Here is a 72,089-nt window from a genome sequence, read left to right as displayed (position 1 = left end):
TCACCTGCATCTGCGCTCAGCTTCACATTATGTTCCAAAGGAACTGAAATAGGCTTACAGCCTGTCATCCCATATTTGGACAGCATGTCCAATCCATACTGCCTCTACAAGAGCCGTATCCCACTTGGTGATCTAATCACCTCAATGCCCAAGAAATAATGCAGCTCTCCAAATCCTTCATCTCAAACTTCTGCTTCAATAGCATTTTCACATGAAGGATATCTTCATCACTGTCACCTGTCATAATCAAATCATCAACATAAATGACAAGTAGCATAATACCTTTCTCTGTTTTTCTCACATAAAGTGAGAAATCTGCCTTGGAAATTTGAAAGCTAATAGTGACAAGATACTGTCCTATCTTGTCAGACCATGCTCTAGGTGCTTGCTTCAAGCTATACAAGGCTTTCTTCAACCTGCAAACAAACTCAGGATGAACAACATGCACATAACTTGGTGGGTGCTCCATATAGACCTCTTCTTGCAAATCACCATGCAAGAAGGCATTCTTTACATCCATCTAATGTAAAGACCATCCCTTTGATGCAGCCATAGCAATGACTGCTCTTACGGTTGCTATCCTTGCAACCGGACTGAATGTTTCTTCATAATCAATGCCATATGTTTGTGCATACCCCTTGACTACTAATCTTGCCTTGTATCTATTCACAGAACCATCTGCATTGTGATTCACCTTATAAACCCACTTACAAGCAATTGCATGCTTATCTTTAGGCAAAGGTACCAATTCCCATGTAGCATTTGCTTCCACGGCATCCATTTCTTCATCCATGGCTTTCTCCCATTTTTCTTTTCCCATGGCTTGCTCAAAAGAAGTGGGTTCTGGTTCCTGTATCACTTTGACCATATATGCATAGTGAATGGCTGTAAATCCATCATATTTCAGCCTATCCACAGGATACCTAGCTCTGGTAGACCTGCACAAAGTAGGTTCACTCCCAGGTGCTCTCAAAACATACCTGGTCTTCCTTACTCCAGGTGTAACAATAGAAGGAATACCCAACTCATCATCAATGCTCTGTTCTGAGCCACTGGATTCACCATCCACATAAGAGTGACCTGCATTCACATCGAGAACATGGGCTGATCTACTTTCTCTTTTCCTTTTTGTGATTCTTGCATACCACTATCTGCATTGCTTTGAGAAGATTCTCGTGATCTCAATCTGCCTGTCCATGGCGAAGAATGTGAACCACTGCTAGAGGACGCTCTAGGTCCACTAATATCTTGTGACTACTGCTGTGAATTCTGTGCAATATTACCATTTTGTGCATCTACATTATCAATCACTTTTGCTGGTTTATACTAGCTACTCATCTCATAAAAAACAACATCTCTGCTCACTGTAAACTTACGAGTAGAAGGGTTATAGCATCTATACCCTTTCTATGCAAAGAGTAACCAATAAAGATGTACTTCTCAGCTTTTGGATCCAACTTGGATCTCAACTCATCTGGCACATGAACATAGGCAATGCAACCAAAAATTTTCAAATGAGAAATATCTGGTTTCCTACCAGTATACCTCTCCTCTGGAGTCATCCCATGTATTGCTGCAGTGGGAGTCCTGTTCATTATGTAGACTGCTGTAGCAACTGCCTTAGCCCAATAAAAATCTGGTAGGTCTTTTTCATTGAGCATGGCACGAGATACCTCTCCAATATGCCTGTTTTTCCTTTCTGCAATTCCATTTTGTTGTGGGATATGATTGCATGAATGCCATGCTCCTGCAGGAACCTTGCAAACTCATTTGAGAGGTACTCTTCCCCTCCATCTGACCTTAGGCATTTTATTTGTAGGCCTGTTTCTTTTTCAACCATAGCTTTAAGAGTTTTGAAATGCCTAAAAACTTCACTTTTCTTTTTCATAAAATACACCAAAACTTTTCTGCTATAGTCATCAATAAAAGTGACAAAATAATGACAGCCTCCAAGAGATGCAGCTTTAGTAGTCCATACATCAGAGTGGATTAATTCCAATGGCTTCTTACTCTCTTGAACATGTCTAAGAAATGGTTTCCTTGCTTATTTTCCAAACTGACAGGCTTCATATACCTTATGCATTTCTGCAACCTTGAATTTAGGCAATCCTGCAATAATATTTTGGGCTTGCATTGATTTAAGTCGCTGTACATTAACATGACTAATGCGTTTATGCCAGATATCAATATCTGCAACTACATGGGTCCCATGTGCAAACATTGCTGCACTCAATTCAGGCATGTCTGCATCCAATGTAAACATTCTGCCCTTCTTCTTTCCTTTTGCTATCAAGCGACCTTTATTTTTCATATCCTCAACAAAGCATCCATAAGGATTAAATCTGACCTGCAATCCCTGCTCAACCATTTGACCAACAGAAACCAGATTCTTGGTGATATTCGGGACATGAAATACATCTGACAGGTATTTCTTTTTCCCATCCTGCATAGACAAAGGAATTTTTCCAATCTGCACAATAGGATGTGCAGTATCATCACCAGTCTCCACAAATCCTGGTTTTTCCATTTTTCTTGCATCCTTCATCCATTCTGCATGACCTCTCATGTGGTTTGATGCACCTGAGTCAACATACCACACTTCGTTGCTTTCTTCTGCACTTGTCACAGAATTGTTCATGTGCTGCACCATAAACAAATGCTCATTTCTGTCATCACCCTGTCTACTAGAAGATGCATAATTTCCTTGTTGCATTTTCCCATTCATGATGTCATTCTGCTTTTTATAGCATTCTTTAGCCATGTGACCCATTTTACCATAGTAGTAGCATTCAACATTACTGTTTGCATTTTGGCCTCTTTGCCATCCACCACGACCTCTTTGGCTCCCCTGCCTCTAGAGTTACCACGTCCTCCTCCATAGGACTGGTTTTCTTGAGTCTACTGTATATTCTGATTTCTACCACGGCCTCTAGATCGGCCTCCTCTATCTCTGCCTCTATCTCTTCCAGTATTTGAGTAGAAGACAGTTTCTTTTGAAGTTCCTCCTGAAGAAGACGCACCACCATTTCTCTGCTCCTCAGAAATTGGAAGAGCAATCAACTCCTCAAAATCAGGAAATCTTTCACGAACTGAAATGGATGTCCGAAACTGTGCATAATCCTTTCCTAGACCATTCAAGGTCACAGAAACTAAATCATCATCTTCCACTGTGGCGACCCAATGGAAGCAAGTGCATCTGCAATCTTCTTCACCTTCATGTGGTAGTCATTGATGCTCATACTTTCTCTTTGCACATTATGCAACTCTTGCTTGAGCTGCATTTTCCTGGCTTGCGTATTTGTGCTATACATTTTTGACAAAGTATCCCATGCCTCCTTTGGCGTACTTGCATCCTGAATATGCACAATCATAGAGTCTGAAATACTAATAGACAGGCAGTACATAACTTTCCTGGCTCTCTCATGCCATGCTTTAAATGCCTGCATTTGCTGTTGATTGGGAACATCAGGAAGAACTGGTTCTTCTTCATTTCCTGCAACAAATTCCCAATATCCTTTTCCCATAAGGAAATTCGTCATTCTAAACTTCCATGCTTGGAAGTTGTTCTTGTCAAGCTTTTCAGTTACAATTTGTGAAAGAGAATTAGACGCCATTACAGAACACTGCAAAAAATTCTGTCACTGCAAAAAACACAGCTTCACTCTCACAAGGGCAAATTTGCAAAATTGGGGAAAGTGGTATTTGACCACATAGTCACTTCCTAGTGACGATTTTGCATAAACAGGAAACAAGGATGATTCTGTAACTCCCAATGTCTCTGCACACAAGCATACGATGCAATTTCTGTGGTAACTTTTCACTGACCTGTAGAACAGTGGCCGCATAGCATAAAACAGGGCCTTTTCATGAGTCCGTGCAGAAAACTTTCGCCTCCAAAACAGGCCCCGAAATGGCCTCAAATCAAAAAAACAAAGCAACCGAGGGCTAAAGCCCTCGCCCACAGCATATACTGCCCTCTTGCTACACTGCGAAGGGCGTCTCAATCTGAGACAATGCACTCTTGCACTTTCTAGCTATGCTACATGCAGAGACTTGCTCCCAAAATAGAAAAATGAAAGCAATACTGGTCCTCTTACTAGAACACCGCGAACTTGGTTTGCTTTCTTGAGCTCCTTACCACGAATAAGGTTGTGATACCATGTCAAGATTGTGGGAGAGAAGGAAGGAGTCTCACTTGTAGCTTTCTTGCTTGCACAATGGGGGAATACACACAAAGGTGGAGGCTGAAAACAGTTTTCCTCTTCTTAGTTGTGTAAGCCAGAAAGAACTCTAGTACATAGAAATAGAAGAACCCTATATATGGGTCTCAAACCAAACTCAACTAACTAAGGTGGCATACTAACTGAGCCACGAACTAGAGTAGATAAGGATAGCTGTCATCTAGCTATTATTCATGGGTGGTGTACCAACCGCATCTGCACAATTGACAAGTCGGTGACATAAATGCACAACGGTTACCCTGGCATATCACGAGTGGAGCTCGATATCCAACATCTCTTCCTCCTATTGCTAGGGCCTTAGACGAAGCCTCTATGGTTCTCCTTATGAACCCATTAAGGTTCACCTTGTCCATCGATTGTGCCGCAATGCTGTCGAGCAGAGGTACGTTGATTCGGCTCATTATGCTATTGTACCTTTGGCTTGAGAACAAGGCGTGCACCATTTTTGCATGCAGCTGGATTTCTGGGTTTGGGATGTTTGCCAGGCTAATCCCATCATTGGTATGGACCTTCACCTTGTCCATTCCCAACATGGCGTAGATGTCTCTCTTCGGCTTTCTTTCCACCTTATTCGACAGCCCTAGTGCCCTTTCCACCAACTCCGGGGTCAGCTCGATCTGCACTTGCCTGGTGGCTTCATTCTCATGCACCGTGATGATGCCTCTGTTCCTATTAAAAGTGTGCAAGAAGTCAGTGCACTGGGTGTAGTCCACGCTCTGGCCCACTGCGTCTAGGTACTTCTGCAGGTGGCACTGATCTATGATTCGATGCACTGCGGGCTCTTCAATGGCTACGTCTTCAAGGTTGAAGATGTGGCGGAACTTCAACTGGTTGAAGGCTCTCGTCTCCACCTTGAGGCCGTACTTCGCTTGCTCCTCCTCCGAGAAGGGGAGCTTGCCCACTTTGTCCTGGCTTGCCATGATCGCTACTTGCAAGTTTAACCATTTCCACTTTTAGTGCTTTTTGACAAATAACTTGTTGAAGGAATAAAAGCGTAGCATATTTTATTGACTATAACCTTAGCTTTTCTTTTCAGACTTTTACCCTTACATCTTACCCTTGCATTTCAAATTTAACTGACATTTCATACTTGGTTTACTTTTTAGATTCCACCTATTACCCCTTCCCCCTTTGGAACGAGAAGAATCCGTCCCACGATTGGAGGTTGAGAGGCCAAGGGCGTTCAACATAGACGGCGTCGGTCTATTTGTGTAGGAGCCAAGCATAGAAGTTGGGGTTATACTCTAGCTGAGCCTCCCTGTCTAATTCGAATGGGTGGATACCGACATGCGTGATGTATGTCAGAACATCGGTTAGGAGATCGCCAGAATCGCCCCGACTTGCAATGTGGAGCTCTCCCTCTGTTAAGAGATGGTCAAGATAGGGGTGCCCCTTGATGTGCTCGTCCATGGGTTGGCCACAGAGAGTGGTTAACACTCGATACGAGGTTGGCACGACATAGGTGGGGTCGTACTCTGCTGTTTTGATTACGTGGCGCTGCTCAGTGTTGGTCATTATGCGGCATCCCTCAACTTCCCATTGCAGCCTAAGAGTGTACCAGCGCTTCAAAAACGTGGAGTCCATATCAACGAGCTTGGATAACTCCGTGATTTCCTGATCAGTGATAGCAGAAGTGGTTCGCTGATCGTAGGATGTGATGAGACGTTGCTTAATGGCTTGCTCTTTGGAGATCTCGCTGCTGAGCAACTCAGTAGCAGAGCGAGAGGCTTTTGCAAATGCGAATTCAAAAGTCTCCCAAGAGCAAGGCATATTGCGTACTTCCATTGCAAAGGGTTCTTCTAATAGACCCAAGTCCAAGCGGTCATAGCTGAGGGCGAGCGACACGAAGGTGGCATCGAGTCGTTTAATGCAGTCCACCACATCATTGCCGGTGTCCTTGGCAAGGTTAGCGGCTAGTGCTAGAAATGATTTTCATTCATAGGAGGGTGTAAGGCCGACGGGCAGTCGAGGTTTGCTAGAACTAGAGGCCTTGACAATACATAGTTGCGGTTGGGAGCTTCCTTGAGCCTGCAATTGGGCTGTTTGGACTATGGGTAGATTAGTGTCAGTTACAATGTATGGGCTGCTGCAGTCCGCTTTGCCGTGGGGAGTCGGCTTGACTTGGTCGGGTGATGCCACCTGTGACGGTGGCTGTTGCTTGTGCAACTCTCTTGGGCCAAAGCGTAGATGAGCCGGATGGCTGGGGCTCTAGAGAGCACTGCGGCCTATGGTTTTGAGGCATTGGGGGACGTGGGCTGATCAATCTTGAGGGTGGCGTATGAATAGTGTTCTTGGTCGTGGGGACCTTCGGGATCCACAGCCAGGTATTTCCCTCGTAGTAGCCTTGTGCATGCAAGATGGCTTTAGGGACCCATCTTTGCTTGATTACGCGGTGCTTTTTATGACTGCGTCTTGGCCTCCTGGGTTTAGAGTTCTAGGTCTTATGAGGATAGGCGCATCGACTCCTAGGCAGTTGTTGCGGCTGTCTAGGCACCCATTGGAAGCGAGGCTGTTGGGTCTTTGCTTTGATCTCTGCGGGTTGCGGTTTATGGAAGTCGGGGAGTGGCAACCGCGTACTACCCCCTCCTTAGTCTTGCCTACGGATGTTTCGATCGGTGGCTTTGCGGACGATGATAGTATCGCGCAGCCCTTGTGAAAGCTGTGACAATGCGCACGTTGCCTATTGCTAGGTGGATGCGCTGCGACTCATAATCAATATTGTAGTGAGTTTGCTTTTTGAAGGTTTGCCCCAGTAGTGACTCCGTACCTGTGTCTGCAGCGCTTGGCAACACGTAAAAAAGCATTGGAATAGTCTTAGACTCGATAGAAATGGCGACTTTGCACTTGCCGAGAAGTGCGTATGATTGAGCCCCATATGGGTTTAGCTTGGCAGTTGTGGGTTGAAGTAGTGGTTTGCCAAGTTGGATCCAATGATTGTGGGTTAAGACATTGAAGTCTGCTCCCTCGTCGATCAAGGCGTTGAAAGCGCATGTTTGTTTGGCAGTGACCGTGACACGGAGGTAAGCGGGTTCTACGGCTTCCTCATCATCTTCGTTGATTTCAGTGATTGTAGCTGCTCGTATTTTGATTGGTGGTTCTAACATTGGTGGCTCATGCAAAGGGTGAGTGGGAGGGAAGTACTTCTTGACACGACTGCCATTGAAGAAGCCTATTCCTTCACCGTCTAGGGTCTCAAGCTCGACATTGCCGGTTCGGCTGATTGCCTGAACCTTGAAGGGTCTGAGACCTCTGAATTTCATTTTTTGCTTATGCCCTTTAACTGAGTAAAGGAGCACTAAGTCACCCTGTTCGAATTCGCGTTGCTTGACATGCTTATTGAACCAGCTCTTGTGTCAGGCTTTCTCATAGATAAGCGCGTGGGTGGCTAGAAGACAAGTTTGTGATAGGCATTCCAGCTCGACCAGGCGTTGCATCCATGCCTCCTTCCCTTCCCATCGTTCTTGGAGTGCTATTCTCAGGCTAGGAACGAAGAATTCTAACGGTAGAATTGCCTCAGTTCCATAGGTCAGCCTAAAGGTGATTTGGCCGACAGCCGTTTTATAAGCTGTGCGGTAGGCCCACAAGGCTGCCATCAACTTGTTGTCCCAGTTGCTTTGTGAGGCTGAGACTACTTTAGTCAGGACATTGATAATAATTTTGTTAGTTGATTCTTCCTGGCCATTAGCTTGAGGGTAGTATGGTGAGGATTTGCGATGGATGATGAGAAAGGTGGATAGGAGATGTGGTATCACTTTGTTGATGAAGTGAGTGTCTTGGTCGCTAACCAGTTCGATGGGGCAACCGAAGCGCGAGATCACTTGCTCCCATAAGAACTTGGCAGTCATCCTAGCGTCATTTTTTTGTGTGGCTCTTGCCTTTGCCCATTTCGTGAGGTAATCTGTGGCCACTACGATGTACTTGGCTTGTGACTATTGTGCCAGAGGACTGATGGGTCCTATGAAGTCAATTTTCCATTTTTCGAAGGGTTGGCGAGCAATAATTGGGGTCAACTCCATTTTGCTTGGTGTTGCGGAAAAGTGTGGGCCACCATAGTTGAGATTGCAGCACCTTCCGTGCTGTCATGTCTCCGCTAAAGTGTCCTCCCGCAATGCCGCTGTGCGCCTCCAAGAGCACATCGTGCATCTCATGCTCACACATGCACCTACGCAGCAATCCATCTTGCCCAAGCCTATAGAGTTGGCCTGCAATCAGTTGGTAGGGCTGGATCTTCAGGATCAAGCACCTAAGTTGGGCCTTTTTTATTGGTCGCTTAGGTAGCCCGTGCTCGAGCACTTGGACTATGTCATCTGCCCAGTATGGCATTAGATCAGCCTTAAATAGATCTCTCTCTTCGCTGGACAGGTGGAATAAGTGGGCATCAGGTAACTCGTCAACGATGCCTTGTCCAGCGGCTTCTCCTGTGGGTATGCGGGACATGTGATCAGCCCATGTAATGCTGTTTTCCCTTTCGTACCACCACGGAGAAATCGAACTCTAGGAGCAGGAGGAGCCATCGAGCTATGTGCCCTGTAGCACAAGGTTTGTTCACTAAATAGAGCAGGGCTTGATGGTCCACGAAAAAGATGAAGGGTGTGGCCAATAGATAATGCCGGAATTTCTTCACAGCAAACACCATGGCCAATCCCTCCCTTTCCGTTGTCGAGTAATTCATCTCCGTCTCAGTGAGTTGTCTGCTAGCAAAGCTCACTGGGTAATCTAAGTTATACTCACCAGGTTGGCACAACACTGCCCCCACCGCAAACTTAGAAGCATCGATGTGCACGTGGAAGGTAATGGTCTAATCTGGGGCTCGTAGAATTGGTGCTGTTGTTAGAGCATTTTTCAATTCTTCGTATGTCCGTTGGCATGCCTCGGTCCACTCGAAGACAATCAACAGCTTGTACAATGGTTTGGCGATCAGCTCATAGTTTAGTACAAACCGCCGATAGTATCCCGTATGGCCTAAGAAGCATTGAACTCCCTTGTAATTAATTGGGGGTGGGAGGTCAACAATAACCCTGACCTTCGAGAAGTCAGTGGCAATGCTGTTCTTGGACACCACATGTCCTAAGATGCATCCGTGCTTTACCCAAAATTGACACTTCAAGGGGTTCAAGGAGAGACGATATAAGCGGCACCGTTCAAAGACTGCGCGGAGTTTGTCTAAGTGTGAGATCCAGGTCGAATGGACACACAGGTCGTTGACAAAGACCTCTAACTCCTTGCAAAGCTTGTCCTTAAAGATGGTACACATGAGGCATTGGAAAGTGGCAGGGGCATTGGTCAACCCGAAGGGCATGACTATGTATGCAAAGACGCCCCACTCAGTGGCAAAGGCGCTCTTGTGCCTGTCGGCAGGATGCACTTGCACCTGGTTGTACCCTCAGAAGCCATCCAAAAAACTGTAGGCTTCCTTTCCTACCACCCTCTCAAGCATGTGCTCGGTGTACGACAATGGATAGTTGTCTCTCTTCGTAGCAGCGTTCACCTTCTTATAATTGATGCACACTCAGATTTTTCCGTTCTTCTTCATCACGATGACTATGGGTGATACCTAGTCTGTGTGCTCAATTTCGTAAATGAATCCCGCTCTCATCAGCTTGTCAATTTCCTCTTTGATGGCATGAGCATGTTTTGGATTCATAGGGTACGGTTGCTGCTTGACCGACGTTACGTCCGTCGTCATGGGTATGTTGTGAGTCACAACACTTAGATCTACCCCTCGTAGCTCTTCTAAGGACCAGACAAACACGTCTATATACTCTCGCAAGAGAGCGACAAGACTTGTTTCTTCTTCACTAGTCAAGTCGTCGGCAATGAACACTGGTCGGGGTGTTTCCCCTTCCTGGGCTAGGTCTACCTCCTTGACCTTGGCTGGTCCTTCGATTGGTTCGCTCATCTGCCCTTGACGTTTGGCACCTAACAGAACTACTACCCTATCCCCTTTTTTGAATTTCGTAAAGTGTTTAGGGAGGTCCTGCGGCTTTCGCTGCTCTTCTGATTGTGTATCCGTGGGTTGCCTTGCCTTTTCCTATTTTAACCGCCTACGCCTCAGGTGGACGGGTAGGTCCCTCTTGGTGCGTCTGGTCATGGGTGGCCTAGGGATCTCTGGATCACTATTTGAAGTAACTTCCGATTTAGAGTCAAACCCTCCATCTTCACTAGAAGAGGTGGTCTCCCCTGGTGGCCGCAGTTCAGATGGCGATTCGGTCCTAAGTATTGATGTTGTTCCTGGTTGGGCTAGGCCTGCTTGCTCAAGGTCTACGGCTCCTATGCATTCCAACCAAGCGCGATCACATTCCATGCACATGACTCCTCGCCTACTCTAAGGGCCTGCCTTTTCTGCGGCTTGGCGTCTGCTCGTATCTGCTCAATTTCTCATCCTTCAGTGTCGTATTTTATGGTATCTACTTCACCCTCGCTCTCATCACTGAAGGATTGGAAATCTTCGTATTCATCACTGGAATCCTTGTCACCCGACTGCTCGTTGTCTCCTAGGGCTTGATATGCATCGTGTTGTTGGTCAGAAACTAGGGCCCAGTGATACATGAGGTTCAAATCGTGCACACTGGTCCATTGCCACTTGGATTCCTCTAAGAGATCCTGGAGTGGATTGAAATTTGCAGTTGGGTTGCCAGCTAGCTAGTTCGTTAGGTATTCCAGTATCCCCTGGAGTTCCCTTTTGCTGGAAGGTACGTGGAAGGTGACAGGCTTAGGCCTTCCATGGGGGCTTGCTGCCATCATGTAGACTGGCGCAGGGAGTGCTTCATTAGACTTGCCGATCGTTTTGATGGCCTGCTCATATGCCTCATGATCTAAGAATGGCAGGTCAATTGTAGCGAGAACGTGCATCCAATGCCGCTCATCCTCTGGGCATGGGATATACTTGGTCAAGGGCCCATAGGGCTTCTTGACCTGAGTGTTCCCTTTGAGCATAGCAGAGATGGCGTCTAGGTCAACTGGTGAGGTCTTCCAAGTGTCCATCTCTATTCTTACTGCGTCCGTTCTATTGCCAAGGAAGATCAAGCTGTTACCCCAATCTTCGATGACTCTAGCATTGTGCATCCAGGGTCGGCCTAATAGGACATCGTAGTCCACTCCCTTCATGACTATAAAGTCGACAGAGAACTGGACACCTGCGATCTTCACTGGCCAATTCTTCAGTACCCCGAATGGCTTCACTCTCATACCGTTTGCTAGTGTGACATTAAACCTAGCAGCTTCGACAGGTGGGTTTCCCCAAGTTTGAAGCACTGCGTGGCTAAGCACACTAACCCCAGCTCTTGTGTCTATGATTCCCTTTCTTGTTGTGTCACCCAGGGCTAGGACCGGCAGGACCGCGTGCATCTCAAAGCCTTCCCAAAAGGCATTGACGTGCAAGGATTTAGGCACGGAGTGCAGCGTCAAACTTGGCAATTGCGTTTCTGCATCCTGGTCTTGAGGGTCTGCCGCGACCTGCTCTTGTGACCCTTCGACCCACTGCTTAAGGTCTTGCCATAGGGTAGGATGCTGCTTAAGCAGATCTCCTAGGCTAAGTGTTACAGGGGTGGTCACTAGCGTGGTCAGGAGATCGTTAGATACTCATCCTTCCCTTAGCCTAGAGTGTTCATGCCAATGGCCACGACTGATCTGCGGCTCTGTCGCATCTAGGCTTGGTCTTAGCGGCACTGCTTGCGGCACAGTTGCTTCTGCCGATTTAGGTTGAAGTGGTGATATTGGCATGCTTACGTTGGAGAGATCATCGATCTCGTTGTCTATGATGGGCTCAATGTCTTTGAGATGCTGTTGAGCCTCCCTCACCCATTCCTTCACCTTTTCCATGGCCTCTAATTGTTGCTTCGGATGCGGGTATTCCCCTACCTTAGCGCTTCCTTTTTCGGCTGTCTTAGGGGCTAAAGTCTCTGCCTCCATGTCTGAAACCTTCTTTCCCGCAGGTAGAGTCGTAGCACTCTCAGTCTTTAGTGCGACCTTAGCTTTCGATCTCTTCTTTTTCTGCCTGCGGCTTTTCTTTCCTATCGAGGTTGCATCAAGATTGCTAGGTCCTGGCAGAGAGATGCCGGCCTGCTTTGTTTGGGCTTGGGTCATAACCTGCAATGGAATAGGTGTGGCCTCCCCATCGGGGTTGACACCAAACAACCCCAATGGGATGGATGGCAAGTTGGCTGAGCTGGAGGATGGCTTTCGCTTTGGGCAATCTATGAAAAGATGGGTGATTCCGCACTCTGCACACCTTTGGTCAATCTTGTCTCTATTTTGCTGCTCTCTTTCAGGGCAGCGTGATGAGACATGACCGGGGTGACCACAAGTTCAACAAGTGACAGGATCTTGCGGCGGCTGCCCTCCTAGGCCTCTACCTCGTCCTCGTCCTAACGCCATTACCGGCATGGGTCGATAGTCCATGAGGACCGCGTTGCTCTCGTCGTCGTGCGAGATGTAACGGTATATGTAGGTCTCTTCATCATTCGGCTCCTTCGTGTAGTGTACTGGAGCGTCGCTCGGTGGGTGGATCACATAAGGGCCAGGCGGTCTAGGAATGCTTGTAGGATTTATGTCCATTCTAGGGGCGGTTGGTTTCATATCGTTAGGCACAGGAAGAGCCAATCGGGCTCCCCTTCCGAAGAATGGCTGCAGCCTGTTCGCTAGGTAAGGCTGGCCGTAGGGTTGCGAGTATGGAAGTCTTCTTGGTAATCTACAATGTGCGACATCATGGCTGAACCTACCGCAGTTAGCACAAGGCCTTGACCTAGGGTCTTGGCACTCGACTGGCAAGTGGTTTCCACCACATACAAGCATTGGATGTGCGGGCGCGTTGGTCATCTCAACATGTCTTGTAACTTGGCTAATTCCATCTTGACCTCAGCCAAGCCTTGGTCTGTCTCGGTGGCCTTCCCCTTATCTTGGGATGATGGGATTGACCGCTCACTAGAGGCTGACGTTCTCTCTGAGCTTCGCGAGTTGGGTTCTCGTAGATTTGAGCTCCTAGAGCTCCGCTCTTTCAGCTGGTCATCAACTCTGATGGCTTCCTCAAACACTCTAGCCACCACGTCCCGCTGGAAGCTTGAATTGCCCGCCAAAGCCTTATATAACTCCTCGTCCCGAATTTTGCTGATGAATATAGTCAAAACTACTCTGTTATTCGGTCGCTTGCCTAGAGGGATTCTCTTAAAGAGACTCCTCACATGGGTCACGTAGTCACAGATGTCCTCCTTCTCTTTCTAAATGATGTTCATCAAGCATACTAGCAGGTTATCGGAGTATCTGAGCTCGGCAAATCTCTTGACGAAGAGATCCTTGAGATTATTGAAGTTGGCTTGCTCTACAACATCCAGGCTTGTATACCACGTCCTATCCTTGTCGCCTAGGCAAAGCCCGAATGCTTGCGAGCATTGAGTTTGGTCATTGAGGCCGTTGGCTTCACAGACTTGCTCAAACAGCTCAACAAAGCTGTATGGATCATCATGCGGTTGGTACTTATCAAGTTGCTTGGCAACAATCGGTATTTTAGCCTGGCTTTTTGGGCCTTGGTTCACCCCTAATCCTGCGAGCACTGATGTCGCTAGTGTGGTGGCACTCTGCTCTACTGCTGTATTATCGAGCAGCCGTTTCATAAGAAGCTCGCCCAATGTCAAGTCTTCCTCCAGAGCTCTCTCATGGTCCGTTCGGTTTCGGCCAGCCAAGTTTAGCACTGGTTGCACCTCATGCAGCTCCATGCTTTGCCTTTGGCTCCTAGCCTACTGGTCCCTATTATACTCAGCTATTCCCTGCAATGCCCTGCGGGCTAGCCTTCTCTCCTCCTCTAGATCTACAATGATTGTGTCTGCTATCCTGCCGCGTGCTCGTACCGGGCGTGCGCATCGTAACTGTTCACCAGCTGCTGGATAGCACCTGGGAATACACTCAAGTCGAGCTCCTCATTAGACCGATGGTCTGAGCTTTCTTCTGTCATGGTCAAATTCTTGCGCTCCACTATGCTGTCGATCAGGTTGAATGGTCTTGACAGATCCTTGCTTGGTCCTACTCTGTGCTTGATGGTTTGTCTATATCTTGGGTCCTCTCCTATTGGTGGGTTCCTTGAGTGGTTTATTTGAGTGAGTTCCTTTGGTTATTGAATACAAACCTCAATTTATTGTCACTCGATGAGTGTGTCATTTCTCGTGCACTTGTGCCCAATCAGGCTTTCAACTTTCTTAAGTGTACTTCAAGTGCGGAAATTCAATGTGAGTGCCGCAAGCAATTCCTCGGCGTCTTACACACTCTCGCTTGTTTCGGGCCTGATAAGCTTTGTTGCTCAAGTCTTGGCCGTTCTAGCAGGTTCTAGGGTCTGCGCTGCTTCTTGCTGCTCACTAGGGGGGTCGATCACAGGTCCTCCGATTGGATTTCCATTCTCAACACGTTAGGTCGCTGGGGAGTGCTCCAACACTGTCCCCCTATCCCTTGGTCTTGACTCCTATGTCAAGAACTGCCTACAAGGTGTTTGCCATGTTGTCCTGGAGAGGATTGCGCTTCTAATCACTCGTGGGGGTCAATTTTTGATGTTTTTCCCTTTTTTTTTTGCCTAAGGTGTGTCCGACTCTAGGAATCGGACGTCCGATTTACCAATGGTTCGATTCTAGTGGTCCGATTCTAGGAATCAGACTAAGTGGGTTCCGTCCGAGTCTCAGAATCAGACGGGAGTTAAGTGTCCGATTTTTGAAAATCGGACGAGTGGTCCGATCGGTCCAGGTGTGTGGTCCGATTGTTGATGTGTCCTTATTCGCGAGTCCGATTTCCTCGATCGAACAATCGGACAAGTAGTCCGATCGGACGGGGTTGGTCCGAGTGTCCGAGTTCGAGTGTCTTAGTGCCCAAGTCGGACGGGTTGGTCCGATCGGACGGTTGTCCAAGCGTCCGATTCTCAAAATTAGACGTCTGATTCTGAGAATCAAACCATGAATTGGGTGTCCAATTCTGCCGGCCCGAACGCACTTTCGAGCACAAATTCCTCCAAAATCTCAAGACATCGATGATTATAGACTACAAGATTCACCAAGAATGATGTTGGAGTGATGGGGGAGAGATCTATATACCTGGGGATCGCTGATAGCAACGTCACTCCTTGCCCTGATCGATCGAATGGGTCGCCCAAGGTCTCTCTCTCTCTCTCTCTCTCTCACTCTCAATTGGTTGCAAATGAGGATTCCCTTGCCCTTCAAGAACTTATAACCCTGTTGGACATTCCCCGGATGTTACCGATCACTTGCGATTCCTACACATTCGAATGCGCATTTCCTCCATTTTCCCTCTATTTTCCCCGATTTTCTCCCTGTTTTACAGCAGCAAACCCTATGCCTCTCGGGTGTGATTTCCTACTGTTAACCTACTCTAAACACAACACAAATCAAAAGCAAAAAACTGAACTAATTTCTCCATGTTTTCCAATCATCAAACAATTAGAATATCCCAAAATACTTACCTTTTTTGAAGATCAAGGACACCAAAACTTCCTACCTATCTCAAGCTCCGTTTTGGGGATGAATACCCTACTTCGATGCTTGATATGAGGCGCGCAAGTGCTCAAGCTTGAATCCATTGGTCTCGACAACGGAACCAAAATGTGGGAGCTTTCGCTCAACCGCCAAGACCCATGGACCGCTTATTGCTTCAAGCGTTTCAAGCGAGCTCTAATGGCTATCTCTCACCTAGCCGATGTGCCGTCGATCCTACGAGTGTAGTGAGCTTACCTTGATGCTTGATCGAGTACCCTTCTCTCTCTTGCACTCTGGTAGCTCCACGACTCGTGATGCTAGCTCAAGCATCCTCAAGCCTCCTCCATCTCCAAGCTCCATCCTCCATAGCCGCATGCGCAAGAGAAGAGAAGAGAAGAGAAGAGACGAAGAGAAGAGGAGATGGTGAAGAGCTTCACCCTCTTGATCCCTCACTCCCACACACACTCACTCCCTCACACTCTCACACTCTCACACTCCCTCTCTCACGAGAACACACAAGCAAGAAGGAGAGAAGAAGAGAGGAAGAAGAAGACTCTTTTCGCCACACACCAAAGAATGAGCTTCTCATTCACTTTTCAACTTTATATACAAAGCCCTAAATCCTTTTTGGGCGGTCATCCCCTTTTCCCTTTTTTACATGGCCGGCCGTAGCCTAGGCTCTTTTTCCCATTTTCCACCATTCTAATTTATCCTATTTCCACCTAATGCGTACACTTTGCACAGGAGCGAGCCTGGTGCTCTTTTACAAAGATTCGGGGGCGCTCCCACATTTTAATGGTGCGCCCTTTTACTCTTTTGTTGTCTCGGGCAACACTGAGGCTTTTTGAGGGTCATGCCCGAACATTTAAAATTTTCAGGGTCTGGTTATCGGTCAAGGTGCCTTTTTTGCTATTTCCTTTTTCTTCCATTTTCTGCTCCTCTGTGCTGCGGGAAACACGTAATACTTCTTCACTCTTTTGACCTTCTACATATGACCTTTAAATTCTCTCTATTGTCTCAATACTTTTATTATCTTAGCTTTGGCAAGTGCTTCATCTTGCTCATCATACATAGAGTTTGGGTTTTGGGTTTTTGAACTCTTCTGATTGTGGTCTTCCTTATCCTTCTCTGGGGATTTAGTTGGTGGACTTTGTGGTTGCACATACTATTTATTAATTTGTAAAACATTAGTTAGGCACCATGGTTGTAAATATGCATTGGCCTTTAGAAACTCCTCTTTCTCATTGTGACTCAATTTGTCCACCATGCTAGAGACCTCTGCCATAGCCAACAATTTGCATTACCATGAGATCAATGAAAATTTACAACCATGGTGTCATTCTATGAATTCACAGTGTCCGGGCCTAAGACCATCCTTTGTATTTGCTAGTTATATCTTGAACTTGGGTGTAGATTTATCTTCACACTTGGTTATATTCTTTGACCTGGTGGAGTTTTTGCATCCTGTTGCCAACTATACTATTGAGAGTGCATCGCAACATGGCTTCCATGCATGTCTTTCCGGCTTTATCATCTCGACCATCATTTTGCTATGGAGGATTCATCCTTGTGCCTAAACTTCTTGAACATAGTTTAGGTTGAACTTATAGACTAGAACTCGATGGTGTTATACCTCATCACGGCCAGTTTGCCAACTATCCTTTTGGCCACTTGGTGGTAGAATTTCTCATTTTTTGTAAACAAAGGACTTGTGGGTTCTAGTGTTGAGTGCAAGGTTCGCATGACAAGGCTCCTTTTCTTTTCCAGTGGTAATGGCCTAGAGGCCCTTCATCAGCAGGATGAGTTTAATGCAGGTCTGCCAGGTGTGAAACCCAACTCCTTTAAAGCGAGCAGTTGGAGAGTCTTTGCCCATGTTAGATGGCTGGAGCAACAGCAAATCAACACCAAAATTCTCAGATTTTCAGTAGCATAAGAGATAAATTGGGTTACTACATGGACATTTGGCTCTAGTAGCTCCTTGATTTCCTCTCTTTTGCTTCGAGCATGGCTATCGGGCCTTGCCCTTATTGTTTCTGAGCATCATATGGTTGAGCTTTAGGACACTCCGATCTCTGGTTTCCTTCTTGTATATAGAAGAAACAATGTCTAGAAAATGGTTGGAAATTTTCTCAACCTCTGCCATCCCTACCATGCATGCCATGATCACCACCTGTGGGTTATTGATACTCTTGATTTGTATAAACTATTGTGGGTGTTTGAGCTTGATTGACCTGAATGGTATTCCATTGGTTGGATGGGGTTGCTCTGATAGCTTGTCATCCTCATAGATGGGCCATATGATATCTGCCATCGTACTAACAATAGTCTGTGTTATTAGTATCCATATTATGAATACTACAACAATGTTGATCCAAGATGCATTTAGCTTAGATGTGGCCTGTATGATTGTATTGTGTATACCATAGATTCTTGACCTCATTTTTTCAAGTTCTCTTTGAAGGTTTCTTGCCCTTTGCCTTCTTCATAAACTTATTGGGATTTTTCTCCTCCTCATCCTCGGATTCAACTTCCTCATTACTAGTTACCTTTAGATTCGAATTAAAATCCAAATCACTAGTGGCATCATCCTAGTTCTTTTGGGTCAACTTTTCAGATTTATTTCATTTTTTAGACTTTTTTTTTGACAAAAATTGTTCTAATATAAGGGATTTCTTGTAAAAGAGGTCTATGCTATTGCTGGACAACTCACTAGAGGTGAAATCTTTCTCGATTGGCATATTGAAGCCTTGTACATATAGGGTGTTTAGCATTTCATCCCATGGTTGGGAGTTTGGGTCAATTCTACTTGTTAGGATTGTGAAGTTGACCGTGTAAGCCTAGATTGATTTATCCCCTTGCTTCATGCTACAAAGACATTTAAGCTTCTGTGCATACGTTTGGTTTGGTTGAAATCTATTTTGGAATGTAGTTAGTGTGGTATTCCAAATGTTCCATCCATGTTCTATTGCTAGCTAGGTTGCAATATTTTTCTACATTGAAGATTCAAATATGGTGACTTTGTGAGGCTCATTGACTTGACCACGGAAGTTGACAGTGTAAGTGACATCAAACTAGTGTATGAAAGCATCTACATCCTCATGAGATAATCTGGGGAACTTTGGAAATGGAATGTGAGTACTAAGACTAATATCATGAGAACAAATGAAGATAGAGATGAAGTATGCAAACAAGATTCCCAAGTATATATTAATATATGAAACTAATACAACAATCTCGATAGAGATGGATATGATAGTAACTAGATACATAGGAACAATAATCAAAGGAACAAAATCATCTCATAGACTCAAAGGCAAATAAATAATAATATCAAAGGAGATGGAAATACTATTACCAATATTCACATCACATGATATAAAAAAGGGAAAATAACATTGCTACTAGTGTAGCACTTAGGATGGCACTCAAAGAATTGGTCAAGAGACCCAATAGGCACACGGTAAATATATAGACAAACCTAAAAAGACAAATGAATAGTCAAACCCCTTGCTTGGACACATATCCCCCTTATATAGCTACTTGTCAGCTACAATATTCTCTCCTCTTATATGTAGTGCCGATAGTCATAACTGCTACTACACTCGTTTGCTCATTAATGCACTGTTGGCCACCTTGTTTTAAATGCCGCTAACTATTGCCACTCTTAACAAGAATATGTAAACACCAAGAAATATTGGGAGCAAACACATAGTACATAGGCATGCTATCTATTAGTATCACAAATAGCATGATGGGCTATTTGCAAGAATTTGATACTCCTGCTATTACATGGAAGAATTTGGCAAGGCTATTTAAAGTAAAGACAAAGGCTAGAGTGTGACAACTCAAATCAGAGTTGAAACCAAGTGAAAAGAGGGAACTTGTCCATTAATGATTATGCCTCAAAGATCAAGAGTATTATGGAATCTCTTGGATCTATCAATGTGGTTGATGTTGATGATGATGTTGTGCATGCATGCTTAGATGGACTTGGAGATGAATATAAGAGCTTCAGGTCATCTATAAATATAAGGGATGATATCCCCGATTTTGTAGTCTTGATTTCTAGGTTGAAACTTGAGGAGAAGAAGCTTGGCTTGGTTTCCTCTTTTTCTCAAAGCAAGAATGAGATTGAGCATGTGTTTTACTCTACTAGTAGAGGTAGAGGTCATGGAAGAGGCCAACATGGTGGTCATAGTCAAAGTTATGATGTAGAACAAAATAGAGTAGGACAATCTTGAGGAAGGGGGAGTGAAAGAGGCTAAGTTGGAATTCTAATAGGAAAAAAAATTTCAATGATAGCAAGGAGTGATGGTATTATGGTTAGAAATGCCACATTTCTAAAAATTGCTTTAAAAAGAAGGCCAAAGTTAGAAATGGGAAAAAGTAGCAAGGTGATTGTACATCCAGTAGTAGTGGAAATAATGATGACAAAAGTGAACATTTATTTGTTATACAACACTTTATGAACACTATGACTACTAATGGTTTATCAAAGAATGATGTATGATATGTAGACTTAGGTACCTCTAACCACACGACTTCTCATGGAAAGTGGTTTAGAAACATGTCCAATCAAAAGTCTCTAGGCTATGTGAAGATAGGGGATAATATAGCTCACCCAATTACTCATGTTGGAAATGTTTCTCTGAGTATGTAGGATGGTAAAACTAAATACTTGATTGATGTGGCAATGCATGTACCAAATATTACAAAAATTTTAGTTTTTGTTAGTTAGATGGTAGAACGAGGATTGTAGGTTCATTGATGGTGTTAACCCCAAGTCAAGAAGGCCGAAGAATGAATGAAAAAGCGGAAGAATGGAAAAAGAGCAAAGGCGTAGAGGCGGCCTCTAAAACTAAACTGAGGCAAAAAGAGAAATTTTAAGGAAAGGCACCTCAAAAACTCTAAAAACTCTTGTAAAAGAGCTCCAGGCTCCCTCCTATGCCACTTGTAAAAGAATAGACGGGTATAGGCTTAGGGCATGAAGCAAGAAGAGGGAATTAGAAAAAGAGACCTTGCCACAATGGCCGGTCATGTAAAAAGGGATGGGCGCCCATGGGGGTTTTAGGATTTGTATATATAAAGTTCAAAAAGTGAATGGAAGCTCATTCTTTGGTGTGCGGCTAACAAGAGCTCTCTTCTTCTTCTTCTCTTCTTCTCTTCTCCTTGCTTGTGTGTGCTCTTGAGAGAGGAAGTATGAGAGTGTGAGAGAGTGAGTGTGTGGGAGTGAGGGATCAAGAGGGTGAAGCTCTTAACACTCTCCTCTTCTCTTCTTCTCTTCTCTTCTCTTGCGCGCGCGGCTATGGTGGATGGAGCTTGGAGATGGAGGAGGCTTGAGGATGCTTGAGCTAGCATCTAGGATCATGGAGCTACCGGTGTGTGCGAGAGAGAAGGCAACTCATATCGGCATCAAGGTAAGCTCACTACACTCGTAGGATCAGCGGTGCCTTGGCTATGTGAGAGGTAGCCATTAGAGCTCGCTTGGAACGCTTGAAACAATAGGCGGTCCGTGGGTCTTGGCAGTTGAGCGAAATCTCCCACATTTTGGTTCCGTTGCCGGGACCAACGGATTCAAGATTGAGCGCTTGCACGCCTCATATCGAGCATCAAAGTAAGGGATTCATCCCCAAAATGAAGCTTGAGATAGGTAGGAAGTTTGGCTATTTTGATCTTCGAAACAAGTAAATATTTTGGGTTAGTTAGTTTGTTTGATGATTGGAAAATAGGGAGAAATCATTTTAGTTTGTTGCTTTCGATTCTTGTTGCATTTAGTGTAGGATAGGATTAGGAAATTGAACCGGGAAAGGGTAGGGTTTACTATTACAAAACATGGGATAAATCATGCAAAAAATGGCAAAAAGCTTGCTTGGGATGCTTAATGTCGGCAAGTGAGTGATTGGGAGCATCAAAACCTTACCCGGGAGGGGGTTTAAGAGCCAAGAGGCCAAGGGAGAGCTCATTTGCAACCATTGCACAAAGAGAGAGAGAGAGAGAGAGAGAGAGAGAGAGAGAGAGAGAGAGAGAGAGAGAGAGAGAGAGAGAGAGAGAGAGAGAGAGAGAGAGAGAGAGAGAGAGAGAGAGAGAGAGAGAGAGAGAGAGAGAGAGAGAGAGAGAGAGAGAGAGACAGAGCCCACAAAGATTCGATTCAATCTCGTCTCATCGGAGAGCCTACAGCTCACCTCAGGTATACCAATCACTTCCCTTGGTACCTTAGTTAGGATATGAAAGTTTGTGCTTGGAGTGATTGCCTAAATCATGAGATTTGATCAAAATCATCGTCATCACACGGCATTCATCGCGCCGCGTGGCCCGTCTGAGTGGTTGTTTTTGGGCCAAGTCCCAGACTCCGCCCTCGGCCCCTACCATTCGGCCGGCTCAACCCAGAAACCCTAATTGGCCCTTGGCCCATAGTCTACTTGGCCGTTCGAGTGACGGCACTCGGCCCGCGAAAAGTTGTGTCCTTGGAACTGTGTGATTTGGCCTGTCCGAATCACCCACTCAGCCCCTACAATTCGGACCAGTTGGGCTGAGTGTGAATTCGCCTTAACTTCTCAGAAATTTGACCTGACCCGGCTGGAGCTCAATAGTAGCACAAATTGTCCCACTGAAAAGCTTGACAAGAACAACTTCCAAGCATGGAAGTTTAGAATGATGAATTTCCTTATGGGAAAAGAATATTGGGAATTCATTGCAGGAAATGAAGGAGAACCAGTTCTTCCTGATGTTCCCAATCAACAACAAATGCAAGCATTTAAAGCATGGCATGAGAGAGCCAGAAAAGTTATGTACTGGCTGTCTATCAGCATTTCAGACTCTATGATTGTGCATATTCAAGATGCAAGTACGCCAAAGGAGGCATGGGATACTTTGTCAAAAATGTGTATCACAAATATGCAAGCCAGGAAAATGCATGTCAAGCAAGAGTTGCACAATGTGCAAAGAGAAAATATGAGCATCAATGACTACCACATAAAGGTGAAGAAGATTGCAGATGCACTTGCTTCCATTGGGTCGCCAGTGGAAGATGATGATTTAGTTTCTGTGACCTTGAATGGTCTAGGAAAGTATTATTCACAGTTCCGAACATCCATTTCTGTCCGTGAAAGATTTCCTGATTTTGAGGAGTTTATTGCTCTTCTAATTTCTGAGGAGCAGAGAAATGGTGGTGCATCTTCTTCAGGAGGAACTTCAAAAGAAACTGTCTTCTACTCAAATGCTAGAAGAGGTAAAGGCAGAGGTAGAGGAGGCCGATCTGGAGGCCATGGTAGAAATTAGAATATGCAGTAAACTCAAAAAAACCAGTCCCATGGAGGAGGACGTGGTAACTCTAGAGGCAGGGGGAGCCAAAGAGGTCGTGGTGGATGGCAAAGAAGCCAAAATGCAAACAATAATGTTGAATGCTACTACTGTGGTAAAATGGGTCATATGGCTAAAGACTGCTATAAAAAGCAGAATGACATCATGAATGGAAAATTGCAACAAGGGAATTATGCATCTTCTAGTAGACAGGGTGATGATAGAAATGAGCATTTGTTTATGGTACAGCACATGAACAATTCTGTGACAAGTGCAGAAGAAAGCAACGATGTATGGTATGTTGACTCAGGTGCATCAAACCACATGACAGGTCATGCAGAATGGATGGAGGATGCAAGGAAAATGGAAAAACCAGGATTTGTGGAGATTGGTGATGATACTGCACATCCTATTGTGCAGATTGGAAAAATTCCTTTGTCTATGCAGGATGGGGAAAAAAAAAACCTGTCAGATGTATTTATGTCCTGAATAGCACAAAGAATCTGGTTTCTGTTGGTCAAATGGTTGAGCAGGGCTTGCAGGTCAGATTTAATCCTCATGGATGCTTTGTTGAGGATATGAAAAATAAAGGTCACTTGATAGCAAAAGGAAAGAAGAAGGGCAGAATGTTTACGTTGTTGCAGACATGCCTGAATTGAGTGCAGCAATGTTTGCACATGGGACCGGTGTAGTTGTAGATATTGATATCTGGCATAAATGCATTGGTCATGTTAATGTACAGTGACTTAAATCAATGCAGGCCCAAAATATTGTTGCAGGATTGCCTAAATTCAAGGTTGCAGAAATGCATAAGGTATGTGAAGCCTGTCAGTTTGGAGAACAGGCAAGGAAACCATTTCCTAGACATGTTCAAGAGAGTAAGAAGCCATTGGAATTAATCCACTCTGATGTGTGGACTACTAAAGCTGCATCTCTTGGAGACTCTCATTATTTTGTCACTTTTATTGATGAATATAGCAGAAAAGTTTGGGTGTATTTTATGAAAAAGAAGTTTTTGGGCATTTCAAAACTCTTAAAGCTATGGTTGCAAAAGAAACAGGCCTACAAATAAAATGCCTAAGGTCAGATGGAGGGGGAGAGTACCTCTCAAATGAGTTTGCAAGGTTCCTGCAGGAGCATGGCATAAAGCAACAATATTCATGCAGTCATACCCCACAACAAAATGGAATTGCAGAAAGGAAAAACAGGCATATTGGAGAGGTATCTCGTGCCATGCTCAATGAAGCAGTTGCTATAGTAGTCTACATAATGAACAGGACTCCCACTGCAGCAATACATGGGATGACTCCAGAGGAGAGGTATACTGGTAGGAAACCATATATTTCTCATTTGAAGATTTTTGGTTGCATTGCCTATGTTCATGTGCCAGATGAGTTGAGATCCAAATTGGATCCAAAAGCTGAGAAGTACATTTTTATTGGTTACTCTCTGCAGCAAAAAGGGTATAGATGTTATAACCCTTCTACTCGTAAGTTTACAGTGAGCAGAGATGTTGTTTTTGATGAGATGAGTAGCTGGTATAAACCAGTAAATGTGATTGATGATGTAGATGCACAAAATGGTAATGCTGCACAAAATTCACAGCAGTAGTCACAAAATATTAGTGGACCTAGAGCGTCCTCTAGCAATGGTTCACATTCTTCGCCATGGACAGGCAGATTTAGATCAGGAGAATCTTCTCAAATCAATGCAGATAGTGGTATTCAGGTATCATGAAAAGAAAAAGAGAAGGTAGATCAGCCCATGTTTGATGTGAATGCAGGTCACTCTTATGTGGATGGTGAATCCAGTGGCTCAGAACAGAGCATTGATGATGAGTTGGGTATTCCTTCTATTGTTACACCTGGAGTAAGGAAGACCAGTGATGTTTTGAGAGCACTTGGGAGTGAACCTACTTTGCGCAGGTCCACCAGAGCTAGGTATCCTATGGATAGGCTGAAATATGATGGATTTACAGCCATTCACTATGCCTATATGGTCAAAGTGATACAGGAACAAGAACCCACTTCTTTTGAGCAAGCCATGGGAAAAGAAAAATGGGAGAAAGCCATGGATGAAGAAATGGATGCTGTGAAGCAAATGCTACATGGGAATTGGTACCTTTGCCTAAAGATAAGCATGCAATTGGTTGTAAGTGGGTTTATAAGGTGAATCACAATGCAGATGGTTCTGTGAATAGATACAAGGCAAGATTAGTAGTCAAGGGGTATGCACAAACATATGGCATTGATTATGAAGAAACATTCAGTCCGGTTGCAAGGATGGCAACCGTAAGAGCAGTCATTGCTATGGCTGCATCAAAGGGATGGTCTTTACATCAGATGGATGTAAAGAATGCCTTCTTGCATGGTGATTTGCAAGAAGAGGTCTATATGGAGCAGCCACCAGGTTATGTGCATGTTGTTCATCCTGAGTTTGTTTGTAGGTTGAAGAAAGCCTTGTATAGCTTGAAGCAAGCACCTAGAGCATGGTCTGACAAGATAGGACAGTATCTTGTCACTATTAGCTTTCAAATTTCCAAGGCAGATTTCTCACTTTATGTGAGAAAAACAGAGAAAGGTATTATGCTACTTGTCATTTATGTTGATGATTTGATTATGACAGGTGACAATGATGAAGATATCCTTCATGTGAAAATGCTATTGAAGCAGAAGTTTGAGATGAAGGATTTGGGAGAGCTGCATTATTTCTTGGGCATTGAGGTGATTAGATCACCCAGTGGGATACGGCTCTTGTAGAGGCAGTATAGATTGGACATGCTGTCCAAATATGGGATGACAGGCTGTAAGCCTATTTCAGTTCCTTTGGAGCATAATGTGAAGCTGAGCGCAGATGCAGGTGAGCTTCTGGAAGACCCTACTATGTACAGACGCATAGTAGAAAGTTTGATTTATATGAGTATTACCAGGCCGGATTTGAGCTATGTTGTTGGATTGGTAAGTCAGTTTATGCAAGCTCCAAGGAAACTGCATTTGGATGTGGCTAGACGCATACTCAGGTATGTGAAGTCCACATTGCAGTATGGACTACTTTATGAGACTGGGGTTCAGATACAGTTGTATGGATACACTGATGCTGATTGGGCTGGTAGTATTTCTGATAGACGATCTACCAGTGGATATGTGTTCTCTTTTGGGAGTGCTGCAGTCACTTGGAGCAGCAAGAAACAGCCTACAGTTGCCTTGTCAAGCACAGAGGCTGAGTACAGGGGCACAACAATGGCTGCATGTGAGGTAGCTTGCTTGCATAAGCTACTTTATGATATGCATCAGCCTACAGATGGTCCAGTTGTCATTTATTGTGACAACATGAGTAGTATACACTTGGCAAATAACCCAGTCTATCATGCTAGAACAAAGCATATTGACGTGCATTATCACTATGTGTGGGAGAGGGTTTTACTAGGTCTTATTGATCTAGTTTATGTCAGTATAGAGGATCAGATAGTTGACATATTCAGGATGGCATTGGGCGCAGAGAAGCTGCGCAAGTTCAGAGACCTGCTTGGTGTGCAGGAATTGGGATTGAGCTCAAGGGGGAGTGTTGAGATATCGAGCTCCACTTGTGATATGCCAGGGTGACCATTGTGCATTTATGTCACCGACTTGTCAGTTGTAGATGCGGTTGGTACACCGCCCATGAATAATAGCTAGATGATAGCTATCCTTATCTACTCTAGTTCCTGGCTCAATTAGTATGCCACCTTAGTTAGTTGAGTTTGGTTTGAGACCCATATATAGGGTTCTTCTATTTTTATGTACTTGAGTTCTTTTGGCTTACACAACTAAGAAGAGGAAAACTGTTTTCAGCCTCCATCTTTGTGTGTATTCCCCCATTGTGCAAGCAAGAAGCTACAAGTGAGACTCCTTCCTTCTCTCCCACTATCTTGACACACATTGCAGTATGGACTACTTTATGAGACTGGGGTTCAGATACAGTTGCATGGATACATTGATGCTGATTGGGCTGGTAGTATTTCTGATAGACGATCTACCAATGGATATGTGTTTTGTTTTGGGAGTGCTGCAGTCACTTGGAGCAGCAAGAAATAGCCTACAGTTGCCTTGTCAAGCATAGAGGCTGAGTACAGGGGTGCAGCAATGGCTGCATTTGAGGTAGCTTGGTTGCATAAGCTACTTTATGATATGCATCAGCTTACAAATGGGCCAGTTGTCATTTATTGTGACAACATGAGTAGTATACACTTGGCAAATAACCCAGTCTATCATGCTAGAACAAATCACATTGAGGTGCATTATTACTATGTGCGGGAGAGGGTTTTACTAGGTCTTATTAATCTAGTTTATGTCAGCACAGAGGATCAGGTAGCTGACATATTCACAAAGGCATTGGGCGCAGAGAAGCTGCACAAGTTCAGAGACATGCTGGGTGTGCAGGAATTGGGATTGAGCTCGAGGGGGAGTGTTGAGATATCGAGCTCCACTCTTGATATGCCAGGGTGACCGTTGTGCATTTATGTTACCGACTTGTTAGTTTTGCAGATGCGGTTGGTACACCGCCCATGAATAATAGCTAGATGACAGCTATCCTTATCTACTCTACTTTGTGGCTCAGTTAGTATGCCACCTTAGTTAGTTGAGTTTGGTTTGAGACCCATATATAGGGTTCTTCTATTTCTATGTACTAGAGTTCTTTTGGCTTACACAACTAAGAAGAGGAAAACTTTTTTCAGCCTCCACTTGTGTGTGTATTCCCCCATTGTGCAAGCAAGAAAACTACGAGTGAGACTCCTTCCTTCTCTCCCACAATCTTGACAGGAAGAGGGTGAGAGAGATGAGAAGAAGAAGGAGGAGAAGAGGGAGAGAGAGGAGAAGAAGAAGGAGAAGAAGAGGGAGAGAAGAGAGAGAAGGAGAAGAAAAGAAGGAGAAGAGAAGAAGGAAGAGGAGAGGGAGAGAAGAAGAGAAGGAGAGAGAGAAGAGGAAGAGGAGAGGGAGAGAAGAAGAGAAGGAGAGAGAGAAGAGAGAAGGAGAAGGAGTAGAAGAAGAATAAGAAGAGGAAGGGAGAGAAAGAAGGAGAGAAGAGAGGGAAGGAGAGGAAGAGGAGAGAGAGAGAGAAGAGAAGGAGAGGGAGAGAGAGTAGGAGAAGAAGAAGACAAGAAGAAGAAGGAGAGGAGAAAGAGAAGGAGAGGAAGAAGAGAAGAAGAAGAAGAGAGAGAAGAGGGAGAGAAGAAAAGAAGAAGAAGAAGAAGAAGAAGAAGGAGGAGGAGAAGAGAGAAGAGAGAGAAGAAGAGTAGAAGGGAGAGAGGGAAGGAGAAGAGGAGAGAGAGAAGAAGAGGAAGAAGAAGAAAGAGAGAAGGAGAAGAGAAGCTCTCAAAGAAGGGTTTCACTCTCATGGATACAGTCGGTGCCACCATCACATGCTCCCAAGGCAGAGAGAGAAAGAGAGAGAAAGGGAAGGTTCTAGAACCTTCTAAGGGCTATGGAGTTCCTTGCAAGGTTCGCACCTTGACGAAGGAGGACAAGAGCTCGTCCGATGTGATTGAAGTATGCATGTGGGAGCTGCGAAAGGGAAAAAGAAGCTGACCGAATCAAGTGGAACTGTTAATGTCTCAAACACCTGCGGATCAAAATCAGGTTTTCCTAAGACTCGGGTTATACAATAAATTATAAGTTCGTAAATATAGTTTAAATGCATTAGAACATGGGAGGAAAATAGTGAATCTGCATGATGGGGAATATAATAAGAGGATATGATCGCACCTAAGAAAATAAGTTTCATTGCTTAAGACATTAGAATTCTTAATCATAAATTTGTCCCTTTTACAATCTTAGAAATTGCGCATGTTAGGTAGGATTTTCCTAGAAAGTGTTCATGATAGACGAGACTTCCTAGAGAATGTCATGAATATAAAGCATTGAGTGCGTGCGTTAAGCTAAGCTAGAAGAACTCATGAAGCTCATTTCATGAATGGAAGTAATCACCGAAGTATTACGAATATCCTGCATTCAAAGGAGATATGCTGGAATCATAACATTTGGATAAAACTAAAATGAAGGGAAGGTTTCATTACCTCACATTGCATTAAGTTTAATCTTAAATTGTGTTAAGTTAAACACCAATAATCTTGTAGATAAAGGTATTGGGATCTAATGTCCTCGTTGATTCTCAAAAGTAGAGTGATGCCTCTTCTTGCAACAAAGGAATAAACGTTGATGGGATCTGTTGCAATTTGTAAAAAGAAGCCTAGAGAAATCTAACCCAAATACCTGCCAAGGGAGGGATGTTCCCAAGGGGGGAGAGTAAACATGAGTGTTCACTCATCATAGACCCTTATGGTGCGTCTCAAGGAGGAGTAAGCTGTATTCTCAAAAGGAATACAATAACTGTTGGTTCCAATACTTGGATGATAGCCTTTGGATGCTTGAAGTAATGTTCTGGATGAAAGTAAAGAGAATAAACTGTATCTTGGGAAGAGTACAGTGGTTGTTACCTCAATTGCTTGGTTTTTGCCTTTGGGATGCCTGGTTTATTTTGGAAGCCATGTTATAAGTTTATGTGAGGGAGTAAGTTGTGGGAAAAGGATGGATTGAGCAAGTTATTGCTGATATGGAAAATGATATTTTTTCTAAGTAAATGAAGTTAGGCTGGTTGTTTCAGCTTTGGTTGATTCCCTAAAGAATAAGGAATGGTTGTGGTTTTGGATGCTAAACCAAGTTGTTTGTGATTGATGATTGCATGGCCGGGTCTGAGATGATTGATTGCCATGGAAACAAAAGGGATGTTTTCCCTAGTAAATGTTATTTGGGCTGGTTGCTTCAGCTGTGGATGATTTCCTAAAGGGATAATTAAGGAAGGATAGCGCTAGCTACCCCCCGCAAATCGCCAAACCCTAACCAAGGGGGTTATGAATCCGCACCGAGAATGTAGACCGAACCCACTGCAAGAGGTCTCTCCGTGGAAATTACTTGCTGTAGGAGGATGCTTGGGTGCCAGTGGGGGCTCTGGCCGTAAATCCTAATGCCTCCGGGCCCTACATGTGTGTTCTACGTGACTTGAGATGGGATCTTGAGGCCTTGATACTAGTTACAAGGCGGAATATTGGTAGGATAAACCTTCGAGGTTTGTTGCTAGAAGATAGAAGGACTTTTCTGCGGAGGTAGAAAGGAACACTTAATTCTCCTGTATGGGCGGGAGACAAACATTAATCTAAAGATAAGTTAAGGAAGTGTTTGATCTTGTTTTATCTTGTCTTCATGTATGTGCCCTAAATTATGTAAAGGAACCTGTGATTAACTGGTTAATTAAGGAAGCTGCCTTTATATGTCAAACATAATGTGGTAGGTAATTAGATAACTAAAAAAACCCTCGAGGGAAGCGTGGTGGATGTGACCAATGGGTCTATCCTACGGAAGGGTGGTCTCGGTTAGCCGAGAGCTTTCTTCAAAGAAAATGTTAGGAAACAGTCTATGACCTTGGACAATGTTGGCTAGGAACTCGGACTTCAGGTCGATCCTAGTGGGAACTGCCGGATAAGTTCCATTGCGGGGTAGACTCGAGAGACTCTAGTTGGCAAACCCCGTGTCATTCCTTGGGAGTGCCAGGCGGCATCTTCTAGATATATCTCTCGATGGACTACTAAGACGTGTCCTGCAATTTGAGGAGCGGGCATGTTACATACAAGCTACTGATTGTCTTTGAATGGACTGAAGCATGCCAACGAACATATGAAGAATTGAAGAAGGCTCTAACAACATCACAAATTCTACGAGCCTCAGATTGGACCATTACCTTCCACGTGCATATCGATGCTTCTAAATTTGCTGTGGGGATAGTGTTGTGCCAACCTGGCGAGCACAACCTAGACTATCCAGTGAGCTTTGCTAGCAGACAAGTCACTGAGACGGAAATGAACTACTCGACGATAGAAAGAGAGGGCTTGGCCATGGTGTTTGCTGTGAAGAAGTTCCTGCATTATTCGCCTTTACCTTTTTTGTGGACCATCAAGCCTTGCTATATCTAGTGAATAAACCTTGCGCCACAAGACGCATAGCTCGGTGGCTCCTTCTGCTTTTGGAGTCTGACTTCTCCATTATTGTACAGAAGGAAAAACAACAATACATGGCTGATCATATGTCACACATCCCCACAAGAGAAGCCACTGGAGAAGGCATTGCCGATGAATTGCCAGACGCCCACCTCTTTAACCTCTCCAGCGAGAGAGATCTATTCAAGGCCGATCTAATGCCATATTGGGTAGATGAAATAGTCCAAGTGCTTGAGCACGGACTCCCTGAGTGATCGATAGAGAAGGCAAGATTGAGGTGTCTCATTCTCAAGATTCAACCCTACCAGTTGATAGCAAGCCAGCTATATCACCTAGGGAAAGATGGATTGCTGCACAGATGTGTGTGCGAGCATGAGATGCACGATGTGCTCTCAGAGGCACACAACGGAATTGCTGGTGGACACTTTAGTGCCCGAAAGGTGCTGCAATATCAACTATGGTGGCCAATGCTATTCCGTGATGCAGCATGATTTGTTAAGCATTGTGACAAGTGTCAGTGGATGAAGGTGTCGATTTGCAAGGATCAAATGGAGTTGACCCCAATCATTGCACGACAACCCTTTGAAAAATGGAGGATCGACTTCATGGGACCCATCAGCCTCCCTGCACAGTATTCGTAGGCCAAATACATTATTGTGGCCACAGACTACCTAACAAAGTGGGCAGAGGCGAGAGCAACACGAAAGAACGATGCTCAAATGATTGCCAAGTTCTTGTGGGAGCAGATGATCTCACGATTCAACTGCCCCATCGAACTAGTCAGTGACCAGGGCACACACTTCATCAATGAAGTGCTAACGCATCTCCTATCCACCTTCCTAATTATCCATCAGAAATCCTCTCCATACTACCCTCAAGCAAACGGCCAGGCAGAATCCACAAATAAGATTCTTGTCAACGTCCTAACCAAGGTAGTCTCTGCCTCGCACAGCGACTGAGATAACAAGCTGATGGTAGCGCTGTGGGCGTACCGTACGACTTATAAAATGGCTGTCGGACAGACCCCCTTTAGGTTGACCTACGGAACCGAAGCAATTCTTCTTGTAGAATTCTTCGTGCCTAGCCTGCGAATCGCACTTCAAGAGTGGTGGGAAGGAAAGGAGACATGGACGCAATGCCTAGTTGAACTCGAACGCCTCTCAGAGACTCGCCTTCTAGCCACTCATGCACTCATATGTGAGAAGGCATGACGCAAGAGCTGGTTTGACAAGCATATCGTCAAGCAGCACGACTTCGAACAGGGCGACTTCGAATAGGGCGACTTAGTGCTCCTATACTCAGTTAAGGGGCATACGCAAAAAATGAAGTTTAGGGGTCTTGGACCTTTCAAAGTCTGTGCAATCAGTCGAACGGGCAACGTCGAGCTCGAGACTCTAGACGGTGAGGGAATAGGCTTCTTCAATGGCAGTTGTGTCAAGAAGTACTATCCTCCCACGCATCCTTTGCATGATCCACCAATGTTGGAACCGCTTGTCAAAGTATGAGTACCCACCATCACCGAAATCGATGATGAAAATGAGGAAACCGTGGAGCCCACATACCTGCACATCACGGTCACCGCCAAGTGAATGTGCATCTTCAATGCCTTGATTGATGAGGGAGCGGACTTCAATGTCTTGACTCACAATCATTGGACCCAACTTGGCAAAACACCACTACAACCCACTAATGCCAAATTAAGCCCATATGGGGGCCGCTCATATGCACTTCTCGGCAAGTGCAGGGCCGCTGTTTCTATCGAGTTTGAGATTGTACCAATGATCTTCTACGTGTTGCCAGACGCAAAAGACGCAGGCACAGAGTTGTTGCTAGGGCTTCAAAAAGCAAACTCATTGCAATGTTGATTATGAGTTGCAGTGCATCCACCTCATCATAGGCAATGTTCGCATTGTTACGGCTTTCAGCTAGGGCTGCGCGACCTCACCCTAGTTCACATGGCCATCTGTAGAAATATCAGTAGCCAAATCTAAGGAGAAGGGTAGTGCTCGACCACCACCCACCACCCACCACCTCCCAAGAATCACTGCTCATGGCAGCAAAAGCTAAGGCCTAACAGCCTAGGTTTCAATGGAGGCCTAAACAGTCGCAACCACCGCCTAGGAGTCACCGCATACAACCTCATAATATCCGAAGCTCTAAACCTAGGAAACCAAGGCGCAGTTACATAAATTGATGCATGATCAGGAAAAGGTGGGTCCCTAAGGCCCTCTTGCATGCACAAGGCTACTATGAGGGGAATGCCTAGATATGGATCCCTAAATCCCACACGGCCAAGGGCACCACTCGTACGCCACCCCCAAGCTTGATCACCCCAAGCCCGATAGAACCTCAAAACCATAAACCGTAGTGCTCCCCAGGCCCACATCCATCAAGCTCATCCACGCACATGCCCAAGAGAGTCGAACAAGCCTATCGGCCCAAATGACAAACATTGTCACATGAGCCATCACCCGCTAGAGCCCATCTAACTACAATGATCCATTCTGAAGGCATCAGTCCATCAGCAGCATTAGCTGCTACTTCCCCAGCCCTAAGCCAGGAAGTCCAACCGCAACCTCAAGAACACCTGCAACCACAACTATTCATTGTCAAAGGCTCTAGTGCTATCAAACCCCAACCACCAGCACGTCTTAAACCCTCCTATGAGCGGAAATCATTTTTGACACTGGCGTCAAATCTAGCCGAAGATACAGGGGATGACGTGGTTGATTGCATTAGGCGGCTAGATGCCACTTTCAGAGAGCTAGCTCTGAGCTACGACCGCTTGGACTTAGGCTTGTTGCCCGAGCCTTTTGCATTCAAAGTTCGTACGATGCCTTATTCTTGGGAGACGTTTGAACTTGCCTTCAAAAAAGCAGCTAACTCCGCTGCTGAATTGCTCAATAGCGAGATCTCTAAAGAGCAAGCCCTCAAACAGTGCCTCGTCACGTCACATGATCAGCAAACCACTTCTGCCACCATCATCGACCAAGAAATTGCAGAATTATCCAAACTTGTTGAAATTGAATCCCCGTTCTTGAGGCATTGGTACACTCTTAGGTTACAATTGGAAGTAGAAGGGTGCCAAGTCATGACAAACGCTGATCAGTGCTACACAATCAAAACAGCGGAGTACGATCCCACTTATGTCACGCCAACCTAGTATAGAGCGTTAACCACTCTTTGTGGCCGACCCCTTGAAGAGCACATCAAAGGACACCCTTACCTCGATCGCCTAATAATTGAGAAAGAGCTACATATTGCTAGCTGCGTCGCTTCCGGTGACGACTTTCTAATAGTTGTTCTCACTTACATCACACATGTGGGCACTTGACCTTTTGATCTAGACCGCGAAGCTCAGTTAGAATACAACCCCAATTTCTACACTTGGTTCCTACGCCGGTAACTCCTAGATCCATTGCAGAATGTCCTTGACCTCCAAAACCTTTGATCCTAGGAAGGATTCTTCTCGAGCTGGGAGGGGAGGGGGGGTGAGGTGAATCGAGGGTGAGGAGAATTAAATTAAAACCAAGGAAAATCAAGCAAAATGCATAAACACGTAAACAACGAGCGGGGAAGAGAGCTTTGAAATAAAGGGCAAAAAGTTAAAGTCGGAAGGGAAGATTCTACATTGGATGAGATTTTAATACTTTCAACATATAGAGTCTTTCTTTTTAATTATGACTTTTCCAGGAAATTGTTAATTTGGAAGCACTAATGGAAGCTCAGAATTATGATAGGAACAAAAGATGTCGCAGCAAGACCGTGCCCACCGACTTCCATTCACGAAGGAGGAAAGAGCACAATACCACATCACTCTTGAAAGCCACGCCTACAACCAGCTCAAGTTCCGAACCATTCACAACATAGAGGGTGTGGTGGCCAAGGAGGAAGCGGCCAAGAGAGTCATCAAGCAATGCAACCTCACCAAGTACCTCGAGAAATTTGCGCAAGAACCTGACCACACGAAGTGTGTGGAGTTTCTTAGGACATACAACCCTGAGAATGAGTGTGGCAGTGTCACGGTAGGAAGGGGAGAAAATACTAAATAGGTACAGGTGCACTTAAACCCAGCCTTGGTGGAGAAGGCGTTGGGACTAGAGCCAAAGATAGAGAAGAAGCAGAAGAGGGATGTGTATGCCATGTTGAAAATAAAAAAGGAGGGTGTGCTAACTAATGATGGCATTAGCATCTAGGACATTCTTGACGCAGAAACCAGACTGTAAGCAAAGCTAGTACACGTGCTCTTCTCTAGCCAGTGCTACAATGCCTTAATGCATTGAATCAGCGTGCATGTGCTAGAGAACGTAGCAGCTCACACCTTGCATGAAATTGACTAGAACGGATATGTACGCAAAACCATCGACCAGGTGGCTAAAGCACTAGCTTTAGGAAGCAGACTAGCAGGAGGGGAGTCCCCAGCTTCCAAGGCCACGGAAAGAAAGAAGGCCTCGTCCAAGGCCTCATTTATTGCCTATGGAAGCATTTTGAATACGCTCATCTAGGAGGCAGTGAAGGAGACACACAAGATGCAGAAGAAGGGGAAGGAGAAATGCATGACAGGTCACCCCCTCACCAGGACCAAGAGAGGTCTAGCGACAGGACTGAGAGTGATAAGGAAGGGCAGGAACAAGATGAACAATCGGGCAAAAAGCAGGCCAAGAAACCCGCAAAGAAGACAGCACAAAAGAAAAAGAAGCTAGATGAAGGCCGCAAGAAGGAGAAAGAGGATTTGGAAAAGGCAAAAAGAGAATCCCTCAAGGAGGCTGAGGAGAGGAAGAAGAAGAAGAAGAAACAAGAAGAAGAAAAAGCAAAGGAAGAAGTCAACAGGGCTAAAAAGGTGTCAAAACAGGAGGCCGAGAAGAGGAAAAGGAAAGAACATGAAGAAAAGGAGAAACTGGAGGAAGAGTATAGGAAAATTGAAGAAGAAAGGCAAAGAAGAGGTATTGAGGAAGAAGAGGAACTACGAAGGAAGGAGGAGGAGAACTTGGCCAAAGCCACACGACGGTCCATTGAGCAGCAGAGCAGGGCCGATGATCTGGGAGCCTGAAGCCAGCTAAGGGAAGAAGGGCCTAAATCTAGCACGCAGGTATCAGAAGTCACGTCGCATGCTATCCTTGAAGGCAAAGGCAAGGCCCTTCTCCATCCTATCCCCACCCTCATGGTGCCCCCCACCAAACCAACCACCCTCACCCCTAGCATCCCCACTAGCGTAGAGGTCTCTAACTTCATGGCATGGATGCAATATTTTATCAATAAAGAAATGGCCCAGGGAAAGAGCACGAAGACCAAGCCACAGGGCAAAAGAGACCAGCCACAGATGCTGAGTTGAGACATGACCAGAAACGTCAGAGAGTGGAAGCCTCGACCACTCCAATCCACACAATAGTGATGCCACCAGCCAATTACGATGTGTACGTCCTGAGTTGCTCTCCCAATTGGAGAAGGCTAAGGAGGAAAAGAAGATGGACGTGGCTGAGTTGGTGGTGGAAAAGGAGTCGGTAGCCGCTTTCCAGCTTGAAAAAACCCACACAATAGCCATGCAAAAACAACAGATCTTTGACCTCAAATAGGAATTAAAGGCCAAGGAGGACATGGAGGAGAGCTACAAGCAGTGGCTTGAGGATGAGAATTAGGAATTGGTGCAGATGCAGAGAGAGTATAAGCTCCTCCTGATGCAACATGGAGAATTGGAGGCGAAAACTGCCAACATCGAGCAAATGATGGAGGAATTGAATGCCAAAGAAGAGGAGAGAAAGCAGGAGAGGGAGCAGCAACAAAAGGAGATCGAGTCTATGACCGATTAGCTACACGGGAAGGAAAGAGCAAGAAAACATGAGCAGGGAACTCAAAGCCCAAGGGCAAAAGCTCGTAACCCTGGTACAGAAGCAGGGAGAAAGCATAGAAGAAATGAACAAGAGAGCAGAGGAATGGGCAGCGCAGAACGAAAAAAGGGTGAAGACACTGGCACAACGCCTTGCTTTGGTGGAGAAAGAAAAAATCCTTGCAGAGAGTAAAGCGAAAGCCGCCTAGGCAGCCTTCAGTGCCCAGCAAAAGACCTTCATTAATACATTAATGGACACGACCCACCTAGAGGAAAACGAGTCATTGGAGGTGGTACAGAAAAAACTGAGCATCACACACAGAGTTTTGCATGCAGGGTTGCAAATGGCACCTCAACCTACGGAGGTTAGGTTGAGCCTAGAAGAGCAACGAAAATACCTGCTACTGGCTAGCCTAACCCCCAAGGAAATTGATGCAATGGGCTTTGAAGAAGGAACACAACAAGAAGACCAGTAGGGGGAGGAGGTTGAGCTTGAATTCATTATGGGGAGATTCAGAGAAGAGGTGATCCCACAACCCCCCTCCGTCGCATGTCCAAGAACAACAACAGGTTGATCCATCCACGGAGAGACAGGTCGTGCAGCCGTCCGCACCCCTCCCATCGTGCCCTGATGACCTCCCTGCTAGATTGCACGTGGAGCTGGTGATTTGGGAGCGGCAGGAAAGAGAAAAAGACCCAATCACCTTCAGCTTTCTCATGCCCAACAGCCTACGGAGGGTCCTGCCGTGATGGAGGAGGTGATCACACCTGGCAGCAGCTGACTGGGATAGAAGTGGCTGGAAGAAAGGGAGACAACTCCCACTCTATGGGGAAATGAAGAAGCAGAGTTTTGGCAAAACAAGGTGTTTGAAGTGCCACATACTGTACAAGGAAACAACTTCCAACCCCTATGGAGGAGGCGAGTGTGCAACATCAGCATGCTTGCCTGGATGACTTTTTGCAACACCTTGCCCTACGAGAGGAACAACCCCACGTTCATGGCGTACCCTCGTAGGGTAGGTGTGGATTTTATTGCCACCCTCCATGGGTGTTATGATTTTCCTATCATCTACAACTCCAATGCTGCCTCCTTCGAACATGCCCTCCTCTTCGACTCGGGAAGTCTAATTGATTCCATGATGCGTTTCCTCATGGATTTCTCTTCATACCCCAATCCAGCCTTTGTAACTACCAGTAATTATCTTAGGTTACTTAAGTTACTACTCAAATAGGACCCGACCCCATAAGAACGTGGCCTGCCTCCCCTCTTTTTTGACCCTAACGCCATTGATAGCTGTGCCATGGTGCATCTAATGATGAGTGCTAGCCTTCTCCCCTCTTTTTGCCTAGCTCTCCTAGAGGATATGAATGACAGCCAGTTCACTAGATGCAACCATCCTTTCCTCTCCACCACCTCCCTCCACGTCCGCATGAATCTCAAAGGATACATGCAAAGCCATCAATGTTTGAGAAAATCCATCCGACCTCCTTCTCCACCTAAATCAGATGAGGAGAATTAGGCACAGGCTGTCGTTCTACTAGCATAATACTATTTATAAAAAAAAGTAAGAACAAACATACAAAGAAAAGCAAGAGGAACATTACGCACAAAATGGACAAAACAACTTGCTTACAGAAGCACTTAGCACCACATAAAGCACGATCACTGCACCTAGGGGTCCCCAAGTTAGGTATGCTCGGCAGCTTCAGTCGACTGGCCCTGCTCCTAACCCTCTAGCCCTTTTTTGCTTTCCCACTTCACACTTAGGGCCCATCAAGGATAGGACATACCTAAGGGGGTACCACTCGCCTATGGTTAGACTTGTCACCCTAAGCTCCTTACACCACACCTCCCTTTGCACGAATGGGGTCCTCAAGTGTGGGACATCACCCAGGCTAGCCTATGGTTAGATCCAACTCCCCATTCCATCAACACATACTCAATGTACTACACAATAAGATCGACATCCCCTTAGGTAGAGCACCGCACCTTTTCCTTCTAGGCATCACAAAGGTGACAAACCACCGACTTCGGAGGCCCCCGTCATCCACTTGCTATCCATTTGGCTTCTCCAACAAACCTTATTACCAAGCTTCCATGAGCACCTATGTTTACACGTGGCCCTTGTCAAGAATCGCGTGGTGGGGGGACTTGCTTGAGCTACTGCGCCAAACACACACTGTATACACAAGAGGAGACTCACTCAAGAACACAAGAAGAGAGATGGAGGCCAAAATGTTTTCTTGTTGGTTTCTTCTTCTTCTTCCACACACTATACAATGTACACAAAGTATAGATAAGATACAACATAAAGGAAAGTGACCTACTAAGTCAAATAGTGCATAACTGACTATACTAATCGATTGGCGCTATGTCTTTGCCAGTTGTAGATAGGTGTAACAAACTAAATATAATAAGTGATAAGTCAGTGGCCATGTGAGTATCATAATGACCACCAATGTGCTAAGTGTAGATGTGCGGGCCCATCTAGCCAGGCGGTCCATCATCAATGTCTGCACGTGTTGAGCTTGCCATCTCAACACTCCCCCTCAAGCTCAACTCTATCTCTGCAACTCCAAGTAATCTTCAGAACTTTCGAAGCTTCTCTGAACCCAATGCCTTTGTGAAAATGTCAGCTATCTGATCCTGTGTGCTGACATATACCAAGTTAATCTCTCCTGCAAGTATCTTCTCTCTCACAAAGTGGTAGTGCACCTCAATGTGTTTTGTCCTAGCATGGAACACTGGATTCCTAGCTAGCTGTATGTTGCTCACGTTGTCACAATGAGTGACAACTCGACCATCTCCCTACACATCCAAATCACCTAATAACTTTTGCAGCCATACCACCTCACATGCTGCCATAGCAGCACCTCTGTACTCATCCTTTGTACTCGATAAAGCAACTGTAGGTTGCTTTTTTTTGCTCCACGCAATTGCTGCACTACCAAGGGAAAACATGAATCCACTTGTAAACCTTTTGTCTAACATGCTACCAGCCCAATCTGCATCTGTGTATCCAAAGACTTGTACGTCCTTACCTGCCTCATAAAAAAGTCCATAATGCAAAGTGGACTTCACGTACCTCAATATACGTCTAACTGCATCCAAATGAGGCTTTCTAGGCATCTGCATAAACTGACTGACAAGCCAACAACATAGCTCAAGTTTGGCCTTGTGATAGTCATGTAAATCAAACTCTCTACTATCCTCCTGAACATAGTAGGGTCTTCTATCTCATCTCCAACATCAGCACTTAGCTTCACATTTTTCTCCAATGGTACTGAAAGAGGATTACATGCTGTCATACCATACTTGGATAAAATATCCAAGCCATACTACCTTTGGGACAGCCATATACCATCATCACATCTGATCACCTCAATACCAAGAAAGTATCTCAGCTCACCCAAATCTTTCATCTCAAACTTCTTTTTCAAGAAGTCCTTAACTTCAGCAATCCCATTGTCACTGTCACTTGTCATAATCAAGTCATCCACATAGATGACTATGATGACGAAACCTGCATCTCCCTTTCTCACATAAAGTGAGTGATCAGCATCAGAAATACAAAATCCAAAATTGACAAGATACTCTCCAATCTTGTTAGATCATGCTCTAGGTGCTTGCTTCAACCCATAGAGTGCCTTCTTTAACCTGCACACATATGTGGGATGCTCTAAATCCTCATAACCTGCTGGCTGCTCCATATACACTTCTTCTTGCAATTCACAATGCAAGAAGGCATTCTTAACATCCATTTGCTGCAAAATCCAACCTTTGGCTACTGCCAAGGCAATCACACACCTAACAATTGCCATCCTAGCAACTAGACTGAATGTCTCTTCATAATCTATGCCATATGTTTGAGCATAGCCTTTTGCAACCATCCTAGCCTTATACTTGCTAACTAAACCGTCTGCATTATGCTTGACTTTGTAAACCCACTTACAGCCAATAGCTTTCTTATCCTTAGGTAAGGGTACCAAATCCCAAGTCTTATTGGCTTCTAATGCAGCCATCTCCTCATCCATTGTTGCATCCCAATGAGCTTTACTAACAACATCCTCAAAACAAGTGGGCTCAACATCCTCAACTAGTTTCACCATATAAGCATAATGGTGAGCTACATAGCCTTCAAAACCAAATCTTTTAACAGGGTATCTGACCTTGCTAGATCTACATACCACCAGATCACTCAATGGAGCCTTTACATTACTATGAGCTCTCTGTACACCTGGCGTCCTGACTAAAGAAATGCTAAGCTCATCATCCAAACTCTCCAAACCACTAGAACCTCCATCTAATCCCAAATGACTGGTAGATGCATCATTACCATCCAGCACTTTCTTCTTTCCTTTGTCCTTCCTTGCAACACTTATAGATCCACCTGAAGGTATGGGGCTACTCCTTAGTCTCCCAGACCAAGGGCTCACTGTAGGTGTAGTACCAGATGATGTTTTTGGTCCACTAAGACTCCATGATTCTTGTTTATCTTTCTACAAATAGTTGTCCCGATCATTATCATCATCCAAAACATCACTAGCAGATGTATACCAACTTCCCATCTCATCAAAGATAACATCCCTGCTCACTCTGAACTCACTTGTGATAGGGTTATAATAGCGATACCCTTTCTGCTCTAAAGAGTATCCAATAAAAACACATTTTTCTGCCTTTGGATCAAGCTTCTTCCACAGCTCATCTGGCACATAAATATATGCAACACATCCAAATACCTTCAAGTGCGATATATCAGGCTTCTTGCCAGTAAAGCATTCTTCAAGAGTCATCCCATGAACTGTAGCTGTGGGAGTTCTATTCATAATGTAAAAGGTAGTATGGACAGCCTCAAACAAAAAATGTTTGGGCATATTCTTTTCAGCCATTAATGCCCATGCAACTTCTGAAATATGCCTGTTTTTTCTTTCTGCAACACCATTTTGCTGTGGGGTATACCTGCAAGTAAATTGCCTCTTTATCCCATGAGTCAGCAAGAAGCCACTGAACTCATTAGAGAGGTACTCTCCCCCTCCATCTGATCTCAAGCACTTTACTTTTAAGCCTGTTTCTGTTTCAATAGCTGCCTTAAAAGTTTTGAAGTACTCAAACACATCACTTTTTTCCTTCATGAAGTATACCCATAGCTTCCTTAAACAGTGATCAATAAATGTGACAAAGTATTTGCTGCCACCAAGAGATACATTCTGTGTAGGTCCCCAAACATCTGTATGCACTACATCAAGTATTTTTCTACTCACTTCTCTATCATGCAAGAAGGATTGTCTTGCCTGCTTACCAAACTGGCATGCTTCACAGACTTTATGCAATTCTGTAACTCTAAAAGAAGGCAACCCTGTAACCAATCCTTTGGACTGCATTAATTTCAGCCTTTACACATTTGCATGTCCAATACGTTTATGCCATATTTCAATATCTGCAAACTACTCCTTTTCCTTTAGCATACATAGCACCATCCATTACAAGAATTCCAGCATCTAAAGTGAACATTCGACCAACTCTACTTCCTTTTGCGACCAACTTACACTTATCATTAAAGTCTTCTACAAAACAACCTTTTACATTGAATCAGACCTGCATCCCCTGCTCTACCATTTGGCGGCCAACGGGTACTAGATTCTTTGTAATTGATGGCACATGTAATACATCTGTTAGACTCTTTGTTTGGCCATCATACAAGGACAAGGGAAACTTCCAATGTGTGAAATTGGGTGGCATGAATCATCACCCGTCTGCACATAACCTAGGTTTTGTAAGTCCTGCATCTCTCCAAACCATTTAGCATGACTAGTCATATGATTAGATGCACATGAATTGACATACCATACATCATCATGTGTCCCTTTTCCTATAACTGCATTCATAATATGCTGCATAACAAACAGATGCTCATTTTTGTCTTCATTTTGTCATGAAGACGATGCATAGTTTCCTTACTGCAATTTATCACTGCGAATATCATCCTTCTTTGCATAGCAATGGGCTGCAATATGGCCTATTTTGCCACAATAATGGCAAACAATAGCATAATTTCTAGAACCTCTATTATGCCATCCACCTCTTCCTCTAGAGCTCCCCTTGCCTCTAAAGTTTCCTCTACCTCCAGAAACCTGCATTTCACCAAACTGTTGATTGAACCTGTTTTGTTGGTTATCGCCAGCACGTCCCATACCATGACCTCTCAAAGAGGATTTACGACGTCCCCTTCCTGAACTTGAGTAAAATGCTTGGATCTGTTCACCATTTCTTTCAGACGAATCACCCTGCATATTGATCTCTTCAGTAATCGTGAGAGAGAGATCAGCTCATCAAAATCTGAAAATGGCTTCCGTATATTTACTGAAGTAAAAAATGATTTCCATGTCTTTTCATTGTTAAGGCCACTCAGAGCGGATGAAACCAAATCATCATCATCCGCCGGCATTGCATCAATCACTGCTAAAGCATCTGCAATGCTCCTCACCTTCAACACATACTCATTGACAGACATTTTCCCTTTCTTCAAGGCATTCAACTCTTGCTTGAGTTGAATCTTTCGTGCCTTTGTATTTACTGAAAACATATTCTCAAAAATTGTCCAAGCTGCATGTGAAGCTTCTGCATTTCTGATATGTCCCATCATAGTATTATCAATGACTGCAGATAACCAGCACATCACCTTTTTGTCTTTCGCATTCCATTCTTTCCATGCTTTTAACTCATCTACAGTCGGTCAACTCTGGCTACTCATAAAGGCCCTTTCCAATGAGGAAGTTCGTCACTCGAAACTTCCATGAAGGGTAGTTGTTCTTGTCGAGCTTCTCAATAATGGGATTTTCACTATTCTCTGCCATTATCACAAACAAGGATACAACACAGCAAGCTAGTCTTTTGCAATCTTGCACAACACGTGCACAACAATGCACCAAGCAACCTTTTTCAATGATTGCTCAATAATACATATAATCTGCAACCTGTTTGCAAATAAACCTTATGTTTTCTTCCTAAAAAAACCTCAAAAATTACAGATTTGCAATCTGTAACATGCGCACCCACTTTCGGTCAATACAGTCGAAATCACAATGTACCCTGAAACTGCTCTCCGCAACCTTACAGCTCTAAAACGGAGCCTGAAACGACCTCAGATGCCCAAAATCACTGCGGGAAAGCCTAAAGGGCCAATCTGCAAAATATACAGTGATTTGATCGCACATCAAATCTCATAGCAATCTGAGATTTTTGCTCGACCCTGCTTCCGGTGCCTCCACAGGCACTATCCAAGAGAGAGAGTGGAAGAATGGGAGAGCTTCTCACCCGGTGCTTGCTTGCTCGAACCTTGCTTCTTCTCCTTCACTTCAGCCTTCGAAATCAACCTCTCTCGGTGGCAGGGCTCTAATACCATGTCAAGAATTGCGTGGTGGGGGGACTTGCTTGAGTTGCTGCGCCAAACACACATTGTATACACAAGAGAAGACTCACTCAAGAATACAAGAAGAGAGATGGAGGCCAAAAAGTTTCATTGCTGGTTTCTTCTTCTTCTTCCACACACTATACAATGTACACAAAATATAGATAAGATACAACATAAAAGAAAGTGACCTACTAAGTCAAACAGTGCATAACTGACTACACTAATCGACTGGCGCTATGTCTTTGCCAATTGTAGGTAGGTGTAACAAACTAAATATAATAAGTGATAAGTCAGTGGCCATGTGAGTATCATAATGACCACAACGTGCTAAGTGTAGACATGCATACCTATCTAGCCAAGCGGTCCATCATCAATGTCCGCACGTGTTGAGCTTGCCATCTCAACAGCCCTACCCTCACATGACTACTTCGCCACCGGCCTCTTAAACCCCAACAATAGCCAAGAGTGCCATGGGACTGGCACCCATCTCGGAGGGGGGTAATGTTAACCCCAAGTCAAGAAGGCTGAAGAATGAATGAAAAAGCGAAAAAAGAATGGAAAAAGAGCAAAGGCATAGAGGTGACCTCTAAAACTAAACTGAGGCAAAAAGAGCAATTTTAAGGAAAGGCGCCTCAAAAACTCTAAAAACTCTTATAAAAGAGCGCCAAGCTCCCTCCTGTGCCACTTGTAAAAGAATAAACAGGTATAGGCTTAGGGCATGAAGCAAGAAGAGGGAATTAGAAAAGGGACCTTGCCACAATGGCTGGTCATGTAAAAAGGGATGGGCGTCCATGGGGGTTTTAGGGTTTGTATATATAAAGTTCAAAAAGTGAATGGAAGCTCATTCTTTGGTGTGTGGCTAACAAGAGCTCTCTTCTTCTTCTTCTCTTCTTCTCTTCTCCTTGCTTGTGTGTACTCTTGAGAGAGGGAGTGTGAGAGAGTGAGTGTGTGGTGGGACTGAGGGATCAAGAGGGTGAAGCTCTTCACCCTCTCCTCTCCTCTTCTTCTCTTCTCTTTTCTTGCGCGTGCGGCTATGGTGGATGGAGCTTGGAGATGGAGGAGACTTGAGGATGCTTGAGCTAGCATCTAGGATAGTGGAGCTACCGGTGTGTGCGAGAGAGAAGGAACTCATATTGGCATCAGGGTAAACTCACTACACTCGTAGGATCGGCGGCGCATCAGCTATGTGAGAGGTAGCCATTAGAGCTCGCTTGGGATGCTTGAAACAATAGGCGGTCCGTGGGTCTTGGCGGTTAAGCGAAAGCTCCCACAGATGGTTGTTATGTAGAAGATTCTAAAAATGATTGCAAGTTGATTGAAAAAGGAAAACATGCTAGCAGTTTGTTTACTCTTAATGTAAGTCTACCTAAAATGAAAGCTACCATGTTGCATAAGGTTTAGGTATTGTGGATAATATTGAAATTTGACATAAGAGAATTGGTCATGTGAATGTATAGTGGCTAAAAGACATGTAGTTAAAATAGATTGTGAATGGTTTGCCTAAGTTTACAATTCATGGGATGCATAAAGTACGTGAAGCATATCAATTTGGAAAGCAAGTAAGACATACATTTTCACATGAAAAGCATATATGCAGCCACTTAAATTTATACATTATGATATGTGGGGTCCTACAAAGACTGCAACTTTGAGTGGTGGCAAGTATTATGTTTCATTCATCAATAAACATACTCACAAAGTATGGATTTACTTAATATGTGAGAAAAGTGAGGTGTTCACTCATTTTAAAAGCTTTAAGGCCTTGGTTGAGAAGGAGATAGGGTTTCATATTAAATACCTAAGGTAAGATGGAGGGGGAGAATATATCTCCAATGAGTTTTTTTATTTCTTACAGAAAAATGGTATATAGAGGTAGTATACATATAAATATACTCTAAAATGAAATGGAGTTGCTAAGCAGAAAAACATGTATATTATAGAGATGTCTTATACATTGATGTTAGAAAGAAACTTGCTTCATTACTATTGGGTTGAAGTGGTTGCTATTATTGTATACATTATGAAATAAACACCCATTGTTGCTGCTATAAATGGCATGACACTCAAAGAGAAGTTTATAGGTAGAAAGCCAAATTTGTCCCATCTAAAAGTATTTAGATGTATTTCTTACTTGTGTACTCCTGACGATGAGTTGCACAATAAACTAGACCCCAAAGCAGAAGAAAATGTATTAGTAGGATATTATTTTGAGAAAAAGGGATAAGTATATTATAACCCTGTCACACATAAGCTGAGAGTTAGCAAGAATGTTGTTTTTCATGAAATGAGTAGTTGGTATAGTAATGTGCAAAATGTAATTGGGAGTGATGAGCATAAAGGTGTGGCTATACAAAAAATAGATTAGTATTCATTGACATTGTGTGGATCACAAGAGTCTCCTAGTCATATAGTTCTATTAATAAGACCTTAGAGTGGTAGATTGATGTTACATGTTACTCCACCAAGTACATTATAGATATTAAGAAAAGATAAAGAGAAAGTTAGGGACTCACCTATTATGATAGATGTATCATCAAGTTTCTCTCATATTGATGTTGGTTCAAATGTCTTTGAATAGAGCTTGGATGAGGAGTTTGGTGTGTGAAAGGCACAAGAGGATGCTAAAGCACATGATAATGATCTAGGTCCATGCACATCAAGTAGAGTAAAAAAGCCAATGCATCGATTTACATATGATATCTATGTAGTTCACCACTATGCATATATGGCTAAGAGTGTGCAATGTGTGAAACCCACTTGTTTTGATGATATAATGGATAATGAGTATTTGAATAATGCTATGGATGAATAAATGGTTACACTTAAGGATAATGATACATGGGAGGTCAGAAGATCAATTGTTGACATTTTCACCAAGGCCTTGGGAGCTGAGAAGCTTCAATGATTTAGGACTATGCTTCGAGTCTATAAGATCATGTTCAGCTCAAGTGGGAGTGTTGAGATGTTGAACTCTACATGAGCTAGCATCCACTATGTCCCTTGGTGATGTGACAAGATATTACTCATTGGTATGTTAGGTAATTAACATGAGAATACACTAGCGATTCTATAGTTGGACTACACCCATGTAGTCCACCCTTGGTTATGGCACATTCATTATGCCACCTCTTCTTTTATTAGCAAGTTCATACTTAGTGGAGGCATGTATATACATTGCAATATTTTCATGTTAGTTTTTTATCATGTGGTAGACTTAGTTCTTTTGAGTGAAAGATCAAGAAAGAAGAAGAAGAAGATTTCGGCCTTATCTCTCTTTGTGCTCAAGTATCCATTGTTTTTGTGTGTGTGCTCTTGGTTTCTTCACCTCTCTCTCCTCTTTTCTGTTTACAAAATGATCAAGTCATGAGAGCGGAATTTAAACACTAGGAAAATGCTAGACAAGTTCCAAATGATGAGAATCTAAGGTGGAATTCAAAGCTCGACAGAAGTGGAAGACGCAGATTCGATAATTTTAAGAGGTCGTGGAAGATGTGAATTAAAATTACTTCAAAGGATAGACCTTTTAGCATTAGGATATACGCATTAGGATGCATATGATGATCATACTTACTTTCATGTGGAGTAGCATGCATATTATGGATAGCTGTATTATAGTCATGGACATGGGCATGCTTATGCTAGTGAATATGACCAATTATGTAGATATGCTAGTTCTTTTAAGCAACATGCATACCATGCACCATGTCACAATGATGAAGTCATGAACACATTAAATGCTCAAAATAGTCATCAAGAAAATGAAGGAGTGCTTGTGTCTCAAGCATCCAATGGCAATTATCCAAGGAAATAAATAGCATGAATGTCGGGATTCTTGGGAGAATACACTTGTTAAGTAAGTCAATGGGTAGTAGGTTTGATGAGTTGATTACTATTATAAAAGATTTGGGAAGTAAAATGTGGGAACCTCAACCTACTATTGACTTTATTCCACACCCACATGATCCATTTCCAACTCCACTACAAGATGAAGATGAAGTTGTAGCAGAGGAAGCTGAAGAAAATATGACAAGGTGGATAATAATGGAGAGCCACAAAAACATTTTGAAGATGATCAAGACACCCATCAACTTTCTAAGTCGGATCATGCCAAAGACCAAATAAATGATGAAATTAAAGAAGCACGTTAAGGAGTTCAATGAAGATATATACTAATCTATGGAAGCACATGAGATGTTTTCATTTGATGACGTTATGTTTCCATTTGATCCAGGGGATCGTGAGGATGCTTCTTTGTTTCCATTTGACCTAGGAGACAATGATAGGATGTATCTTTTTGCAATGGGTATGTATGGATGTGATGACTATTTTTATGGATACCTATTTGACCCTAGAGGGGTATTTGGCTTTCGTGACATTCATTGTTGTGGCAGGCTATCAATAAAGATTGCAATACCTACCCCTAAGAGCATTCAAACATTCTTTCTAAGGTATCAAGAATCCTTCAAAATAGTGGAATTATTATAGTTACAAGACAACGGATAGCTTGCTATGTAAATATTTTTTCATGAATTAAATTTCCTTTTCGAAAACAAGTATTGAAATTTATGTGCTCAATAGGTTTCTTATGGCCCTTTGTTTACAAGAAGACTTCATTAAATGTCATTTGGACTCTCAATCACAGTTGTGGGTAGACTTTTGATGGGAGGCATGCTTTGATAATCTACAATAGTCCACTAGATTCACTTACTTGTTTCCATACCTTGAAGGACTCTTCTTTGGCATGAAGACTTTTATTTTAGCCTCGGGTTATACTTTATCATGGGTTCACCTATCCAAGCTATTCTCAACATATTCATTATACAGTTTCTAAAATTTTGCAAGATTTAAGAACAAAGCTTCTTTAGGAGGGGATGAGCTATAATAAAGCAAATAAATACATTGTCATAGATTTAGGATAAGGTTAGGGGGAGTATAAAAGGATAGGATGTAATTGTACACATAATCTTTTTTCCATTAATCAAATCATCTTGTTGAGGACTCCTTCTCTTGGACCTTCCGCTATTGTAAGACTTGCACTACCATTAGAAGGGGTGTGTGCCTTTCTGCTTGTTGCATTTCTTTCTTCCATGAAATCAAAGATAACATCTATGGTTGCTTTGATCATGGCTTATTTATGTTTCTTGTTCATTTTATATGATTTCTTGGAACTGTGTAATGAGCTCTTTTACAAGATAGAAGATCCTACTATGTTTAGGAGGATAGTAGGGAGACTAATTTACATGATTATCACAAGGCATAATCTTGAGTAATGTTGTTAAACTTATGAGTTAGTTTAAGTAGATTCTTAGAAAGACTCATTTGGATGTAGTTAGACACATATTGAGGTATGTGAAGTCCACTTTGTATTAAGGACATTTTAATGAGGCAGGCAAGTATATACATGTGTTTGGATACATGATGCAGATTGGGTTGGTAGCATGTCTAACAAAAGATCTACTAGTGGATTCATGTTTTCCCTTGGTAATGCATCAATAGCATGGAGTACTAAAAAACAACCTACAATTACTTTATCAAGTATAGAGGCTCAATAAAGAGGTGTTGCTATGGAAACATGTGAGGTGGTATGGTTACAAAGTTATTGGGTGTTTGGATGTGTAGGGAGATGGTTAAGTTGTCATTCATTATGACAACATGAGCAACATACAACTAGCTAGGAACCTACAATTCCATGCTAGGATAAAATGCATTGAGGTGTATTACCACTTTATATGAGAGAAGGTACTTGCAAGTGAGATCGACTTGCACACAAGATCAGATAGTTGATATTTTCACAAAGGCATTGAGTGTGAGCTTCAAAAAATTTGAAGCTTACTTGGAGTTATAGAGATGCAATTGAGCTTGAGGGGGATTGTTGAGATGGTAGCTCAATATATGAAAATATTGATGATAGAGTGCATGGTTAGATGGATTTTCATAGCTACACTTAGGACGTTAGTGGTCATTATGACTCTTACATGGCTATAGACTTATTACATTTGGTTTTTGCACCTACCTAAAGTTAACATAGTTATAGCACTTGCCAATTAGTATAGTTAGTTATGTACTATTTGACTTAGTAAGTCACTTTCCTTTATATTGTATCCTATTTATACTTTATGTACATTGTATTTGAGAGCAAAATTTTGATGTCGAGAAGTGCTTAAAAGTAGCTAAAAATTATGAATATCAAGGGAAAAATATTCAACGTCGAAGGTAGCGGCTCCAGCTAGGACGATTTTAAGCGTCAAGTGCTCAAAAGATGCCTGTGCGACATTTTCGGATTTTTAGTATTTTTCATGTGCACCTGTGCAAGTCAGCGGAGCTGCCGGCCAGTACGGGACATCAAGACGGACGCCTAGAATTTTTCGGATCGCGGATTGGGTGCTGGACGCGGGAAATAAGTAAAAACTCGGGACGGTGCCCAAAAAATAGGCCAGAAATGAAAGGATGTCTAAGTTGGGGGTCAAGGGGGGTGCCTCTTGGGACCCCCCCCCCCCCCCCCCCCCCCCAAAAAAAAAATCAACGAAAAGGAGGGCGGCATGTCATGGAGCAGGTCGCGCAGGAAAAAAACGGCCCCCCTCCCAAAATCGATTTCATGGCTGCAAAGAAGCCATGGCAATGATAAGGCAGGACTGGTACACTAGTCCTTCGCTCCGTATCGCTGGTCTTCACGAGTCCAATGGCGGGCTGTAGAGAGAGAACAGAAATCAGTCTTTCTCTCTCCTCCCTCTCTCTCCTCTAGAGGCAGATTCATGTGGGAAGAAGAAGAATCGACGGATGCTTGCCCAACCGAGATGGGATTGCTCCATGATGCAAGAGGAGGGTAGATTGCTGATTCCGGACTGTCATGGACATTAATGGCTGCTGGAAATCAGTCCCGAAACATAGCAAAAAAAAACCCGCAACCCGCAAAGAACGGTAATTTTATTTTTACAAAGGGAATTGATGTTTTATGCAATTTGCTTCATGAATATTTGTTCCCATGGGCTGATTATGGTTGTTGTTTGCTATGAGTTTAATCAGTTTTTGCTCAGAAAATCAGAAAATCATAAGTGTTATGACTGAAATTAATGGTACAAAACCCGTAAAACACGCGTTTAAGGGGCAAAATGGGGTTTTTTTTGCAAAATAAAGGGGAAACATGAGATATAACATCAATAAAACCTGAAATTTTGCTGTCAAGAAACCTAAGGGCCACATCCCATAATCGATCTTAATCTCTAGTTATTTTTTATTGAAAATAATAGAAGAAAAATACCAAAAAATGGTGAAAAAAGGGTTTTAAATGGGAGAAAATTAGGAAACGATAAAAAGAAAATTCCAAAAAATTACATAAGTGTTTGTGCAATGTATAATGAAGGTAGAGCACGAGGTTAGCCTCTGTTTACCCTCATTTCTATGTTTTTGTCCGTATTTATTGCTTTCTCTACAAAGAAATACACATAAAATGACTCTTACACCTATCAACGATTGCAAAACATTAAACGGTAGGGTGAGAGGGGAATTTGAGCGTCAAAGTACAATCTTAAACCTGATTTATGTGTTGCATCATGGCTATAGGATGTTGTTTTAAAATAAAGGAAAAGGCAGCATGAGCGTAAGGCTCGGTGTCTCTTCTCGTTTCAACACATAAACGTTAGCATGGAAATCATGAAAAGATTGGTTTCGCACGATGCACAATGCTGATTTTCTATTGTTTGTGCACTAAACCATTCACATTATGCACTATGCATGGTTCATGGTATTGAAGAAAAATCTCCTGGACTGCATAGCAATTGTTTTCTTAGGACTTTGACCCACGATTGAGAGTGTGAGGTTATCCCTTGCCGTAGGGTAGAGGGTCGGTTTCCTAAGGGACTGTGAAGTGAGGAAGCATGGTATATCTCCTGGAAATACGAGAAATATAAAAGAGAGGAGTTTGTGCTCGTTTGTATTATATGTTTAGGAGCGCATCAAAGGGCCAATCCCTGAGATGTAGGAGAGCTGTAGTGGGGCTCCGACTATTAGTCGATGGAGTGTCTCCTATGTGTGTGTGACGAGGCGTTATGCCTAAGTACTTTGGGATCACTCTCTGAGGAGTTTCAGGGAAACGTTGGACTATGAACTGTAAATGCAGAGATTAAGCTTTAGGGCGGTTTGTCCTTCAGCCGGTAGATTGACGCTCCTGGTCCACAAATCCACAAGGCCGTGAGGGTGTTTGTGTATCATGAGCATGAGATCCGGCTAGTGCTATAGCCAGTGCCGGCCCATTTTAGGTTCCATCAGTGGTGCGTTTGTCGGGAGCCACTTATAAGTGGTGGTTTTCGGATCTAGGGTTTCTAGGGACCAAAAGGAAGTTGGTTTATGTCCTCTGACAAGGACCATCAAGCCGAAATCCAGAAAGCAGAACGTGCTGAGAGGGCTAGACGGCGGTTAGAGATTGTAAGCCATTATTCTCCTCAAAGGAGTAGCCCAGTACGTATATGAAGCAGTGGTCTTAGTCACTTAACTGCTCCACCTATTCCATAAGGTGCAGGAGGAAGCATAAGTTCTTCCTTTTCTCCACCAAGTCTACCCACTTTAAGTGGGGGTGTGAATCCGTCACTTCAAGCTCCTACTGCTAATTCGATTGTCACCATGGCACAGCCTATTGCAATTCCTGCAAGGACGCCGGATTTACCAGCCTTAGGAGTTCCCTTACCCATTTTTAATGGGTTAGCGGAAGAGGATGCCGAATTTCACATTTTTGAATTTCAGAGATTGATGTTCAATTATCGCATCCAAGAAAAGGGACATCTCATGATGTTCTTCAATATGACGTTAAAAGGAAGGGCTGCGGTTTGGTATCACAGCATAGAGTCTGGAACCATAACCACCATTGATCAATTCTATGCAGCTTTCTGAGTGGAATATGCCCCTGAAAGAGGGGGCCAATATTGATTGCGGGTCTTGAATGTAAGACGTCAAGATCCTCATGAGAATGTAAAAGCATATGCCAAGAAGTTGAAGGAAGTATTCCGTAAGTTTCAAGCTTACATTCCCATTCCACCAGCTGCCCAACTGCAATATTTTTTGCATGGGTTGGATTTTAATATCCAAGTACAATTGAGCAGTGTTGCCTTAGTAGATATAGATACCGCTATTACGCGGCCAGAGGGAGTAGAAGCACGATTACAAACGGTCTACTCCTCTCGAATGAATGTTAATGGGGGTTTAGCACCTAGTGGCAATCCATCATTGACGAATGGAAGTCAAGGGATGCCTATGACTAATCCTATTGGGAGAGGGACTATGGTTTCAAATGTACCTTTATTACCGGCTCCTCCCAGTGTGACTATGCCCATGGCAAGTTAGTTGGCTCCATCAAATGTTGGAGGCCAAGTTTCGAGTTCTAATGTTGTTCCTGTGGGTCAACAGCCAATGCCAAATCAGATCATTAGGCCAATGGAATGACAGGTCGACGACCGAGGCTACAAGTCGAGTGCATCTAATGTCCTTTGCGAAGTTAAGGACATGATGAAGCATTATACCGATATGATCTCCGAGCAATATCAACAAATAGCTGTCGACGTTAATTTCTTGAAGAAGCAACAAAATTTGATAGGGAGTCGATGTCCTGAAGAGGGCGGACCCTCTAGATTCAGTTGTAAATGGTGTGGTGGACAGCACTTCCCCAGAAACTGTCCAAATGTGAAATGCGGCATTTGTGGGAAGTCAGGCCATCTAGCTGCTACCTGTTGGGGTAAGATTAGTTCTCTCCAACAAGGGAGTAAACAACCAGGCCCAGTGAATCATAGAGCGCAAGAAAATAACTTGCAGCATAATGATGCACCTAGGCAAATATTGCAGAGGGGAAAAACAAATATAGAAGAGTTGCCACAAGGCAACGGGGTTAGCCTTATTGAGGCTGTATGAGTCCATGATGCTGAAACCTCTAACTTAAGAGCTGTGACAAGAGGCCAAAAGGCTAAAGAGGTTGAGAAAGATAATACAAAACCGGTTGAGGCAAACCCTAAACAAGGGGATAAGGGGACGCAAGTCCAGAATTCTAGCATAGAAGGGGGACCGCTAAGGCTGGTTGATAGGAAAGGCGACCCTAAGAAGGATGAGGAAGTGCCAAGAAAGAAGGCAAGAACTAAGAAAGAAGCATCCAAACTGGTCCCAAGACCAAAAGAGAGGATGCTTTGGTGAGAAAAGAGAGCTTTGGCTACTTATCATGACTTTGATTTAGCAAGTTCTCTTTGCAAAGTCAAACTAGATGTGAATCTCTTGCGATTGATCAAATTATCTCCAGGAGTACGCAAGGAATTTAAGAAGATCCTGCGTATCGGGTATATTGTGGAACCCCTGGGCATAGCATGAGTAGGGGAAGATTGGTTTGACCATGCTGAAAAGAACTGCCCTAGGGTTCCAGCTTATGTGGATGGAATATTAGTAGAACATGCCATTGTAGACACTGGATCCTCTGTCAACATCATGAGTTCAGAATTGATGGAGAGGTTGGGTCTAGGCATCCAGAAAGACAGCTCCACCCTTCTGAGAATGGCTGATGATAGTCTAAGACAACCAGAAGGTTGCGTCACTTAGGTCCATGTTACAATTTCAAGTGTAGAATGCTTCTTGGACTTTAGGGTGATAAGATTTGCAGGACGTCCTAGCTATCGGGTTTTGCTAGGTAGGCCTTGGATCTTACGAACAGACTGTCAATTCGATATACCCGCCAGTCGAGTGGTTCTAGGTCGAGGTGCTAATCGAGTAATAGTCGATGCTTATCCTAAGTCTCCTCAAAGTAAGAGAGCTCCTTTATCTTCTACTGAATTAGAGACAGTAGACAATCCATCTGGTAGTGAGACATCATCCAGTGATGAATCTAAAGAGGGGTCCACTACAGAGGATATCTATCAGATAATTCTAAATGAGCCGATAGAGCCGCAAGATAGGATAAGAGACGCGGATGTGATTGAGTTAGACCTTGGCACGCGGAATGATTCGCGGCCAATTAAATTAGGTTCCATGCTCAGTTCAGCAGAAAGGGAGGACTATGTGTCCTTGATTCAAGAATTCCGCGATATCTTTGCTTGGAGTTATGATGAGCTGAGAGGCATCCCTCCCAGCCTGGCTGTTCATACTATTCCTGTAAAAGAAGGCAGTCGTCTTGTGCGTCAGAAGGTAAGGCGTATGCCTTTTGAATTGAGGGACGGGCTGTTTGAGGAGTTGCAGAAGTTAAGGAAAGCTGGGTTAATCTTCCCTGTACAACACACAGAATGGTGTTCACCAGTTATTATCAGGAAGAAGAAAAACAAACAGATCCGATTATGTGTGGATTTTAGAGAGTTGAATAAGTAGATAGCTAAAGATTACTACCCATTGCCATTTATTGATCAGATTTTGGATCAATTAGCAGGTAGGGAGATATATTCGTTTATGGATTGCTTTGCGGGATATAACCAGATGGCTATTGCAGAAGAGGACAAGTTGAAAACAACTTTTATTATGGTCTTTGGTACTTTTGCGTACCATGTGATGGCCTTTGGTTTATGCAATGCACCTGGATCGTGGCAACGAACAGCAGACAAGACCTTTGGTGACATCTCCCCAGATGAGTTGAAAGTATTTATTGATGACCTGGGGGCAGCCATTGTAAGGGAAAGGATGTTGATTATTTTGAGAAAGTGCTTTGAGCACTGCAGACAATTTTGTATCACTCTTAACCCACGGAAGTGTGTCTTTGGAGTACCTTATGGGCTATTGTTGGGCCATGTGGTCAATTCAGTAGGGATCGCAACTGACCCTGAAAAGATCAAGGTCATAGTTGCTATGAGTCCATCGCGCACTCCGAAAGATGTTCATAGCTTTCTGTCGTCGATAGGGTACTATCGAAGGTTTATTAATGCCTTGGCAGAAAGAACGTTGCCATTAACGAATTTATTATCCTTTAGTTGTTCATTTGAGTGGAGCGACCCTTGTAAGGTAGCTTTCAAGGATGTGAAGCAGGAGCTAGTAAAAGCACCCGTTTTAAAAGCATATAAAAGAGGCGAGATGTTCTATATATTTTTAGCAGCCACCATGCATAGTATTAGCTACTGTTTAGCCCAAATTTGGGAGAAAAAGTGGTATCATCCGATAGCTTTTGCTAGTCGGAAATTGGGCATTTTAGAGATTAACTATAGCTACATGGAGAAATTGTGTCTTGCGATGGTCTTTGGGACTAAGAAATTCAGGCACTACATCCTCTATGAAAAGGTAGTATTCTATACGAAGGCGGAAGGGCTTAGATTGCTTATGAACAAGCTGTAGCCGCCTGATCATTTGGCAAAGTGGTTAATCACTTTGCAGGAGTTCGATTATGAGATTAAGAGTAAGCCATCGAGGTTGCAGGGTATTGTGGAATGCCTTGTGGATTTCGGGGAGCCGAAAGAGATTTTGGCCGAAGGAAGTGATATTGAGGAAATGTTTAAAATTGATACAGCTTCTATCCCATCTTGGTATGCTGCTATTACACACTATCTATCAACGGGAGAGATGGGAGCTGGTTTGTCAAAGTCTGAAAAGAGGAAAATTAAACAACAGGCATTGAAGTTTTCCTTGATCGCATGAACTCTATATCGGCAAGGTGTTGATGATATCTATCACCGATGTGTGATGCCTGACGAGGTTCCTTTTATGTTAAAAGAGTGCCATGACTCTGCATGTGGAGGGCACTTCGCGGGACGGTTGATAGCGCAGAAAGCGTTAAGAGCTGGATATTGGTGGCCGTCCATCTTCCAAGATTCTTTTCAGTATGTAAAGCGATGTGATACCTGTCAAAGGCATGACAGTAGAGAGAATAGGAAACGTCCACTCACGCCCATCATGGCTATCCTTCCATTTGAGAAGTGGGGCATTGATTTCGTGGGTCCTATCACCCTGTCGTCTACTACCCAGAAGAGGTATATTATAGTAGCCATTGATTATTTTACAAAATGGTTAGAAGCGTGGGCGACTAGGCAGGACAATGCAAAAGAGACTGCAAGTTTCCTTTTAGAGCAGATTATTCACTGCTTTGGTCCACCGAAAGAATTAGTGTCGGATCGTGGAACCCATTTCCTGAATAAGGTGATCAAAAGCTTGACTGAGGCTTGGCAAATCAAGCATAATAAAACGACTCCTTATAATCCGTAAGCAAATGGGCAGGTGGAAAGTACTAATAAATAGCTTGTGGGGATCTTGTCTAAGATAGTCTCTGAGAAGAAACGAGATTGGGACATGAAGTTGTATGTGGCAGTATGGGCGTATAATACCACGTTCAAGCGAGCTACTGGCCATAGTCCATTTAAATTGGTTTATGGGAAAGAGTGTGTGTTACCCCTCGAGATTGAGTTGCCAACCATACAGTTCGCAATTAATCATTCCTTGGGAGATAAGGATTCTCTTTTTGAACATTTCACGACCATAGCCCACTTAGATGAATTGAAGTTGCAGAGCTTGTTACACCAGGAGGTAGCTAAACGTCGAATGAAGCAATTGCATGACCTTAGAGCAAAGAAATATACCTTCAAAAAAGGGCAATTAGTCCTATATTACGATGCACGTAGGGAGCTGTTTCCAAGGAAGTTGGAACCTAAATGGGATGGCCCCTACAAGATTGTCAGCTTAGGGAAGAATAGGTCTACGGCCCTATTAGCTAATCTACAGGGAGTAGAGTTTAAAAATAAGGTTAATCTTAATAAGATTAAACCTTATTATTTCTAAGTATGCTAATACAAAGAAAATGCATTGCAGGTCCATGCTGGGGATGATTTGAGACCTGCAAAAGAGCTTAAAGCTGGTTGATGGGTCGATTAATCCCTTATTTGGAGCACCCATATCTGGAGCAGAGATACCATCAGGGGAAACTCATCTGGTGGAGCAAAGGATACAAGGTGATTGAGCAAGAAGACGGAACCTTTGTGTGGGAGATTAAAGTCTTCTACCATCACTGCTTACGACTGTTGACGAGTATCCCTGTTGAGTTCAATGAAGAAGGTGGGATGGAGCCGTCAGTTCATCCTCTCAACATGCTAAACTTTGATTACCATAATTACGAGTAGAGGGGTTTGTGATGGCCAGCTGTGTAAACCCATTATGGACGTATACATTATATTTTGACGGAGCGTCCAGGGGCCCTAATAAAAAAGGGAGTGTTGGAGTAGTAATCCGAGATCCCCGACAGAGAGTTATGATGAAGTTAGCCGCTTATCTCGGGGTAGGATTCACTAACAATATGGTGGAGTATAAAGCCTTGATTATGGGACTGCATATTGCCAAACAAGGTGGTATTCGTCGGTTGTTAGTAAAAGGGGATTCCTAGTTGATCCTGAATCAGCTAGATGGGACATACACAGTGCGGAATCCCATTCTCTGTATGTATCATCGGATTGCTATGACCCTACTTGAAGAGTTTGAGAGAGTGTCTTTTCAGCTGATTCCACGTTACTGGAATCAGTTTGCAGATTCATTGGCAAATCTTGCTTATGAGGAAGACCTCTTCTTTAACTGTGGTCTTAGTTTGGATATTGTGATCAATGATGAAACAGGACCCGGTCGCTTGTGGGGAATGTTATCAGAGCATGCAATATATGGCAGATGATGGTTGATATGGGTGATGCAAAGAGTAGCTGAGACCAATCTACCGTTATTATCCTAGACCATAGGTTAATTAGACAACATGTTATGCGTACGCCTCTTGTTATCTATGCAGGAGGGATGGGTCATAACCTTATGCATTTAGTTTAGGGCTACGAGCCTGTTTTCCTCCTTGGGAGGGAGCCTATTATTGTATATCTGGATTCTTCCAGGGAAGGATGTGCAGGTGCTACTATGTTTTATTTTGTTAGGCCAAGAGGGCCGATCAAGTTTTGTAGTGAAGTGTTTTATTTCATTAGGCTAAGAGGGCTAGTTTTCTGTTTAGTGCAGGTGCGGTTAATGGTTTCTTGTTTGAGTCTTGTGCTAGACAGGCTTGAAGAAGAGCTTGGAAGGAGCCTTTTGTTGCGTGGAAGCTTCTCATGGCCCTATCCAGGTGATATCTATCCTTTATGAGTACTGTGGTTTTTATACTATACATGTTTGTGTACCTGTAGGGGATTTTTCGTTTCTTATTGGGGATCGGCGTCCAAGGCATGAAGTCCCGAGGTTTCGGTTCAGTATGTTTGAGGCAGGTCTGAGTAGTCATTGCCTCCTGTAAAGACATTGTCAAGCATCGAAAGACCTGTTTTGGACGGGAGTCCTAGTGATCGTGTTTTGCTAGCCTGCTAGGCGGCCGTTCTAGGAGTTCTTGTTAGTTGTGAGGCAGTTAGAGAAACCTGCCAGAAGAAAAATGATGATGATAAAGGAATAGAAACCCTGAATATCCCAAAAGAAAACCAATAAATACAAAGGTGTGTAAAAAGGGGTTCTAACCCCTATCACAGAAAAGAAAAGAAAGGAAAATTTATACGCAGTTGATCATTGCCTTGCGAGGGCCTGGTAGGTTCCTGGGGACGAGTACTCGGGGCCAATGCCTTGTCTTCCTAGGGGTGGCTTCTTGCTAGAAACGAAGAAATTGAGGAAGGTTGGAGCGAAAATAAAAGTGAGCATTAGAAAAGAATTAAGTGTCGCCTTGCGAGGGTTTGGTAAGTTCTTGGGTACCGAGACAGGACCTGAGGCCGATGCCCTGTTCTCCTTGGGTCACTACGCTCAGCTCCCTCCTTTTTACATGCCCGAGTATGGAAAAATAAAAACCCTAAAAGACGAAGTGTGCTGAAAGAAAATACTTCTTGATCAGGCTATAGGAGTCCTCGCCTAGTAGGAGCTCCTAGTTGTGTTGTCCTTAGTTAGGTCGGTAGTTCAGACCATCACTTAGGGCAACCTCTTTGATAGTTCTTTTTAGTTTGGCCATGTTGGAGCGATTGGTTAGTGACTAGCTTCGGACCTTCTATCAGATTATGCTAGGCCTACTCCTTGTGGATGTCATGCCTTGGTTTTGTTAGGGGGTAGGGTGAGCATTGTGCTGTGTTTAGTATGTATCTATTTTGTATCAGCTTGATGCTTCCTTTGGTTGTTTTGTGCAGATCTACTGTGGGATTCGACGAGCTGAGTCGCCCTAACCCGTAGTCACCAATGAGAGCGGAATTTTGATGCCGAGAAGTGCTTAAAAATAGCTAAAATTTATGAATATCAAGGGAAAAATATTCAATGTCGAAGGCGGTGGCTCCAGCTAGGACGATTTTAAGCGTCAAGTGCTCAAAAGACGCCTGTGCGACATTTTCGAATTTTTAGTATTTTTTCTGTGCACCTGTGCAAGTCAACGGAGCTGCCGGCCAGTACGGGACATCAAGACGGACACCCAGAATTTTTTGGATCGTGGATCGGGTGCCAGACGCGGGAAATAAATAAAAACCTGGGATGGTGCCCAAAAAATAGGCCAAAAATGAAAGGGTGTCTAAGTTGGGGGCCAAGGGGTGTGCCTCTTGGAACCCCCCACCCCCAAAATTCAATGAAAAGGAGGGCGGCATGTCGTGAGCAGACCGCGCAGGAAAAAACGACGCAACCCGCAACATAGCAAAAAAAAATCTGCAATCCGCAACTCGCAACCCGCAACCCGCAAAGAACGGTAAATTTATTTTTACAAAGGGAATTGATGTTTTATGCAATTTGCTTCATGAATATTTGTTCCCATGGGCTGATTATGCATTATGTTGTTGTTTGTTATGATTTTGATCAGTTTATGCTCAAAAAATCAGAAAATCATAAGTGTTATGAACTAAAATTAATGGTATAAAACCCGTAAAACACGCGTTTAAGAGGCAAAATGGGGGTTTTTTGCAAAATAAAGGGGAAACATGAGATATAACATCAATAAAACCTGAAATTTTGCTGTCAAGAAACCTAAGGGCCACATCCCATAATCGATCTTAATCTTTAGACATTTTTTATTGAAAATAATAGAAGAAAAATACCAAAAAATGGTGAAAAAAGAGTTTTAAATGGGAGAAAATTAGGAAACGATAAAAAGAAAATTCCAAAAAATTACATAAGTGTTTATGCAATTATAATGAAGGTAGAGCACGAGTTTAGCCTTGGTTTACCCTCATTTCTATGTTTTTGTCCGTATTTATTGCTTTCTCTACAAAGAAATACACATAAAATGACTCTTACACCTATCAACGATTGCAAAACATTAAACGGTAGGGTGAGAGGGGAATTTGAGCGTCAAAGTACAATCTTAAACCTGATTTATGTGTTGCATCATGGCTATAGGATGTTGTTTTAAAATAAAGGAAAAGGCAGCATGAGCGTAAGGCTCGGTGTCTCTCCTCGTTTCAACACATAAACGTTAGCATGGAAATCATGAAAAGATTGGTTTCGCACGATGCACAATGCTGATTTTCTATTGTTTGTGCACTAAACCATTCACATTATGCACTATACATGGTTCATGGTATCGAAGGAAAATCTCCTGGACTGCATAGCAATTGTTTTCTTAGGACTTTGACCCACGATTGAGAGTGTGAGGTTATCCCTTGCCGTAGGGTAGAGGGTCAGTTTCCTAAGGGACTGTGAAGTGAGGAAGCATGGTATATCTCTTGGAAATACGAGAAATATAAAAGGGAGGAGTTTGTGCTCGTTTGTGTTATATGTTTAGGAGTGCATCAAAGGGCCAATCCCTGAGATGTAGGAGAGCTGTAGTGGGGATCCGACTATTAGTCGGTGAAGTGCCTCCTATGTGTGTGTGACGAGGCGTTATGCCTAAGTACTTTGGGATCTCCCTCTGAGGAGTTTTAGGAAAATGTTGGACTATGAACTATAAACGCAGAGATTAAGCTTTAGGGCAGTTTGGCCTTCAGCCGTAGATTGACGCTTCTGGTCCGCGATGCCGTGAGGGTGTTTGTGTGTCATGAGCATGAGGTCCGGCTAGTGCTATAGCCAGTGCCGGCCCATTTTAGGTCCCATCAGTATTGTATGTGAAAGAAGAAGAAACTAGCAAGAAATTTTTTTGGCCTCCATCTCTATTGTATTTTTGAGCGAGCTTCCTCTTGTGTGTAGTGTGTGTGTTTAGCGCAATAGCTCAAGCAAGTCCCCCCACCATGTGATTCGTGACATTGACTTCAATATCTCTATGGAAAGACATGTAGAAGGAGCTAATGAAGGATTTTCAAAACATAGTTGAACCATGGAAAGCTTTGGAAGTATGTTACAAAGCTTCAATAAGTAGAAAAGGGTACACAACAATTAACAAGGTGATGTTAAAGAACCTTCATCAACATCTTCAGAGTGGTTTAGTTGACTATATGATTGCAAAAGAGAGACAAAAGCAAAACATGGCGATCACAAAGCTCCTAGGTGTCTACAAGAAATTTAAAAGTTCAATGCATTTTACAAAGGAAAAGAAAAAACAAGTGTTGGTTTTTTAGTATAATGAATTCAAGAATGTATGGCTAGATCTTAAGAGTATATAGGTTGCAATAGTACATGCTTATACTATGACTCTAGAGAATATGGAGGACAGACTTGTATTTGTATTGAAACTAGACAATGCATAAATACTAAAACAACAAAAGATGGAACATATAAGTATTGCACTCATGAATAGGGCTTTGCAACATGCAAGGGATTTGTAACGTGTCCTCTTGTCCACTTGTGGGACACATCTTAGCAGCCCATCGGGAGGGGAGTCTAGAAAGCGCCACCTGGCACTCGCAAGGAATGTCAGAGGGTTTGCAATCCCGAAGCAGAAGTATCCGGCTGTTCCCACTTAGGACCGATCTGAAGTCATGGTTTCCTTCCTATAAGCTAAGTCTCTAGGAAGTAGCTAGCGTCGAGCTCTAGATGAACCACTTTACATAGGAACAACAGAGTCGAGGCAGATTTATGCTGCACTTGGTTCATGGAGAATGGAAAATGAGAGGGATGTGAAGCTCAACCTTTCTTCCCATAAGGCATAGTCCCATTCCGCTCCCCTAAAAAAGCATAAATCGGGATTCTAACTCTACTGACTCTAGGTCTTCACAGTTTCGTTATCATGTCTTTTGAGAAAAGTTCCCAGCTAATCGGGACCACCCTTCCGTAGGACGGATCCAAGTCACGTCCACCGCACTTTCCTCGGGTTGCTTAGTTATCTAATTACCTACCACATTATGTTTGACATACACAAGTAGCTTTCTTAATTACCCAATTTAAACACAGGTTCCTTCACGTAACTTAGGCATTGACATTAAAAAAAACAATGTCAAGCAAGTTCCTTTTCCAAATATTTGACCTTTATTTATCATAGACTTGGAATATGGCAAGTATCATGGCCGAAGGCTATCCTAGCAATCAACAAGATTGCTGCTCCAAGTTTCGCTGGTAGACTAGTACACAGGCCTTGAGATCCCATCTCAAGTCACGTCAGCCTCTTGTGCGGGATCCGAAGGCAAGGAATTTATAGCTAGAGCCTCCCCTGGCACCCAAGCGTCCTCCCGCTCCAAGCAGCACCCACGGAGAGACCTCTCGTGGTGGGTTCGGTCCATGTACCCGGCGCGGCTAATAACCCCCTTGGATAGGGCCAAGTAGGCAGTTGGAGGTAACTGAACCTACCTCTCCCTCCAGGCTATTAACCTGAAGCATTAAGTGTTTGGACTTGAATTAGTTCCTTGAGCAAAGAAGTTCAAACAATGTACCTAAGTGTACAATCACGTTCATTTCTGTGGTGGTTCGTACGACCAATTGCTAAGGTGTGATTCCTTTTTCCCGAATACTCCCAGCATTGGATCCTGGATCGTTCGCGACTTGGTGAGATTCCAAGGGCTTGGCAAGCTAGGTTGCTTTTCCCCTTTTTCTTTAGGTTAGGTTTTGTACCCTACCGACCCCAATTATCCTTGCCTTAGGTCTCATTGTAAAATAGATCTTAGGCAACCCCGTCGTCCTCGGTTGGTCAATTTGCTTCTTGGTAATTCACAATTTCCCTAAGTTTGAAAAATCTGTCCCCAAGAGAGAGAGAGTTGTAGTAGGGCGACTACTTAATGAAATTGACTTGTAGTTAGATCTCGCCTCCCTTGGCCTAAGATGTAGTAGTAGCATTTTATGGTTTAGTTGCAATAGCATTTGACCTTGCAGACTAGTTGCACGAGATAGGTAGCAGTGCCTATCTTGAGGAATTACATCCCTTTGTTTATCGATATTACTAGTATTCGTGTCCTAAGGCCTGGTACCATCTCTTACTTGCAACATAGGACGATCTAAGTATGAGAACGCTGGATTAACTCTGCAAGCGCAATACTAAGCAACATTTTAACTTAACTTACCCTATCTTTCATATTGAATGTAGCTATCATTACATGCATATTGCATCCTATATGCTTTTCATCAAATGAAATATAACCCTTTTCCTTTTCATACATTTACTTATGCATGCAAGTTGCTTATGCATGCAGGTTATGCTATGTATAGTTACAATGATATTGAAATAAAAACATAAGCATTTCCTTTCCCATGCAAGTCATGTGAAATAGAATGCAGTTGCTTATGCGAAAATATAACCCTTTTATTCCTCTCCATAGCAACTACCTATTCTTTAATTAAACATCCTCCTACGAATCAACCTATTTACTATCGTCATAAGGGATTTTTTTATTGCACAAATGCATTGTGTACAACATAACTCATTCTTGCCAACGTAAGTTACCCAATGCAAACCTTCCAATGCAGATGAGCATCGCAATATATATTTAACCTATGTGCACGATGTGACTAGGACATTATTGCATGAATGCATCTTTTAACACATGAACCATATATTCAAGAATGCAACAACCTTTCATCATGATGGTGCAAGGAATATAAGTACCTTGTCATGCAATTTAAAACATTTTCGAACATTCCTATGATCTTTTTAAAACAAAGCGTTCTAAAAATGCAATTAACTTTTCCCTATGCAAATTATACTTAATGCGCCCATATCACGCGGAAACGAAAAGAGTGAATTTTATGGAACTTGAACTTTTGCAAGAGGGGTATTATCGATTCTTGCGCTTCGGGTGGGGACTCCTACATGTGCTCCTCTTACTCCCACTGTGCTCCTCTTGTGTGTCGCTTTGGGGCCATCGCAATGGGGACTTGGGAATAAGTCTGACAGGTGGAGGGTGTGCTGAAATTCTCTACAAACTGGCAATCCTTCCTTCCCGCAAGAGAACTTCCTTCGCAAGTGAGTTGTGCCCTTTTGCAGTCTATGGGTGAAACATCCCCTAGGAAGCTTTTTTATGGAAGCTTCTCGGAAGTTTTTTTTTTTCCCTTCTTGTTTTGTGACAGGGGTCGTGTTGAGAAAGGAGATGGAGACAATAATGATGTTGATGAGGGAGGCGACGTCCGGGCAGCTTGGGGGGTGGCGTTGCATGTCATGCAGAGGGGGGGCTTGACGTGTAGGCAGAGCAGGAGGGGGCGGCGTTTCTGAAGGAGCGGGGGGGCTGGCACTGCTGAAGAATGGGGGGGCACTCTCCCCTTAAATAGTAGGGAGGGGGGTGGTACACGAGGGGGGAGATGGCTGTTTAACGGCCGCCACCCCACACCTGGGGGGGTGCATGCTCCTCTCTCCCTCTTTTACTCCTTCTCTCTCTCTCTCTCTCCCTTACATGCTGTTGGCAGGGAGAGAGAGAGAGAGGTAAAAGAATTTGAGTTAATTTAAAAAAAATTTTAAAAAGGGGGGGAGTTCTTATGCATCGGGGGGGGGGGGGGGGGGGGGATGCTACATCATCTCCCTCTTAGAGGAATCGAGATGTCCTCATCTCAAGAAGATCTGGGGGTATTGTTGGTTGAGAGTATTTTCATCGATCCAGGTGGCATCCTCTTCGGGATAATCTTTCCACTGGATGAGGTATTCTCTCAAGGTCCTTGATCTCAAATGCCTCTCCCTAACATCTAGGATTCTATCAGGTCGTAGCTCAAGGACTCCTTGACTAGGCATTACAATTTGCTGATCATCAAGTACATGATTAAGATTAGGTAGATACTTTTTCAATAGGCTAACGTGGAATACATTATGAATCTTTAGAGTTGCGGGAAGCTGTAGTCTATAAGCATTAGGCCCTAGGCACTTGATGATCTTATAAGGTCCAAAATACCTCGGACTTAGCTTCTTGTACTATCCCAAGGACAGTGAACTCTTTTTAGGGTGTACACAGATGAAGACCATATCACCTTTGACGAAGGATCTGTCTTGTCGTTTTGAGTCAGCGTAGGCCTTTTGTCTATCCTTGGCAGCTTGAATGTCTTGTCTTATTGATTTGATTTGATCATCCATGTCTTCCAGCATCTGTCTTGAAGCTTCTACCCTCAAAGTTGGATTCGAGAAGTTCAAAGGGGTACGACAATCATGTCCATACAATGCTTGGAAAGGGATCATTTGAATACTCTATTGGTAAGAAGCATTGTAGGCAAACTCAACCAGGGGTAAGTATTGAATTCACTTTTTGGGTTCGCGATAGCAGTATGCCCTAAGCATATCTTCAATGACTTGATTGACTCATTCTATTTGTCCATCAGTTTGAGGATGGTAAGATGTGCTGAAACAGAGTTGAGTTCCAATAGCCTCAAAGATAGCCCTCCAGAAGTGTGATGTGAAAAGAGAGTCCCGATCATTAATGATTCTTCTGGGTAACCCATGAAGTTTGAATATTTCCTTGATGAATAATCTTGCGATGTCTGAAGCTTTATAGTTCGTCTTGACAGGGATGAGATGTGCGACCTTGGTGAGCATATCTCCTACAACAAAAATAGAGTTATATCCTTCCTAAACTTGGGGTAGGCCAACAATAAAGTCCATATTAATGAACTCCCATTTCATTTGTGGAATGTCAAGTGGTTGCAATTTCCCATGCATTTTAACATGTTCTTCCTTAATGCGTTGACAAGACAAACATTCCGTGACATATTTGAGTATGTCTCCCTTGAGCCTTTCCCAATAATAGTTGTTTCTAACCATATTAAGGGTCTTGGTATAACCAGGATGCCCTGAGAAAGGGGAGTCATGGGCTTCCCAAAGTATCTTCTGCTTGAGAGTTTGGCTTGAAGGGATACATAATCTTGTCAAAATAAAGTAGACAAGCCCACTACTGATGGAGAATTCTTGATACTTCGTCTTTAGCTTCGGGTCTTGATCCTTGATGGGGATCTCCCTTAGCATTTTCTGATAGACTGGGTCATGATATGCCCCCTCTTTTGCTAGCTCAAGATCCGGGTTGTTTGGCATTGATACCTTTGTGGCTAGAGACCTTGCTGTTGATGGATCTTGCAAAATGAGAGAATTTAGAAATGCCTTATGACTGAGTGCATCAACAACTACATTCTCTTTTCCATGCCTATATTTGATTTCAAAATCATATTCTTCCAGTACTTTGATTCATCGACATTGCCTCATATTGAGCTCATTCTGGGTGAAAATCCATTTAAGACTCTTGTGGGCCATTACTAAGGAAAATTTATTACCTAGCAAGTAATGTCTCCAAAGTTTGAGAGCATGGATGACACCCAACAGCTCTAGGTTGTGGGTAGCATAATTTCTTTCATGGCTCTTCAATTTTCTTGAAGAATATGCTACGGAATGACCTTCTTGCATAAGTACACATCCTAAAGCAAGTGCGCTAGCATCAGTTACCACTTCGAACTCCTTACTAAGATTAGGAAGTTTCAAGATGGGTGTTGATACTAAGCTTTGCTTTAGTTTGTCAAAGCTGGTCTGTTCAGCAGGTGACCATACAATTGCTACTTTCTTCTTTAGTAGATCAGCCATAGGTGCAACAACCAAGGCATAATCTTTGATGAAAATTCTGTACCACCCTGTCAACCCAAGAAAACTATGTATTTCTTTGATAGAAGTTGGTGTTGGCCATTCCAGAATGTCTCTGACCTTAGCTGGATCTACTGAAATTCCTTCTGCTGATACAATGAATCCCAGATATTCAATTTGTCGCTTGAAAAATGCGCACTTCTTCTTCTTGGCATAAAGCTTGTGTGCTCTCATTGTTTCAAGAACAATGCAAAGCTGGGGTTCATGATCTTTTCCCTGTTTTGAGTAGACTAGGGTATTGTCAAAAAAGACGAGTACAAAGTCATCAAGGTAGGGCCTAAATATCTTGCATTAACTTGTTGAAGGTAGCAGGAGCATTCGTCAGCCTGAATGACATCACTAGGAATTCGAAGTGTCCATACCTTGTATTGAATGCAGTCTTCGGAATATCTTCTTCTTTGATACTTACCTAATAATATCCAGATCTGAGATCTATCTTTGAGAAGATCTTCGCCCCTTAAAGATGGTCAAGTAATTCATCTATTCTTGGAATGGGGTATTTATTTTTGATGGTTACTTGATTCAACCCTCTGTAGTCAATGCATAGGGGAAGCATTCCATCTTTCTTCTTTTGGAACAACACTGGAGATCCCTATGGAGAACTGCTAGGACGGATGTAGCCTTGGTCTAATAGTTGCTCGAGTTGCTCTTTCAGTTTGATAGCTTTCGGGATGGACATTTTATATGGCCTCTTTGCAACCAGTGCAGCTCCTGGCACAAGTTTGATTTCGTGGTCGACTTCCCTTTGGGGAGGAAGTTCCGTCAGATCTTCAGGGAATACGTCTGTGTATTCCTTTACCCATGAAGGTTCTTCTCCAGATTCTTGATTTTGATCTAGCTTATTCAGCTTAATCAGATAAACAGGTAGCCCCTTTTGAACATCTTTAATTATCAGTGTTGCTTTTGGCAACTGTATTTTTGGCTTACTAGCCTCACCTTGAGCCATGACTTGTTCCCCTTTAGAATTTCAGAAGGAGACTTGGCCCTTCCCACAGTGGATGTGGGCATCATTGGGTATTAGCCAATCCATTCCGAGTAAGCATTCGTGGACTCCTAGGTTCATTACCTTGAATCTCACAAAAGTTGGCTTCCCACCCAGTAGGAATTTCACCTTAGCAGTTTGCCTAGTACAAGTGACCTCACGACCATTTGCTAATTCCACAAATAAAGCCGATGCATCTATTGTGGCTATCCCTAATCTTTTTGCACAGATTGGTGAAATGAAGGAATGTGTACTGCCACAGTCAATCAAGCTTTTGAAGCTTTTACCTTGATATTCTGATGGAGTTTGAATCACCAAGAATTGGCGATTTGGACCCTTCTTGTGAAGAGTGGCATGAACCATTGCCCTCTCAATGTCAGCATCCATGGATGGATCTTCTTCATTGTCAAGCTCCTTGATGGAAACATTGGAGGTTCTCCCTCTGGCCATAATGGTGGTTCCTTGGCCATGAGCGGCTCTATTTTGACCTTGGAATTGCCCCTGGTGATGCCCTCTACCAAGCTTGGGACACTCCCTCTTGCAGTGTCCGGGCTCGTTGCAATGGAAGCAACATGGATTGTGATCATTGCTTTGTGTTGGAGCAAAGTTGTTGACAACATTGACCCTAGCTTTCTTTCTTTGGCCCTGATTTTGACCTTGTGCTCTCTTAGCCTGAGCCTTAAATATGCCCTTATTCTTATCTTTGTAAGGCCAAATCCTGTTGTTCCTTGGTTTGGTCTACACCTCCTGTATTATTGGAGCAGCTCAAATGAGTGCGTCTTGTAGGTCCATTGGGTGCATTGATTCCAATCGAGTGTTTATGGGTGGATTCAACCCAATACAGAATTTTGACACCTGCTGTGTCATATCCATTGGGGGTGCATACTTTAGGAGTAAAACAAACTTTGAATAATATGCTTCAAGGGATAATCCTAGCTGCTTCAAGTCATAGAATTCATTCATCTTTCATGTGCAGTAGGCAGGTGGCAAATACCTTCCTCGCACAGATTCCTTAAGATTGTCCCAAGTGACTGTCCCCTCCGAGATCGCTTGGTCTCTGCACCACTTTTCCACCAAAGTCTCGCTTCGCCTGTAAGCTTAAGTTTGGTGAGTATGGCTTGGTTAGCAGGTGCAATTCCTACTGCCTCAAAATAGTCCTCCATGGACTCAATCCAGATCTCGGCGTTGGCTTGAACAGTCCTTCCCTTGCCATCAAACTCAGGTGGCTTAATTTGTTTGAGAAGGAATTTCTTCTCTTGAGCCACAACTGGACTTAGTGCAGGAGTCGAATTTGGAACCTGCGCTTGGGGGTGTGTCTGAACAATAAGATTCTTTACGTTAACATCTTATCGTACGTTCTCATATTACGTTAATATGACTAGCACATCTTTTTAGCTAAGTGATTTAATCACTTAACACCTTAGCTAAAATTTATGATCAAGATAGACAATTGTAAAAAGTCTTATTTATTCATGAAGGCATAACCCCTTGAGTACATTTATTTTGGATAAGTAGGACAGGCTGATTGATACATCAGTTTGGGGAAAATAAGATTGTGTTACAATCGGCTATAGGGACAAAATAATAATATGGAGTGGGATCATGGATTTTCAGGAAACGATAAGTCATAGGATGTTGAGATACTTGCAATCACACCTACTCTAGTCCCTTTGTATAGGACAGCTAGGCTAGGAAGATGCAGTCCATTCTAGGAAGAGAGACAAAATCCCATATGCACAGTAGATGTTAAGTACTACCAAAGAACTCTATATAATGATGTACTTGAACTATCACTTTCATATGATGATAATGCAATAGTACTTGTCTCTTATGTCAAGTGTCTGTGCCATTGTTCTCCATACACAAGATTGTGTTTATGAGTTCAAGTCTCAATCTTGAAACCTAATTCACTTGTTTAGCAGTTGTCTACATTGTCATGTCAACATGAGTTGTCTTTCTTCCATCCTCCATAGCTACCGCCTTTGTCATGCTCTAGATCCTACATCATTAACATGGTATCAGAGCTCAACTGAGCATGGCTTAGCTCTCCTTTACTCTCTCTCAGCTCATCTTAACCACAGGTCAACTCAAGTCCAGCTCATGGTTCCATTTCTCACCTTCATCTCTACTTGACCTTCCTTGGTAGCCATAGCTAGAGCCTGCACCCTGCCTGCTTCAAGCTCTTGGATCTCTTTCCACGTCATATCTCACTGTAAATCCTTCTGAGAAAATGTTCCTCTACTTCAGAGCTCCTCCTAGCACCTCAAACCTAAGCATTGCACACCCTGGAGCTCAGCATTGTCAATCTTCTCAACTTCTGCTTTGGGTGTCCTCCATAGCCAACAAGACCCAACTCACTTGGAGTCATTGGATCTCTCAATATAAATCATATCTGCTGATGATTCCTTCTAAAGACCTCTTCCTCTGGTTAAGGCGCAGCAGCCCAGCATCATAGCCACTGACATTAGCCACCTTTGCCCCCAGCATTGTCAAAATCGTTGAAATCTGCCAAACTGCATCTGTCTTCATTTCGTCGTCCTGCATGCCTGTTGCTTGACTAGATCCTAACGATGGTTGTGGGGCAATGAAAGCCCATGAGTCAAGCTTTCTTTCCATAATTTTTTTTTGGGAAATGATCAAGTATTCAGCCCACACAGAGCAAAAAACCAGGCCCTTGTCTGAAACCCTAAACTGTCAGCCATAGCCATTTTCATCAAAGCTCAAAAATCTCATCATTTTCTCTCTCCTGCCACCTGGAGCAACCCACTGCCACTCTGATCTACTACCCCAGCATCAAATCAAGGAGGGGAAGGACCTGGAAAGATCGACAAAGGATCGAAGACTCGAATATGAAGATTCAAGCTCAACATCAAGTCAGACATAATGTGTTTTTCACACTACCATTACTTGTGTCTCTTGACACATTGTAATATTCTCTTTCACTTGGAAAATCTGAGAATCTTGGAACTAATTTACTGTTGCTCTAGATTTCTAGCATGGGAAAAGACTCACCGATATCTCGGTTCAAGGGAGTTGGGTTTCA

This window comes from Lygodium microphyllum, chromosome 28, assembly GCF_053477565.2.
Source record: "Lygodium microphyllum isolate KBCC chromosome 28, Lygodium_microphyllum_v1.1.10, whole genome shotgun sequence".
Taxonomy (NCBI): domain Eukaryota; kingdom Viridiplantae; phylum Streptophyta; class Polypodiopsida; order Schizaeales; family Lygodiaceae; genus Lygodium; species Lygodium microphyllum.
The sequence above is the reverse complement of the archived record's forward strand: the minus strand, read 5'-3'. Positions refer to the sequence as shown.